The 72089-nt window shown below is 33.9% G+C and overlaps 1 protein-coding gene and 1 long non-coding RNA gene across 2 annotated transcripts; one reads left to right on the plus strand and one right to left on the minus strand.

Moving 5' to 3' along the window:
* Positions 1-31030: 31030 nt before the first annotated feature.
* Positions 31031-48227, minus strand: LOC124354311 (dynein regulatory complex subunit 4-like). The gene is made up of 10 exons (XM_046804669.1): positions 48114-48227; positions 43738-43979; positions 42160-42277; positions 41312-41455; positions 41055-41189; positions 34553-34678; positions 34240-34407; positions 33142-33228; positions 32481-32690; positions 31031-31108 (listed from the first exon to the last, which is right to left on the minus strand). Exons 1-10 carry the CDS (start codon positions 48114-48116, stop codon positions 31031-31033), a joined length of 1311 nt encoding a protein of 436 aa, XP_046660625.1. The 5' UTR covers positions 48117-48227.
* A 2039-nt stretch (positions 48228-50266) lies between these two features.
* LOC124352934 lies at positions 50267-54694 on the plus strand. The gene is made up of 3 exons (XR_006921556.1): positions 50267-50727; positions 52801-53036; positions 54561-54694. It is a non-coding gene; the product is annotated as an uncharacterized LOC124352934 (long non-coding RNA).
* The last annotated feature ends 17395 nt before the right edge of the window (positions 54695-72089 follow it).

Raw genomic sequence — 72089 nt, forward strand, 5'->3', positions numbered from 1 at the left:
AATGGTTAGTTTCTCAAATTAGTTGCTAGGTAGTAGCACCGGTCGAATGTCAGTAGCGCTCCACACGGATGGCCTCTGAAATAAACTGGCAGTGAAGACAAGTTCGCCATTGTGTGTGTTGTTACAGCGGCTTGTTGTTTTTGGAGTGCGTTTTTGTAACTTTCGGCCTTTGCATCGTAAGGTTTATTGAATACGCAGGTAAGATATGTTAATTTTCAATATTACCTATATTTACCTTATGTATTAGGCTACTCATAAATACCATGTTTGTTTATATTTATCTTAAAACTTAATGCCAATAAAATTTACCTACTCTATTACGGCCGCTCGGGGCAAGATGACGTGGGGCAAGATGGCGTGTTCGTCATCTTGCCCCGGTTAATTTTACTGGTGCAAAGCTGAAACTTTTAAGGAAAGTATGGTTATGCATACAATTTTGATTTAAGTAAACTAAAACTGACGACATGTGAGACTTAACCACTTATTTAAAAAAAATTTTAATCTACACTTTTGTTTAACAATTTTACTTTAGAATTGAATTTTTATTAATTTAATATGCGGGTACAGATTTTTAGTTTTACTTTGGTTCCAGAGATGGTGAGAAAACTACAAAAAGGACTTCCTCTAGAGGAGAGTGGGAAAAAACCAACATGGGATACTGCTTTCACAGAGGTCAAGGAGGGAAGAATGACTTGCTTGGGAGCAGCGAGAACTTACAATGTTCCAGAGGCAACACTTCGACGCCGACTGAAAAAAGAACGTTTCGGTAACTATTTTCACCTACACCTTGCACCACGTTTATATTTACAACTTGTTTTAAGTTAAATTATTTACCACCTTGTTTTTGATATTAAAACAAAATTTACTTTGGTATAACAACTTCTCACGTTACAAAGACAAGACTATAATCCGTACCCCAGCTTTTTACGCAAATACACATAACATTTTCATTTACTTCATCACAACATTTCTAAGCAACTACAACGATTATTATTTACATTTTCCAAACCTTAAAAAGTACCAAACTTTAAAAATAATGAAATAAAAATAAATATAAAATTTTTTACCTTTCCTTGCTCCCCTTAAACAAGTTTTTTTTTTTAGGATATGCCTGTGTCCATGGAGGAAGATATAGAGAAGTATTCAATGAAGAGCAGCTCCAAGATTTACACAACTATTTGACGGTAATGGACCAAATGTTTTTTTGGAAATGACCAAGTTGCAGTGCAGAAAACTCGTTTTTGAATACGCAGAACACTTAGGGATTTCTCATCCGTTTAATAAAGAAAACTAAAATGGCTGGTGAGGATTGGCTGGCTACCTTTATGAAAAAAACACAACTTTAGTATGCGTAAGCCAGAAGCAACATCTGTTGCAAGAGCAATGGGTTTCAACAAACCTAGTGTTGATAAATTTTTCTCCATTTTGAAGGAAGTGCGAGAAAAACACAATTTTCCCGCTGCTAATATCTACAATGCAGATGAATCAGGACTATCTACTGTGCCCAATAAATACCTAAGGTAATTTCACCAAAAGGAAGTAGAAGAGTTTCTAAAGTTGTGTCTGGGGAGAGAGGCAGGAACGTCACTATTATTTGTTGCATCAATGCTACGGGAACTTACCTACCCCCTTTTTTGGTATTTGCCAGAAAGCGAATGCGACCTGAACTCATGGAAAGAGCTCCACCAGGTAGTGTGGGCCACTGCAGCGATAATGGCTGGAGCAACGGAGAGTTGTTCGTAAAGTTTTTGAACCACTTTATCCTCAATGCAAAAACCCACAGTTGATTCTCCTATCCTGCTACTTGTCGATAATCACAGAACCCACATAAACCCTAGAGGCAATCAACTTATGCAGAGATAACCATATTGTTATGGTTGGATTTCCTCCTCATACAACACACCGTCTTCAGCCCTTGGACGTTTCATTCTTTGGTTCGCTGAAAACCTTTTACAGTCAAGCTTTGTGACAACTTCATGGTCAATAATCCAGGACAGACCATCAGTGACTTTAAAATTGGTGAGCTTTTGACCATTGCTTATTTCAAGGCTGCAACTGTTGGCAATGCCGTTAGTGGGTTCAGGTCCACAGGAATAGAACCTTATAATCCACTTGTATTCGACGAACATGACTTTGCTGCATCACAAACAACTGATCAGTAACCTGGATGTAGGCCTAGACCCTAGCTATAATGAAGATGAAAATCCTACTATCCAATCAACAACATCAAATACAACAGAAACTCCAGGTGAACTGAAGAAGAAACCATTGAGCTGATGTGAACGCCAAGAAACAGTAGGCCTAGTAGACTGTGCCCCCAATCCCGGTAAGAAAGAATACAAGTGTCTTCGACTTTAAGCCTTTACCTAAAGGTAAACCAAAGGATAAGAAAAGAAAAGTTCAGAAGTTAAGTTCTAGTATTATAACAAGCACGCCAGTAAAAATGTGTTTGGAAGTAAAGCAAGAAATGAAGGATGAAAAAGAGCGCTTAAAAAAGAAAAGAGAAGAGCTTCGAGCTTCAAAGGTTTCAAAGAAACTCAAGTTTGGACCTACACAAAAAACGTCCTAGGTGTATGAACACAGCTTCTACTTCAAAAGGCAGTGAAGTTAGATGTCCTGGGTGTGAAGAAAAATACTCCGATCCTCCAGTTGAAGAGTGGATCCAGTGTTCCAAGTGCAGTGAATGGTGGCACGAGAATTGTACAAGCCTACGAAGGTGGGGAATTTGTTTGTGACTACTGCTAGTTTGTCAGTTTTTTGTACATAAATAAAAAATGACTAGCAGCCTTTTCTTTTACAAAGTAGCGTGTTTATTTAAACCTCCATAACATTCGTCATTCTTGCCCCTATGCAAAAGTCATCTTGCCCCGGGGGGTGGGCAAGATGACATTTTTGCATTGTTTCATAAGAACTAAAATTTACAAACAAAAAATTGATATTATGATAATTAAAAAAAAATTAAATGTAGGTAAAAGAACTTATACTTAACTCTTATGTATCGTAAGACTTTTATTTTTATCACAATATTTTATTAAAAAATATTTATTCCTTAACGTCGTCAACTTGCCCCGGTCTCCCCTATTAGGTGATGATTAATAATTTTTATTCTTACAATTGTTCAATATCTCTTAAGGTTTCAGGATAGCAGCCATTCAAAATATTAAAAATGAATTGTTATTTGTAAGAATTATAGTGCAAAACGGACCAGTGTTTTAGAAAATTCAGGTAATTTACAATAATGTTTGTTTTTACGTGTTTTTTTTTATATCGAGTCAGATTTCCAGATAGTGAGCGTACAAAGTTTTAGGTAGTAGTATACAACATTACGGAAATAATAATTGGGACCACAATAACTGCCGTAGTTCTTAATAGATTCAGACTGAACTTGGCAAAGAGGCAATATTTGTATATATCTTGAATGAGTTCGTTAGTCAGTCTTAACCAATAAAACGTTTCAATATGGCGGTCATTCGCGTTCGGGAAATTTTTTTTTATCTCGTATTTCACAATATAAATCAAAATTGACACATACCTCAAAATTATCAAATCATTTAAAGCAACATTTTAATCATACTTATTTTTCGGTAAGTCTTATGACTTCAATATGGTGACCGTTTAAAGCTATAGAAGTATATACAATTGAACCGTTATAAGTGAGTATATTTAGAAACATAATTTTGGATTAATTGCACCTAATCAAGTACACGTTTGTGCAAAGAAATGTGTAACTTTGTAACAATTTTTGTCTTGTTAGGTCTCAAAAGAATGGAATTTCAAATTACGATTATATTAACATTTCAACATCGAGAGTCATTGTCCCAACAGTGTTGTGCCAATTTAACATATAAAATAATAATGTATCTTCAGTTTTACATTTCGATATGATGGCCACATGTGAAATCTACCCTTCTTTCGATTGACCCGGAATGAATATTTAAGTATACTTTATTGTTCGTTAATTCACAGGAAGAACTGCACTATTCTCTACAAAACTGACCATGAATAGTTCAAAAAGTCTTTTGCGTAAGGATAAGTCAAGCTGTTTAGCGATATAAAGGTCTTAATAGGGGGAAATTAGTATGAGAAGAAATAAATTTGGAAAACTCCACGAAAAGGCAGCTAATTTAAAGCTGATAAATTATTTAAAGGCCTTAAGATGACAATTCCTGACCATTCAAAGAGAACCTTAGTCAATTTTAACCTTTTAAAGATACTCTAAATTATTGTTGTTCCTTTATCTAAAATGGACAAATTTATTATGTTTGAAGAGACATTGGAATGTATTTAAATCTTCTAATTTGATCTCTTTAGTACCTAGTACAGTCACCAATTATATCTTATCTCTGTTAAAATCGTAGTGATATTGTCATATTGAATCACCTAAATATTTCCCGATATTTGTTGTCGTGGGTTCGCCCGTTCTGATTATAAAGTAATAAAAATCTATACAATGTAAAACAAACCATGTACTCGAGGGAAATTTCCATATTCGAAGTTGGCAACAGTGATGAATCCATTACGTGATTGATTGTTGCGAAGAAAAAAGTTATTCAATAATGTCATGCGCCGGGTAAAAACGTTGGGAACGGTCTTAAAAACAATCGGCACCGAGTGAAACTTTTATATTCTTTTATTAAAGAGCCCTCCTTTCCTTCCGAATTACCGGGGGAAAAAGTCCGAGAAGAGTGGCAAAATAAATGAGATTGCCAACGGCTTCGCATGTGTTACAAATTGGAATCGGTTTCTCGAGGGGGAGGGGGTAGTCGATGCTGACTTATGGCGATGAAAATTAAAGTTGCATGAAAAATGAATTATTGAAGGGAGTGTATTTCTCGAAATTAAAAGTGCTCGAGCCAAGAAATGATCATTAGCCTGATGTCGACACTGGTGTCGGGCGGGGTTTTTATTGCCGAGTCCTTGCTTTAATTAGATCCCGGATCGGAAAACTCATCAGTCTTCGAGGCGCAAGGCATTCATTCCATCTAATATTCCCCAGATTTCTTTATTTTTATCTGAGAAACGTTACAGACTTTTACTCTCCGTCGTTATGTCGTATGCCCCCTTTTAATATGAATAACTCTTGGACGACATCTCTTCGATCCAAAACTTTCCGCTTATGCACTTGTGTATGTGTATACTGTGGTGTATTCAAATGTATTGACAAAGTTATTAATTTTAAACCTCTTTCTATTTTTGTTTCTATTCAATACTTGCACGCCGAAGGGAAAATAATAAAGCTATGAGTTACTCATCACTATAACATTGCTCCAAGTCAAGTAAATGCTGTTGACTCAATCTGTCATATAATTTAAAGCGGCGGTACAAGTATGCCGACTTTGGATGTGTTTTTCTCACACGTTACAGATTCCTGAACATCCCCGAGACATGATCGCTTTGTCTACTGCGACTTGGTTTTGTACATTTTGAAACGTTTCTTATACAATCAAAATTTTAAATATTTCGACATTCATGTGGAAATCCATCTTCAGTCAACACATTTTAGGGCAATGCAGTAAAATCTGATCTCTGAAAGTATTTTTTGTGTTAAATGCAAAGCCTTTTAAGTACAAAAATATAACTTCCCTGGTTTTAAAGGTAAAAACCAGTTATTTTATGGCTCCACGTGTCAATTATAGGCATTTAAAGTAGGCGAAATAGGCCATTTTGTAATCAAGCTCAAGTAGGAACGGATGGAAATACAAATGTGAAATTTTACAGTATTCACATTAGTTACAGCTGCATGGAGTGACATGTGTTTTTAATTTATTTATGGGTTAAAGAAAATTATATTGTTTGTAATTGAGTATAACTTAGGTAAATTGCTTGTTTTTTTAAATATTTATCTTAACGAAATAAAAGTAAAACATTTAAAAAATCAAGTGACTCTCTTAAGGTAACACTCATATCCATAATTTATTAAGATCTCATACTTATACCTTTACTCATTTTTATTTGGGTATGGAATGTATTACCTACTGTTTAATACCTGTAATTTCACGTTGAGTGATGAAAACATTATTCTTTTTTGCGTTCAGAAAAGCTACATTAGAAGGCTTAATGTTTAACAAACAAATATTTTCCAACCCCAAAATCCATTGCACCTTAATTCTCGTAGGTAGGGGGGAGACCTGTGTACCTAGGGCCATATTTTTTCAAACACTCATATTTTGTATACAATTTTATTGTTTTTGTATAGCAAATTGTATAGAACCTATTTAGTGTTATTCTTCTACTTACCAATTTTTTTAATTTTTAAAATCATATATTTTATTGCATTTTTGTATTTTTTTTTTTAAAGATTGCAAGTGGCCCTAGGTTACCATGAACCATTGTACCTAGGGCCACATATATTTGTACCAAGGGCCACCAATTACCATAATCAATAAATTGTGATTTCATAGAAACTGGGTTCAAAGTAAATAAACAAGCATTATCTGGTATTATACCTTTACTTAAATTGGTTAGGTTAAAAAACAGTATTTTAGAATTACATTGGTTTTTAATCAACTTTGTACGCAGAAAAATCAACACCAAATGATAGTTGGATCCTACCTCGTGACGAGTTTGAAATGGGTTTGGGTAATTTGGAGATAATTTCACAACCGGAAAGTTCAAATATGTCATCTTTGTCATACACAAAGTTGTTTCTGGTGGAGTCAGCTTTTTTTAAGTATTTCACTGAATACACATTGGCTAGTTCATCCACGTCAAGCACTTCAACTACGAAGTTTCGAGTTGATTTTCTTGCCACTTAATAGCGTTAAACAGAAATCTGCTTGTACTGGTTTGTCGATGCCGTCATCACTCTCCATTAGGTTGCGGTGGCCAGTCACAGATGTCATCAAACTGAATCGGAATCTTCTTCTGGGATGTCTTCATCAGATGTAGAGGAATCGTCAAAAGTGAGAAATTTGCGACCTTGGTTTTGATTCTTGCAAGTTAGGACAATTGGCTTCGATCGAACTTTAAGGCTGTTAATTTTTTCATTTGTCTTTTCTTTACTAGCAAGCTTTCCAGCCTTCTTTGAGACTTTTTCTTGTTTGATAGCCATTATTTTCAAGTTTTTCTGGAGTGAGTGTCGGTTAAAAATCCGGCACCTCCCAGGCTTAAGCCCTCCTCGCTTGCCAGTCATCTTCCTTGGTGGTGCTTTAGGGTAAGGCCGCACCTGTTCTGGGGTAAGCTTTACGCTTTTGTAGGCTGAGCTTCATTTGAAATATTGGTGCCAGATGTTGATGGTCGGTTTTCAAGCAAGTCTGAGCTGGTTGTGTCAAGAGTAGGCCTAGTCGTTGGTCCCATTAGGCCTGGGTCATCAGCTTCAAGTTGTGCTTGCACTGGCAAAGGCCTATCTGAAACACTTGAGCTTAAAAACTCGTCATCCGTGAATATATTTCGGTTTATAGGCCAGATGCCCGAAACTCTGAACCCTGCTTGTATGTTTGTATGCGTGAACGCCTTAGGGTATGATTTTCCCAAATATCTCAGCCAAATCATAGATAGAAATTGGAGTGCCATGGTGCATGTTCAGCCACTCTGTGCACGCGGTATTGTAGTATTTTTTCAATGGCCCATACACCCCCCTGTCAAGGGGCTGTAGCTTATGGCTAGTGTGAGGCGGAAATGTCAATAGCACTATGCCATTAGATTTACAGACATCAATTGCTTCAATTGTGACGTGTGTGTTTCATGGTTGTCAAGGAGTAGAAGGACTTTTTCTTCTTGTGTGAGGTTTTACATGATAAATAAAATGATTCAAATACTCAAGGAACTTTTCTGAAGTTGACCAACCTGTCATGTGAGCTGCTCCCATTGTTCCAGGAGGAGCTCCCTTGATCATATGATCTTTATAGTGTACCCTAGGGAAGATCATCATGGGAGGAACGGCGTTTCCAATGGCATTTACTGCACATATAATTGTGGTGTTAAGGCCTCGCTCCCCAGAAGTGACTGATCCTACCTGTTTTACCCCTTTGCCTGCTACTACTTTGACCGGATTATGTACTGTAGTTATACCACTTTCGTCTACATTATATAACCTTTCTGGAGGAGGAAAGTTGTGTTTTTTTCAATGACTTCTGAATATTTATCAAAGGACGTATTTACATTGGCTCTATTAAACGAAGTAGCCGAGCCAAGCTAGTAGCCTGAGGCTTGCGAAGACTTATTACAGCTCATGTCTCTTCATGAAGTCTAAGTACCATTGATCGCCTGCTTTAGAATCTCTATTCCAAGTAGGAGGGTAAGTTTTTTTTCCATTTAATTTGGCATAATCAAAGGCAAGTTTTTTTACTTCTGTTGTAGACAATCCGTAATGGATTTTTGCTACACTGTAGCAAGTACTGAACTAATTCAACCTCCTCCTCTCTAGTAAAACACTGTCCACACAGCGCATCTATTAAAATAAGTAATTGGATCTGTTTTACCAGTTTGGTAGGCCAAATAGCGCTGCAGTGTTGTTCTCTTCACTCCAGATTCTTTTGCCGCTTTTCGCTTATGGCGATCCTCTAGAACCATATTTGCTGCAGCCATCACATTTTCAGAGTTTGGTTGCGATCTCTTCTTACCCTCTTTATTGCTGGGCATCTGAAAACCAAAAACACAGATCAGAAAAAACCAAATTTTAAGTTATACTTTGTTATATAATTTAAACATTAGTCACATTTAATGCTTTTGTACCTAGGGCCACCAAACTTGTACCTGGGGCCATGGCCCTAGGTACACAGGTTTACTGTGGCCCTAGGTACAAGTCTGTACATATTTTATCAATAGTGTTGTCATAACCTTAAAGTCAAAACTAATCTTAATCCTGAATACTAAAATCTATTCTGCACTAAACAAAGTTTCACACATACTATCTCTAAAATTATCTGATACACTTACCTTCAGAGTGAAAAATCCAAGCTGGTAAGTAGAAAAAATTACTTTTTGCAAGTGAAAACTAGCTCAACTGGATATCCTCTGGCAATGCTCATTAGTTTGTCTCCAACACAGGAATAGGAGCTGCAAACAGTTTAGCCAACACACTAAACTCACCAGAATGAAAATTCCCCCTACAGTTTGGGGGGGGAAAAGGGGTGGCCCTAGGTACATTTGTGGCCCTAGGCCCTAGATACACAGGTCTCCCCTACATGGAATCCATATAGTGTTAATTTTTAACACGATTTCTTTGAAATATCTTCTTTTCACGAATTTAGTAAATATTATTGATTAACTCAAGCGCTCGACCCTTCAGTTATTTACAAGTTATATGTAATGTATGATGATGATTATAGATAATTATATATATAAAACACATGATGAAATGAGATAGTTTTTAGGACAATTTATCCACTTAGATCAATTTTATACTTGATTTCGTGCTACAGAAAATATTTAAAGTAGAAACTGTTCAAGTAAAATTACACTTAATGCAGTGCACAATAAAAAGTCTTGTAGTATTATTTTAGAAGCTCAGTAAAAATGTATATATTTGTAAACGTTTTTTTTTCTAGTAAAGCTTTCGAACTGTACAACAATTAAAATATACATTTTTATGATATTTATTGCTTGAATTCTTTTCTGGTCCCATATGTACTGACAAATGGCATTGGCTTTATACTATTACCAATTGTAAGTACCCATGTACTTTTATACTATTTTAATTTGGTATGATAATATTATTATCATCTTTATGCCAAAGAATTTTAGCATTCAGAAATGTTACACCTCAAATAAAGAGATAGTTGGTCTTGACCAAGAGCTGTACCAATTGTTTTGTATTTAGACATCCAACAAAAATTGTGTTGTAAATGAAGACTTGAAGTAAAAAAGGACTTAAATTCAACTTTTACATATTTGAGAAAATTTATTTTTTGTTTTAAATATGTAACGGCTTTAATTTAAAATGTTTTTTACAAAACATGTCTACTAATTATATTACAATAAGCTGCCTAAATAAAAAATTAAAACTTGTTAGAGTTCAGTTTGAACGATTTTTTAAATATGATTGTTTTAGGTTTGACCTTTAAGTAAGTACCGCTTGACTGACGTAAGCAAGCCGCAGCTTCAAATAGAATTCAAATAGTTCTACATCACTTTATACGTTCGAAGAACATACATAATCATACAATTTGTAATATGAGTAAATTAAGACTATTTAATCAGTTAGTATTAAACCTCTGGAGAACAGAATTACATGTCAGACTTTCAACTTGTTATTAGACTGGAACTAATGAAAAAGTTCATGCACGAGTAAAAAACATTTTTTTGTTATAAAACAGAATCTATATATATATAAAAGAAAGTCGTGTTAGTTACACTATTTATAACTCAAGAACGGATGAACCGATTTGGCTGAAAATTGGTAGGGAGGTAGCTAAGAACTGGGAGAAGGACATAGGATACTTTTTATCCCGTTCCTGATTCAGGATTCCGCCCCACTGGTCTCTAAAAGTTACAAAAAATACCCGTAAGAAAGAAATGCATTGCAGCAAACATATGTTATTAAGTGAAAGAGCCTGTTCAAATTTAATCAGCTGTTCTTTGTAAACATATATAATGCGAGAAAAGAAATATATGGTTTATATCATTTTAAATTACTATTTTTAAATTTCTTTACACCTATAGTTTGAAAGCATAGAGTAAAAAAACTGTATCTTGAAAAAAACAAATTGCCTGAATTCCAAAATGTAAACAAACAACTGTAAATTTGATTGACACTATGACAGCTGCCTGTGTCATTTTCTGGGTTACTCAGTCAAACAAAATGAAATCATGGCTACTGACATATAGATTGTCCTTTCAGTTTTAACTTAATAATCAGTCAATCATGAAGTGATTTTTTTTACCTTTGCAATAATCTGTTGGTTTTTAAAAAAGACAAACAACTTATTACTTCGATTGCTTTCGGTTCGGATAACTTTGTTTCGCATGAAATTAAACGATTTGCGAGTGTTTGTGAACATTGAGAGGATTATTATAAAGATGCCGCGACCCAGAAGATCAAATCTGTCTCAACAAAGCCGTAATGCAAGAAGACTTCGTAAGGTTGTGAACAATTCTACTGAAGAAGAACGTGAAATCGGACGACAAGAGCGTCGTGTTGTGAATTAGAACAATTAGTTCAAACAAATGTACCCCTGTTGAACCCCCAACAAAAGGAAGTTTTATAGTACATTAATAAAGGCAATTAGTGATGGAAATGGTGGGTTATTATTCTTAGACGCCCCCGGTGGAACTGGAAAAGACATTCCTAATGTCATTGATTTTGGCTACTGTTCGTGCATGATCTGATATTGCAGTAGCAGTTTTGCTTCTTCTGGGATAGCAGCCACATTATTGGAAGGATGTCGTACGGCTCATTCAGCGCTGAAACTGCCTTTGAATCTTCAAACCATTGAGCAACCAACGTGCAACATATCAAAGAACTCAGCAATGGCAAAAGTTTTAGTAGCGTCAAAAATCATTATCTGGGACGAATGCATAATGGCCCATAAACGTGCATTGGAAGCACTTGATAGAACATTGAAAGATCTGCGCAATGACACAAGATGTTTTGGAGGCGCATTAAATTTTTACTGTCTGGTGATTTTCGCCAAACACTGCCAGTTATTCCTAGATCGACTGCTGCTGACGAAATAAACGCTTGCCTAAAATCCTCAAATTTGTGGCGTTATGTAAAAAATACTACAGTTGACTGCAAACATGAGAGTTGAATTATTAAACGACCCATCTGCTCAAAATTTTTCTAATCAGTTGTTGACTATTGGTAATGGTTGTGTTCCTGTAGACCAAGAAAGTGGATTGATTTCATTTCCATCCAATTTTTGCACCTTTATCTCAACAAAAGATGAACTAATCAGCAAAAGTATTTCCCCAATATCAATACTAATCACAAAAATAACAATTGGTTGAGTGAGCGAGCAAATCTTGGCAGCTAAGAACAAGGATGTGGATTACTTGAACTTTTTAATTCAGAGTCAAATTGATGGTACTCTGCAAACATTCAAATCTATTGATTGCGTAACAAATGAAGATGAGGCCACTAACTATGCAACTGAACTTTTAAAACTCTTTGGATGTGCCCGGCTTAAAACCCCATAATTTACTTTTGAAGGTTGGTCCCAGTAGTCATAATGCTTCGCAATCTAAATCAACCAAAAATTATGCAATGGAACGCGTTTGGTTGTAAAAAAAATTGATGATAAATGTGATTCACGCGACGATTTTTAAAGGAAAATTTAAAGGTGAGGAAGTTCTTATTCCAAGGATTCCGATGATTCCTACCGATATGCCTTTTGAATTTAAACGAACTCAGTTTCCCGATTCGTCTTGCATTTGCCATGACGATCAATAAATCACAAGGCCAATCTTTGAGCGTTTGTGGACTAAATTTAGAAAATCCATATTTTTTTCAATGGACAACTATATGTGGCATGTTCACGTGTCGGCAAACCATCTGCTTTATTCATTCTTGCACCTAATAACAAGACAAAAAAATGGTGTATATCACAAGGTACTCGACTGAAGAAAGAGAATCAATATTAATAAATTAATGTATCTGTGGCTTTTGCTGTTTATTGCGATTTAAATTATTTTAGATAATTTACGAATTGTGTTTTTTATTTTGTTTTTCTATTTAAATTTCAGATTAGTTGTGAAGGAAAAAAAATCACATAGGACCTAATTTGATTTATTTTTTACTTTGTCTTTTATTCTGCACATTTCAAGCACCAATGTGGATGCTGTGGACCCTTTAAGGCGGTACGAAGTTCGCCGGGTCAGCTAGTATTATCTAAAACAAAATATCCTATTGTGAGTTTTCCTACAAAGAAGTAAAAAAAAAACATTTTAAACTAAAATCAAAACAAAAAGTACCTGAAAACATAACTAACTGGTGGCTTTTAATATGTAAGATTGAAATGAAGGTTCTAGTGATCTTTATTACTTAGGAAATCAATTACCGTAAAACTGGTTTACTTTGCCCACTTTTACCAGATTTTCTGTTTGATATTGTACTGGAACATAACAATTGACAAGTACTCAAGTTTGAAGGCTAATTTTTAATAGTTCAAAACTTTCTCTAAAAGATTGTTATATTAAAAATACATTTTTTATAGTTGATTTATTAAATTTATTTATTTTTATCTTGGGCCAAAGTAAGACACTGGTTGGGGTAACTTTGTCCCACTTCATATATCCCTATCTCACAATACTGTAAATCATAGTTGGAGCAATGTAACACCCTGGTTTGGATAAAAAAGTTCTCTCATGTCATTGTAAATAATCAGACTTTATTTATTTTTATTTTTCACTAGCTTTTCACATGTTTTTTACAAAAAGCAAAGTAAAAATTGACTTAAGCTTGACTTAAAAAAATGGTTAAAAAATATTAAAGGAAAAAGAAAGTGAAACAATATCAGTCTTAAATATAAGTAGGTAACATTAAGTATATGGTATATCATGTAATGTAAGTCTGTTATTTATGGCATATTTACAGAAAAAAGTCCTCTTTTCAGCAATTTATTGGAGGATTAATCAGTTGTACAATGTCAGACCATTTATAGAAAAGCAAGTCTTATTTCATTGGGCCACTTCCAATACCTTGGTGTAGGCTGCATACAATCCACAATAGCACCAGTGTCTAGTACACTCATAACGATCCTGGAAATTGTTTTCCATTCCAGGTAACCACTACAAATTTTTCCTTCTTCTACAGCGTCCTTTACAGAGTGAGTTTCCAGAGTTGTTTGTAAAGTTGATTCCATTGGCTCATTTTCTACAACAGAACTGTTGTGAGTTTTACTGCCTAAGCCAGAGGATTGGGGTATTAGTTCACACTTTTCTCGTTTGCGAGTCTTTGTGGGTTGTGATACATACACTTCCTCATCCGAACTAAATATCAAATCACTGTGCCCAGATGAAACAATACTATAAGTGTCACATTCTTCATCAGATGACAAAAAAATCCCCACATTTATTCTTCTTCGAATTTCTTTTTTTTCTTTTGTTTTGGTTTTTCTTTTGGAATTTTTTCTTCTTGTTGTTGGATCAAGTCTTGTTCAGTGATGCTTTGGCCAGCTGGTACATTTAGTTTCTTTTTTCTAGAGCTTCGGGTGTCACAATTTCACTCCTTTTCTTTTCTAGATGAGATAGAAAAGATTCTCCAACAAGTTCTAAGTCAGCTGATACAATTTTTTGATGGGAGGTGTTTTTTAATATCTCATCTTTGTTAAGTGGATAAATTCCTGACTTTCTAAACCCAGATATTATGTTTGTTGAAGTGTTTTCCTCAAGTGAATCCAATGTCTTTTTTAAAAGCCTAGGAAATAAGTCTTTAGGCAGAGATGCAACATTTTTTCCACTTTCGGTTTGTTTCCATTGTTCCATTGTTTGCTTCCATTTAATTTTTAATGGTCTGAAATATGCCACATCTAGAGGCTGAGTTAAGTGGCTTGAATTTGGTGGTAAGCAAACAAAAGATATGTTATTCTCCTGACATAGTTGAAGTACATTGATGCTTAAATGAGAGCTTAAATTGTCCCCTATTACTACCTTTTTCCCCTCTTTTTTCTTTAATTCTGGAAGTGAGGTGTGATGTAAACCATTCTTCAAACGTTGGTAAGTCAATCCATCCATGTCGAGTCCCTGTTGTATCTAGCTCCAACAGGGCCACCTTCTGTCCATGTGTTCCATAAATGTTCAGCCTTGTATATAACATAAGGTGGTATTGGCTCTCCAGCAGCATTAGCACAGAACATTACTGTTGTGCTTGATTTTGTGGAGTTCATAACACGTTCGGGGTACTTACAACCCCTACGACAAATGATCTTCTTACGTCCAGGGTCATCAGTCATGTTAGTTTCATCGTAATTATATATATTGCTGGGTGGTACCGGTTCATCATCTGTCAAAACTTGTTCTAGATTCTCATAAATTCAGTTATTGAATCCTCAGTCACTGCGGCCCGTACTCTTTTAATGTTTGAAGCAAACCGCTTTGTTAATAAAGGGTGTCCTTGCTAAGAAAGATTTAGCCCAGTCTCGTCCAGGTAAATTGTCTTTAAATTGTCTAACAACCTTTCCTTGCCTACAGAGATAAGCTTTAACAACAAAACGTAAATCAACTTCATCCATGGGAAAGCCATATTCAGAAAGCTTATCTACGTGGCTTGCAAATGCTTGTTCCTCTTCTTTACTAAAGATATTTGGATGACCAGGTGAAGAGGTGTGCCGGTTTTTCAGCTTATTTTTGATGGTGCTTCGGCAGATCTTGAAATGTGACTCAGCCTGTCGTTGACTCATTTGTCCCTGATCTAATAGCTTCTAAGCAGTCGTTAAGTTTGGCTTCCGTGTAATCATGATATTTTCTACTCCCTGGTTGCCTCTTGTACTTTGATTGCATCTTTTTGTATCTGAAATAAATAACATAGTGTTGGTAACTCAAAACAATAAATAATAGCATTATAAAAAATGGATAGAACGCCATTTTTCAACAGTTTAGTCAATTTATATCATAGTACGGGCTACTTTGGCCCACTTATTTTACTGGGACAAAGTTACCCGTTTTTCTTCAGTTACCAACACACTTTCTTTATCTATTCTAGCAACATAATATCTTAAAAGTTTATCCAGAAACCTGATATATATTGTTTATTAAGATAATATTGGCTTTGAATTGTAGCACTTACCTTAACTAAAGTATGTTAAACAATCCCGGTACTGATGAAAGTTTGACAACCACAAAACACGACTCTTCGACAAGGTTATGCAATAAGAACTGCTTCAACCTAGCGGCCAATTTATGAACTATTTTGAAGGTAGCCATCCTTGACTAGTGCTGTGACCTTGCGGATTCGCCTATTACTACTCGAACCGTAGCGATCGGACTGTTACAGACTAGGCTATGTTTCTTTTTCCATTCTGGGACAAAGTAACACCCCAGGGCCAAAGTAACCCGGAATTACGGTATGGTTTTTAAATCATTTTTCTTAGCCTTAGTTTTTCTTAGTGTAAAATAGGCAAACAGTAAATTTAAATCATATTCTTAATCATTTTTTATGAAAAATATTAATTTTAGCCCAAGCACATTGAAAGTTGCTCTGACTTTCAGAACACTTGTTGTGCAGCTGCTACCCTAATTCATGAACGTTTAGAAACATTGGCCTTCTTGAAATAAAAAGTTATATTTTTTAATATTATTTACTGTAAAAGAATTATTTTCTTTTATACCTTTAATATAAGTTTAGATCTTCAAGAACGCAGCATTTGAAACTCTTTTTTACTATAATTGCAAAGTTGCGCTATTCGTTAAATAGCAGGGTTTTCTGAGTATCAGGAAATATTGTACATTTGTATTTACACTTACAGGATGCAGTCTCATTTGGATGTTGTTTTCCTCTCACAACAAATTCTATTATTCAAAATTCTGAGTATCAGGAAATAATGTACATTTGTATTTACACTTACAGGATGCAGTCTCATTTGGATGTTGTTTTCCTCCCACAACAAATTCTATTATTCAAAATTCTGAGTATCAGGAAATAATGTACATTTGTATTTACACTTACAGGAAGCAGTCTCATTTGGATGTTGTTTTCCTCCCACAACACATACTATTATTCAAAATTCTGAGTATCAGGAAATAATGTACATTTGTATTTACATTTACAGGATGCAGTCTCATTTGGATGTTGTTTTCATCCCACAACACATACTATTATTCAAAATTCTGAGCAACAGGAAATAATGTACATTTGTATTTACATTTACAGGAAGCAGTCTCATTTGGATGTTGTTTTCCTCCCACAACACATACTATTATTCAAAATTCTGAGTATCAGGAAATAATGTACATTTGTATTTACATTTACAGGATGCAGTCTCATTTGGATGTTGTTTTCCTCCCACAACAAATTCTATTATTCAAAATAAAAATTGCTTGGGTCTTTATTTCCTTCGATAACCTTCCTTTACTTTTCTTGTGTCGTTTTCTCGCAACTTTCACATGTTCCATAGTTAAACGAGACTGAAAATATTTAGTCTTGAACGAAAGGAACAAAACACAACACACCTAACCTGAAACTAAAGACACATTAATACTTCAAATGCAACAAAATACAGCTGGCACACCATGTGACTGCGCGTGGACTTACTCTACTATACGTCGTCGGTGAGCATGGCACTTTCACTTAGCGCTATCTACAAGAGAACATTCTAACCACAAAATAAAAATCGGCACTTAGATCGATCGGACAGAGTACGATAAGCGGACCCGGTTTTTATATCGCTTATTACAACCATCGATACTTTATATATCGAATAACATAACTATCAATCGACATCAACGTATCTAAAATACTAAATTCGAGCCACGTGTTTCAAATTAGCAAAAATGTTTAAACAGCTACGTAATGTCGTAAATACTAAAAGAACCATAACAATTAATCGAACGATAAAATTAAGACCGGAGATAGGTAAAATTACATTTAAACAGTAAAGAAAATTGACAACAAAACAGACGTCTTGAAACCGAGAAAGACACAGTAAATAATATTTTACTGTGTCTTTCTCGGTTATCGGTTAGTGTTATTTTGTATATTTGTAAAAACTTTACTATTTTTTTTATTTAAAAGAAGTTACTTATAGAATAAATTGTGTTTAGAATATACAAATTTGTGTACAGTTGGTGCAGATGATTTTGTTATTGTTCAGATTAATTACTTTTCGTTGATTAAATCGATGGGTATAATAATAAAATATCGTTTGATAGTTTTGATATAAAAAATCGAGTCCACTTATTACGTTACAGGGTTGTCACTTACATCGTTTTCGGCCATAACAAAACCTTTTCATTTTTGGCACCTACATACATCCATTTTTTACTTCAAATCTTCAATTGTATAAACACGATCTGTCAGTACTGCACATAAAGCTGTAAACTTTGAACTTTGAAGTTAAATATGTGTGACTACTCAGAAAGATAGATTTTATAAAACTAGCCGAATCGATAAACGACCGAGTAGTGATCGATGAAAGATTTAAGTATCGATGTGGGATTTCGACCGTGTAATTATGTAGTAACTCACTCTCACCCTGATAAGCTTCTTTGTTTCAAGATTGTTTTTCGACAATGGAAGGATTGTGAAGGAGATAGGATTTTTTCGGACAATTTCCATCAGTCAGTGATACAAAAAAATCAGTAACACTACGTTTCGGGATCTGCAATCTAATCTTTTCTTCAGGTAAATAACTAACCTAACACATAATTACAAACTAGGTTAAATTAAACCAATCATACCAGAGCGTTGTGACACATTAAGTCAGGAATCACAATTTTAAGTTTAATGTTTAAACGAATCAGATCTTGTGTAGAACACTACATTTATGGGCTTTTCCAACAACGTGAAAATCGCCCAGAACACGCTTCCGATTAAGTAGTTTTCATCAACAACTCATGGTAAGTTTCAAGACGGTCCTGTCTCTGACCTTAGCGGTGCTGTGGCAGTATTCATGGGAGAGACGGCTCGAAGTTGCGAGTGAGCAAAAAGTGGCCACATGATGTGTAACCAATGGCGGAGAGTGTGTCAACTTCGCGTCAATATCCGCCAGATGTCGCATCTGTCGCTGCCCTCATCTCAACTTGTCTCATTATTGTCATCAGCTTTTATATGGCTTTCACTCTCAATCATGCCGACCCATAAACTAACCGCCGACATATTTCATCCTTTATTAGTTTCCAATTTTAGAACGTTTCCCAATAGTAGACGAGCATTTTTTTGCGTATTCCATATTTAGGAGCATATTAAATTAAAACATAACCCATACAATCATGTATAATGAACTATAGTTTATAAGCTAATAACTTATAAGCTATTATTTCACATGTTACAACGTCAAGTTTAATTTCCCTGTTTATTATTAATAGCTTTGAATAGTCAAGATAAAATAATTACAATGAAGGCTCCCTATTTATATTTTTACATGTTCTAAAAGCACGGTTCTATTTATATTTTTACATTTATATTATTGCAATATTTGGTAGTGCGATAAAACAATCGCCAAGAAGGCTTCTTTTTATGTGACCGAGTTAAACACGCACTTCCGGTGGTGATTTCCGGTAGTTATCACTTCCGGTAAAAGTGAGGTTAAATCGGCAGACAGTATTATCTTGTCTCAGGCCGCAAGCCGTGTCCGTAAGTATTTAGCTTTGTGTAATAGATATCAAGCCGAGAACGAGTTACAAGTAGTAAATTTAATCTTTAAAGTAATCAATAATAAAGTTAAATGACTACTAACAAATATTTCAATAAACGATGAATGAGACCGTCAGAAACGATTATGTTTGCATTTGAACGTGATTAACTTAGATCGTATACTGCAATCTTTGGTAGTGCGATAAAACAACCGCCATGAAGGCTTCTTTTTATGTGGCTGAGTTAAACACACACTTCCGGTATAAATGTGTTGATTTCCGTTAGGCAAATTAGCCATATCAGCCACAAAAACCAAACTTCCGTGAGCTGTGTCCGTAAGTTCAATGAACAACATCCATTGCGTATCTCAGGGGCGCACCCAGAATTTTGGTTTGGGGGGGGCTTCGGCTTCCCAAGTATAAAATGTACGCCTATAGTTTTCCATTACATGACCTTCAATGACCAGTAATATATAATTAGTTGGCCTATAACATATCGAACTACAATAATGTAACATTTGGTACATCACTGTATTACATGATCATTAGATAATTGAGTAAGCTAAAACCAACTGTCTGTGGCCTGTTTCATAATCAACTACAAGTTAATCTTATTAGAGAAAAATTTAAGTTAATAGGCTACTATTACATTAAACCAGCTTTTAGCTCAATTAAAACCTTATTAAAATTACAAGTTAAAGCTTTATATTGATTTTTATTATGAAATGTCATCCTGGAATAAGTTGGACTGTCATTAATTAGTTTTAAGTTTTCAAGGAAAGAAATAATACATTTAAATTACAAATGTAAATTTAATGATTACAAAATGAGATGTAAGTTAAAGTTAAAATATTTACAAGACAAAATCTAGACGTCTGGTCGATTTTTTGAGAACAGAAACTACCTCTGTATTGGTCACTTCTATTTCACGGTGAATATTCAAAGCCGCCAGTCCACTCAGTCTGTTAGCACCCATGGTATTCCTTAGATAGGTCTTGAGTCTACGTAATGTTGAGAACGACCTTTCTGCTGTACTCGTAGTTACAGGGATAGTGCACAATATTTTCAACAATATGTGGATGTTAGGAAACATGTCCTTATCACACAAGTTCAACAAATCAATTACACTTCTTGGTGTGTTGGTGTGGGTCTTAAAGCTGTTGTGCCACAACTCAAACTCGGCTTTGAGCAGGCTTTCGTTGTTCCCACCACTTTCAATTATGTCATTTTTATAAAAACAACACAGCTGCAGATAATTAAGTTTTTGAGGTTTCTTCCTTTCCACGTGATCCATCGGCTGTAGGCATCAGACACTCAAACCCCTTCAATATGTCTTTATGTTTCATGAATCGGGATTCCAAAGAACTTATCAAAGATTCAATCCAAGGGATGAAAATAGATCGCCGGTAGTACACTTCAGGCGTATCTGCTGGTGTGTTGTTTCTATTTTGTTGTCTGCCAACTGTTCGGGGCATGGAGATTTTACATCCAAAGTTGTTGGCCATATGGGTAGCCTCTTCAAACAAGGAGTGAAACTCTTCATCCGCATTTGTTCTTATGGATTTTAGGCTTTCAAGTACAGTTTCAGCATGTGTGATTGCAGAAGATAGTTCCAAATCACTTCCTTGCAGCTTTTTGCTTAGGTTTACAGTGTAACCAAGGAGCTTGTCTGATGCCAAGAGAGAAATGATGAATTCGCCTTGACGTAAAGAGCTGAGTAAAATAAGAGTTCCAGAAGAAGAGTCTCTATCACTCCAGTTTTTTATTTCCTCCAACGCTACTTCAACTGGTTGAAGAAGCTCCTTCATGACAAAGACGGCATCATGCCTTTGCACCCATCTTGTTGGACAAAGTTGTAGCAGTTTTTTCCTGTTGGTTTCAACATTTATCTCCGATGCAATACACTGTTGTAAAACGGCTTGTCTTTTAGGAGTGTTGAAAAAATTATACACCCTCTCTACTATTCCGAAACAGTTTTCTGATAGGTGCAACTTCAGAAGCGTTTGATAATGCCAGATTAAGGCTATGAGAAGCGCAATGCACAAATATTGCTGTGGGGTGAGCTTCTTGGATACAGGCTTGGGTCCCATTAAACTTCCCACTCATGGCAGCCGCTCCATCGTACCCCTGGCCACGTAGGTTATTGACGTCAATGTTACTATCTTCAAGTCCTTTTATTACAGTTTTTGCCAACTCCCTACCGGTTGTGGAGGTTAGTGGCATGAACTTGAGAAATTGCTCACATATTTGGTAATTATTTGATGCATCAGAATCTACGTATCGTAGACACAACGAAAACTGTTCAATTGTTGAAACATCGGACGTTTCATCTGCGAGAATACTAAAAAACTTAGCCTCTTTAACTTTAGTTGCTATTTTTTCAGTTATGATCTGGTTACAAGCATCAATTATTTGGTTTTGGAAGTTCCAACTTATGTACGTAGCATTTTTTCCACATGATTCAAAGTGTTTTTTTAAATCTTGATCCCCCGCTTCAATTCTGGCTCTAAGCAGTGCTCTAAAGTTACCCTCATTCTCGGCAGGTCTACGATTTATATCAAACTCGCCATAATCTCTATGGCCCCTAAGAGCAATATTTTGCCTTCCACACAAAATAATAGTGTCTATTATCGGAAGGATTCTTTTCACGTTGTTTTGGGCTTGAAGGTCTTTCCCTTTATCAAGGGATTTGTCGATTGATTTGATTTCACTATCCATTACTCTTTTAAAGTTAGCTGCGCTTACACAAGAGTCCTTGTGGTACTGTGAGGCTGCATGCTTTTCAAATTTTTCTAATGCTTTTTTCCAGTTAGAAAAACCTTCCTCAACAAGTTGGCCAGTATGTTGAGCGTTACTCTTGCCTACTTCTTTTTTGGAAAAAAGCATACAATGAACACAGTATGCAGAGTCTTCAATTCCAGAATAAGACAGCCAAGTATATTTATTTAGCCATGAAAACAAAAATTTTCGTTGTTGAGTCCCGTACGTTCTGTAAGGAAAGTTAAAACTACTTTGAGGGACCCATCTGTCATTCAACACTTTTAACTTTTCACTGTCTGTCAATTTTTTTGTTTTAAACAAAGCAATGTCTAAGTTATTTTGACTTACATCGGACTGCAGAGTTCTTACGTTAGCTCCCGAGACATCCTCCAACACAAACTCAGGCTGTTCAGCACATGTAGGCAGCTCCTTACTTGCCGAAATATTTTTGTGGCATTTCAACGGTTTAAAATAGTTTTGTATACTAGCTTTTCTTTTATCACCCATAACTTACTAGACTACTGTCCAACCAATTTGTCAGACCTAGACCACAAACACAGCTTGAACTTGACAGCCAGACAACCCATAACACACACTATACTGCAATTCGATAAAACTACGACTGTCAACTGGACAAAAGAGAAATTCACTGCCGGGGCGGGCACGGGCGCGTCTGGTGAGAGTTGTGGAAACTAGAGCTGGTCGCCCATGGCAACGGCACGTAGTCATCGCCATAGAGCAGGATGGAATGGAGGGAGCTAACACAGCAGCGCAGGCAGTTATACTGTGAATACATACGTCTAAATATTTGTTTCACAACTCTTGATTTCTATGATTTAATCTGTGTTACTTTAATAAATAGGTTTAACGTTACCATTCATTATAGTTTATAAAAGTACGATAAAACATATATGATGATACATAACGAATGATTAGTCACATACAGTATTTATTAGTCGGATATATCAGGTCCTTGGGGGGGGCTTAAGCCCCCAAAGCCCCCCCTGGGTGCGCCACTGGCGTATCTTATACATAAAAATGAATTGCAAATTGTGTTGCTGAGCGCAAATCTTAAGAACGGCTAGGGCAATTTTTTATAAGTTTGCCTCGAAATCAGGAAAACATTGTAATATTTATATCATAATCCACATTAAACAGCTGTTGACATGTACAGTTTTAATCTCATCAAAGAGGCTGAAACATTTGTTTACATAAAAATTTTAGAACAGTGCTTGATCAGTAGTGATGAAAATACCAAAGATAAAGGTATATAAAGGTACCTTTACTCCAGATTGCACCATTGACGAATCCTAATCATCTAATCCATTAGAAACACTATTAAATGGACACGGTTATAAAACCAATTAAAAAAAAAAAAAAAAAAAAAAAAAAAAAAAAAAAAAAAAAAACATAAGGTACTCTACTTGAGACTGGTTAGCTTCCTTGGCATTGTATCAACAATGTCAGCACTAACACGCATAAAATATCCATCCTTTCAACTGTAACTTTATAAAACGCTAGATTCCTACATTATCTTAGACCAAAAGTAAGTGATCTTTAGCTGAATAACGTTTCGGAGGGCTATATACACTCGTATATACAGGGTTTTTTCCTAAAGGTGTTCCAGTATTGTTGTATTTTGTTCTAGACGTGAAAATGAGCAAAAACCTTCATATGGAAGTATGTCATAAAACTTTTAGTTTTCCGTCTATCTGTCTGTATGTGATGTTTACCAAGAAAGTTATATCTTTTATACCAGTTTCAACAAATTATCTTTACACCTTTCAAAATGGCAGCCAATCATAAATTTTGATGTTAAATTCCGCAAAATCGATACCCTGTATGAAAATTTTACAAGAATATTAATGTTGTAAACTTTATTCTAAATCTAACAGTGATTGTTTATTTTAAATCTAATAACAAACAACTTATTAGTACTACCAAACATAATACCATGTTTTACACCCTACACAACAGGAAGACAGTATAGTTTTCTAAATCTAATAGTGATTGTTTCATTAAAATCGGATAACAAACAACTTTACTGATTAGTAATATTAAACATAATACCATGTTTTACACACTACAGAAGAGGAAGTATAGTTTTCTAAACTGTTTTACTCTGAACAGCTGATTTAAAGTCAATGAGCTGATTAATGTGAACAGCTGTTTATTTAATTTAAACAGGTATTATGTTTAATAGTACTAATCAGTTGTTTGTTATCCGATTTTAATGAAACAATCACTATTATATTTAGAATAAAGTTTACAACATTTTAATATTCTTGTAAAATTTTCATACAGGGTATCGATTTTTGCGGAATTTAACATCTAAATTTATGATTGGCTACCATTTTGAAACGGGTAAAGATAATTTGTTCATTTTTTTTCTCAAATGGGCGTAAAAAAGGCCAACACAACTGCAAAGTTTCATAACTTTATCTTTACAGGTATAAAAGATATAACTTTTATGTTAAAAATCACATACAGACAGATAGACGGAAAACTATAAGTTTTAGGACACACGTGTGTGTGTGTGTGTGTGTGTGTGTGTGTGTGTGTGTGTGTGTGTGTGTGTGTGTGTGTGTGTGTGTGTGTGTTGTCAGCTCTGAAGACTAAAACTTATTAATTACTGTACAACCCCCCCCATTCCCCACCGTATAAACTCTTCTGGTTGAGCAGTTTATTTCTTTGATTAATAAAAGGCTAATCAATTTGGGTTCTTTTTAGTCGGCTTTATGGCACCATCGTGTTGCGGCTTCTTTCAAATTTTTTATACATAATTTCATTTCTTCTTTCTTCAAATTCTTCATAACCCCAACCTTTATCACTTGAAAACGAGTTACAGTATATTATACAACCGTCCAGAAAGTCCAGAAAGGGAAGTTACATCGTTTTAGTATAGAACTTTGCGTGAGATCTTAGAATGTTTTCAAGGCTAGACAAAAGTTAAGAGGTCTGGAAGTCAGAAATACTCGTCAAGGACATGTGTAATTTCATGTGTGGTGTAATAAGATTTACTCTAAAGTCTGGAAAGGCAAAACTTTTGCTTGAGTAGAACTCTCTATACTTCGGTTAACAGGGTCCCTTTTTATTGTTGGTGAGAAAGGGTGCCCTCGGTGATAAGTTATGCTTCATCACAACTTACAGACTTGTAAATACAAATAACACTGCTCCTTTATTTATATACACAATAAAACATGAAAATATAAGTCACCAAACGTTATAGTGTTAGTCATGACTGATTACCTTCCAACGCATAATAATTATCATTCGAGCCATTATGTATATAGGTTACAGCAACTTACTGATGATCTCGCAAGATGACTAGTAGTAATTCAATCTCAGTGAAGAACCTGGTCTTACTTTTTTCGAAACATTATAAGTCCCCTATAGTGCAAGTCCAAAATAGTGGGTTACTGTTGTAGCCGTCAAACTACGAAGGGTCGATATGTGTGAACTTCCACCGGAAATTTGTTCTCCTACAAGAACAAAATGACCCAAAAAGACAGATGTAATGGGTAAAATGACCAACCTTTCGTATATGGTTCGTGCACGTGACGTATGTCACAAACCAAAGTAGAAAATTACCAGTTTTGAATTTTAAAAAGTACCGGAAACTATTGTTTCTCCAAAACCAATAAGTGTTTTTTTTAAATGAAATTAGTCAAACATGCACTCTCGGTGTAAGCTAAATTTTAGTTTCACCACAATTTATTCCAATCATGGGCGTATATAAGAGGGACATAGGAGGTCCCCCCGAAATTTTCGGAAGACAAACATTAAAATTAATTGCATTCAGTAGTTTGTGTTAAGCTAGAACACATTTATGTGGTTTCAAAGCTCAATAATTCCCAGAGGAAGATTCTTGAGCACCTATTTGTGGATGGTATTTTATACTTCCTACACCCCTCAGTGTGTCAGCCTCCCTCCCCCCGATGTAATATTCTATATACGTCACTGGTACCAATGATAAATTAGGCTTAGATAAGATCCAAAATATCTCCCAGAGAACTAATTAGTGATGTATATACATAGCTTTCATGATTTTGTGTTAAAAATGTAACTATATTACCATGACCTTGGCCGTACTGTATGGTTAAGTTGGGGCTCTGTAACCAAGAGATCACGGGATCAATTACTGGGGAGGTTAATAAATATTTGCAAAAGAGTTTGGACATTTTGTTCCAAAACACCAAATAAATATCCTATAATTCTGAGCAATTAATGGCCCAACTGCAAATTCTTCAACTTTTTAGTACGACGATCAATCAGTCCTCATAAATTACGAAACATGACAACAGTTAATTGACAGGAAGCCACCGTTGACGTTTCCGGTGATAAGAAAGATCACTGACCTCGCGCCACGCCGCTTCTTATCTCTCACAATCTGAAGAGGGGTGGAAGTGCTCACTTTATCTGAGCTTGATTGTTAGGTAATATTTCGACGGACGTTTATTCTGGTTCTGAAATATCTACGTTGAATGATTTAGCACAAGAAAGTATCTCAAATGACCTTAGCGATCAGTGCAGGCATTGGTGAACGCCGCCCTGCTACATCGCAGAAAGAGATAAACATCCCTCGAGAGTGCCTACATTCAAGCTCATGCCTTATTAGCACTCCTATCGCAATGGATATTGAATCGATTAGCTAAATAAAGTAAGGATAAAATTTACACTTTCATCCATCAAGTCATATATCCCGCCATGAAACATAAATGCATGCATTGGATTGCGTCACAATTATCAACATTCAAACATAATATTTATTTATTAATAACTAATATGGTCCACGATATTCACTCCATACTGTAGTCCTGTACAGAAACATGCCTTAAGCTTTAAAACTATCTAGGTCTAACTCTGTTGTAAAAAAATTCAGGAATGACGTTGAATATAATACTATGGCATTATAATAAGTCTGATTTATTTTAAATAGGGCGGGATATTTTAATTTTTCTTATAAGACTGTTTACTACGATTCTGTTAAAAAATGTTTAAAATATATAAATACAAGGGAAAGGTGGAATTTCAAAATTCTTAAAAATAGAGTTTGACGAATTCCAGCAACAATCCCCAATGCCTTCTTTTGTAAGATAAAAATACATTTAGAATTAGTTCATTCTGATCCCCATATTACCACAGTGTAAGTTAAGTGAGGAAAAATCAGAGCATAGTATGCTGTAAGAAGAACAGGAGTGTTTGTAAAGTGTACGAAAGTCTACGCAGTACAAACATTCCAGAACACATTTTTCTGTGCTGCATTGTTTGCATGGGGAGAAAAGTTCAAATTCCTGTCAACAGACAGACTCATGAACATTGTGTTCAGAAACTACCCACACGTCATCGACGAAGCACTGATACCATAACGGCGTGTTCCTGTGATTGTTAAATCTAGTAGTTTGGTCTTACCAGTTTTTATAGTTACGCCACTTTCTCTACGCCATTGGACAATCATTCCACACACGTTTTAACCTCCAAAGCGTAATAATATATAATACTGTATGTATTATCGATTCACCATCATGAACAGAACTGATTTGGGTTTCGTAAACCAGTGATAAGGCGTGGACTCTGAATCTTCTTTCAGTCGGCAGTCAACTTAAGCTTTCCTACACTTGATTTTCATGTTTCTTGTTATCTGATGACTGCCTGTTTATCATACTAACTATAAAAGAAATTGTAGTTAATCCGATAATTGTTCAGAATTGCCGTTTAGTGTACTCCTTAGTAATAGAATTCAATATGTTTCTGTCTGCGGAGTGGCTAGTGATCCATTGTCAGTGGACTATGGAGTTGTTCAAGGAAGTACTCTCGGACCAATTTTATTCTTAATTTTTATCAATAACATTTCGAAAATAAATTTAAACGGTAAAATGTTTTTATTTGCAGATGACACTTTAATTTTTGTAAACGGTAATAACTGGTTAGAAGTGCAAAGGAAAGCTCAGAGTGATCTCATGACGTTAAAGAAATGGTTTGATCAAAACGTAATAACGCTTAATATTTTAAAAACAAAATTCTTGCCAATATCTCTTCGCCCTATTTGTGACTACCATTTGAAAAATTTTTCAATTCATAGCTGTGGAAATTATCTGAATGATTTATGCACATGTGAAAGCATAGATAAAACAATAGCTTACAAATATCTTGGAGTTATCTTTGATCATAGGATGACATGGTCATATCATATAGATTACTTAGTTAAAAATTACGTCGGTTGTTTTTTGTTTTTAGACAGCTGAGCGATATTCTTAATGCAAGTGAGATAAAGCTGGCGTACTACGCTTACATTCAGTCTATGCTTTCATTTGGAAATATTGCTTGGGGGGGAGCTAGTAAAACAACTCTAAACAGACTGTTTTATGCCAGAAACAGTTGCTAAAACTTGCCTTTCATAAAAAACGCGCCGTTATCCTACTGGCACTCTATTTAAAGAATTATCAATCCTTACAGGTCGTCAGTTATTTATAAAATCTCTCATAGTTCACATCTTCTCTATTTTTTTTTTTTTTCAGAAATTCATTCATATAACACCCGATATGCCCGTGACACAGGAATAGCCACTTTACAACTATATAGATCTTTCTCCACAACTAAGTCGTATTACATATCAAATATACTATTCAGAAATGTTTCTAGATTCTTTCACGCTTATAATTTCTTTAACGCACAATCCTTGTCAGTTTTAAAAAATCGTATCAATGAGTGGCTATTGCAATTAGGCGTATCAGAGGCGGAGATCATTATCACTGCAGGGTACAGGGGACCTGACCCTTGACCATGACGTTGTTACTATTACCAATGAATACAAACCTTATAAGAAGCGCAAAGCCAATGTTAAAAAGTCTGCCAATTTTTATTTGAATTTGGCAAGCTTAGCGCGTCCACCGCTAGGCAGCGTGAAGGGCGCTCGTGGCGTGGCGAGCTAGAGTGAGACAGAAGACAGAGCGGGAGCGAATGAGAAGACAGCGCGCGGCCAGTTAGACAGAGAGAGAGAACAAGCTAGAGCGAGAGGGAAAGAGGGGGAAACAAGCGCTCCTAGCGGCGGACGCGCTAAGCTCGTTTTGGCGGGAAACAAACTTGGCAGACTATTCTCCATAAGCTTTGCGCTTCTTATAAGGTTTGTATTCATTGCTATTACTAACCGAACACACACACTCACTCTCTCTCTCTCTCTCATCTCACTCCGTCATAAATGGATCATTTAGTTTTAGCCACACATACCATTTTTATTTCATTTATTTTCCACCGCTTAAATTCAAGAAGCAATAGACATACATCCCTTTATCTTTTTTTACCTTACTCTATTACTAACATATCCAGTGAATTATTTTAAATTTTATGTTGGCGGCTAGATGCAACTAGGCCTATGCACAGGCAGATTGCCCATGTAGGCTTTCCAGTATTGTTATATTTATTATTCCATTCGTTATACTTATTTTACATTTCTTCTATATATAAGCTGCTGTATATATAAAATAATAGCTATTTCATCTAAGAAAGATTGTATATATGTATATATAAATTGCTGGAATAAACTTTATTCATTTATTCATTATGCATTCATTCATTCATTCCTTTTGGCGTAGAACGAACCTCGATTGCAAAAAAATTATGGGTTATCATTATTATTGGGGCACATTTTTACTAATGACCAAGTTTTCTTATATCCGTTTTTGACGTATTTTAAAAGAAACTTGTAAAAATTACTTTCTTAACTTAAAACGCATGTGACCACTGTCCTGAGGTAAAAAAATGCGCTAGTGGCGTATCCAGGATACGGCTTAATGAAAATTAAAACCCTTCATGTCGCATGTATATCATAGGGGTTGATATCTTAAAATGCTGTAATAAAGGGACATGTGTTTGGAAAATGTGACATAATAATATTGTTTTGTGTGAAAAATTGTTTCAATTAAAAAATAAAAGATTTTCTTGTACTTTCATTCATTATGTCTTCAAGGTCTACTCAATAAAGGGGATTAAGTTGGCTACTATTTTGTAATGAATAACATGAATCATCATATTTATATTTCTTAATCTTACATGATTCAGGAATGATATTCTTTGACGTATTAATACGTTAGACTCTATGCGGAGTTGCCTCGGCTAGTCCACCTGAAGGTAAGAGCGTGCTCTGACGAGTAAGCACGTGCTAATTTTCTCCTTATTATGGCAGAACATTGATTTTGGGCAAATGGTACCCAGTTCTTAAGCCATTAAATAGCATCTTTTATACATTTTTTAAACTATACAATTTAAATTACAGTTAAAGTGTAAGTTTTACAGTCTGGAAAATATATGGAAATAAGTTTTTGACAATCTTACGCTAAAAAGATTTTTAAATAAAATTAAAAATTGTCCATCTTCGTGAGTGACATAAAGCCTAATTAATAAAATGGTACATTAAAAAAGAATACTTCTAATTCACTTGTCTTTATCAACATGTAGTAGTTTTCTGGCCATAAATAGGGACAACTCAATAAACTCAGGTTACAATGATGGTGTTTGTTCACATTGATCTGAAAGAATGTTGGCCAACTGGCATGGTTAAACTGTTTGTTAGTTGCCAATTACATTCTTTGAATATAAAAGAGGCAGGATTTTAGACTGATCAAAAATTATAAATCTATTTGGGAGCACTGCCAAAGAAAAGGCTAAACATAATAATAATGTTTTTATTACAAACTGCTAAGCTTTACAAAAGTACAAATTAAAATTAGGATATACATATTACAAAACATTCAGCATATACATTATGGCTAGAAGAAATATATTGTAGAATAAAGTCATTACGATTTAATGCTGTATTACAACTCTAGGATCACATTAATTGTCTCTGTAAGAATGACTAGACGATCGACAATTAATGCTATTAACAAAAAATTATTACTAAAACACAATATTATAATAGCTGTAAAACATGTGCAGCTATATCAGTAGCTATAATTAGATCTATGTCAGAAGAACCCCTTACTGTGTTGACACTGATGTAGAGGACTTGTGGGTCTGAGGTCGGAGGGTGGAGCTACTACGGAGGCCCACCTCTTCTCTCGAGATCCCCATGGCCTTCAGCCGATCCTCGAGGTTGAGAACCATATCATCGTGAATCTTCATCACTCTTGCCACCTCCAGTTTGGAGTTCTTGGATTTGATTGTTCTTGGTGGCCAAGAGTTCCTAGTACAGTGAAGAAGTATTTTCACTTTTCAAAGTCTAATTAAGATTGACATTGTAAAGGTGAGAGTACAAATCTGATCATGCCTTCTACATGATACAGGAAGGAAAAGTAATAAATTCTGGTCACCATTCAATGCATAACGATATTCCGCTGCCTGGATGCCTGGTATTTGAAATATGTGAAGCTTTGATGGTGGACTAGAGTCAATCAAGTTAGACATTCACATACACTATCCTGTTAATATGTACTTAACTACAGATATTTGCTATTCTAAAATCGACTAAGAGTTATAATTAAGTCTCAAGACATATTGCAACAAGAGTTTTAAATAACTAGACAAACTCATAACATGCTTGGAGGTTATTATAGTAAACTACATTATATAAAAAAATATTCTCCACTCATTCTACCATCATTCATTCATTACGAACACAAATAGTTTGGACAAAAATATTTCCATTAAAACAGAAACAAGGTTAACTGCCATTCTCTGCCTACTGTAGCTGAATTTAGCACATTTGCACACTGTAATTAAAGATGGTGAGAACTACACCTTGCTCAGTGGACCTATAGCCAGTAATATGTTTTGTGACCAGCATCCATCCTGTTTATTGTAAAGTAACAGCAATATGGATACTACTGATGGATATGGTTCTGAACTGTAGCTAATATTGTTTGCCAACAATGAATGTCTCTTGTAACTGTCCTCTGAGCGAGGAAATCTTAGTTAAGCTGTTGGAGAATAAATGAGAATCTTGCTGCCAAACATTAGAGGCAAAGTCGTCCTGTCAAAAGTGGTTAATGTATTTCTTTTAGGTTTGGAAATGCAACATCAAATTTGCAAAAATCAATTTCATTAATTCTGATGTGTAAGTATCCATCGAAGTCATTTATACCAAATAATAAAGGTAAGCACCACAACCCTTGGACTCAAGTAACTGAAGTATGTTTGCTCATCATACCACACGAATAGAAAATATCTATTTGAATAAAATTTACAATAGCTGAAAACAAGACCTAAGATTTTGAAAAACTCCATGATTGTTTGATGGAAAAATCTTTTTAAACCACACAGAACTTTGTGTTTTCGTGTAGACCTACACAACTCAATACTGTGAAGCAAGGAACATTTATTGTAATGTACCTTTGACATAAATTTTGTATCATAGTTTATGAGAAAAAATTATTAATCTTGAACTTGTTCATGAATACAGGTATAATAGGTTTCTTATCACCAAGTGCTGGTAGACTTCAGTTAAATCAGAGAACATTTACTTGGCTAAACCCATGAGATTACAGCTAAGTTTTATTCAATAAAAAAAACTCTGAAATTTCAAATATGGGGACATTAAAATATGACAGCTTTATTACCTCCAGTTTCTTATTGACAGAATGCATGGCCTTGGGGTCAATGTTAGTGGCAGCCATGACCTCCGCCACTTGGACGTCTCTTTGTTCTAGAGCTGCGGTTAGAATCTGTAGCTTCTTCTCCAGCAACACGTTTTTCATGCTGGACTTCTGCTGGAGTTCTAGGATAGCTGACACAAACTTGTCATGTAGGTCATCCCTCTCCTCCTTCACCTATAGTTACAGTCATTCCTTAATTTTTCAACAAGGTACGAGTATTTTTATTTTTACATGGTTACGTTTTAACAATTTCTGTAAGTTACATAATCTATAAAAATTCAAAAACATGGAATACAAAATAAAAACCTGGCTTGATCACTCTACAATAATACTCCTCATGTACAACATTCATGAGAATTCAAATGCAGTGTGCAGCATGCAATAACGTTAAAATCATAACAACAGACTAAATTTACCAAACTTTTCCAATTGAATTCCATTGGTGATCCAGTAATTTCTGCCTTTCAATGCAAGTTTTCCCAAGACTTGAGTTGTACAACATTTTATGTACATCAAAGCTTATAATTCCATGAAATCAACAATATAATTCAAAAATCAAGTATACATTTCTCCAAAATAACATCCATTATGCTACTATATTTATATCACAGCCAGTAGTATTCACCTTTTCAAAAGCCATTTCCAGTACATCATACTCGTTCGTCAGATCTTCAAGTTGCTTGGTTACGTAAGACAAATGTTTCTTCATGTTCTAGAGATAATCAATCAAACAGAAATAATTAAAAAATAAACATCAAGTTTATACCACTAAAATCACTACTGTAAAGTTATTCAGAATCAATCATATGCATTACTGAAAATTAAATAATGTGTGGAAAGGATAGAATGATATCAGACATTTGCCAATGTTATATGTTACAAGAAGTATAATATAATATATATTATACTTCTTGTAACATATAACATGAAGTACAATATATATTATTACTACATTTCGATGATTGAATCTACTCTCTTCTTCAGGTATCAAAAGCCCGAACTAGTGAGGGCAGATCACTGTGCTATATATGTGTTCCACCTTCTATAATTCGGATGTTGTATGTGCTCTTGACTCCTGTGCATTCACACCGCTTGGGTTCATTCTTTCCAGTCTGGACTCCAGGCCGGTCATATACAAGTCAGATATCACTTAAATGTACATTTAAGTGGTAGTCCATCACCTTACTTTTTAGTTTATACATCTTTTATGTATTAGGGCATTTGACACCTGAAGAAGGGGGTAAATTCAACCCTTGAAATGTAGTGTTATACTTTTTGTAACATATAGCCTATAACGATTGGAAAATTTCCAAACTCCTACTATCATAAAAAAGTAAGTCACTTAAAAGTATAATTTTATTTTATATTTTTTAAGAATTACAGAAGTAGTTAATTTATTATTTTTTTCAATTTTAATTTTAACATGTTAAAATATTATATTAATTTCACCACAATGTTTAAATGTAATTATTTCTATAATTTTTTTATTCTTAGGGTAATATTTAATTCATGTTTTAAATTTTTCGTTGTCGAAGCTTAAGTGTAAAAAGGGCCATGCGACCCTAGCTTTGCCTGTATAAATAAAGAATTTTTCTTTTTTTTAATTTTTATCATTTCAAATTATTCATCTTCAAACAAACTTAGAAGAAAAGAATACGTAGAATTTATTAAAAAAAAACATCGGTTTGTGTACAGCAAACCAAAATAGTGGTTGAAGACTCACAGAAAGGGATGTCTTGTCCTTGTTATAGTTGGTGAGTTGTCTCTGTAGATCTGTCACTTGCTCCCGAGCTTCTTTGAGAGGCTGCACCAGCTTCTTGTTCTCGTTGCTTACTTCTTTCAGTTTCTTCTCGATACGCTCTTCATTGTCTTTCATTTTAGCCATCTGCTCCTGTTAATCACAAATATACTCTTTTTTTATTTGGTAAACTATTCTCAGGAGGTTCCACTTCAAGATGGTTCATAACTTACAGTTGAATATACACTATGTACAGCAAAAACAAATGTGTCAATTATATCTAGGAAGGAATACTAACCTTAAGACTGGTGATCAGTGCAAGATTGTTAACTGTGATGTCATTATAGTAGGCTTTCAACTCGCTGAAGGCTTGCTGGTGATTGTTTACCAGATGTTGGATCTGCTGGTTCTTTCGTTCCTCCACCTTGAAACAAATAGGTTTCGATCTGGTATGTAATCTGTGTGAAGTATAAAGAGTTCACAGCACAAAGAGACTTCAAGTGTAACATTGAAATGCAGTGTACTATGCATTATTGATTCCCTTTCCATTAACTCTAGATCTGGCAGTTGAAAACCTGTAATTGAAAGACACTGCCTTGTTATTGTGCACGTAATCATTTATACATCTGTAGATAGTCCAATTATTGATATAAAATGTACAGTAGGCCTACTATGTTTTCTTTTTAGTTCATTGTAGGAAACATTTAGATATGTCTGAATGAAGTCTTGTGGTTTTACATTCTTTTTTGTCATTTTAAATAAAACAGGAAAGTCTAAAATGTAATTTATAAAACAGGTCAATCTCTATAAAAAAAATACAACAAGCTTCTTCTGATCAAATCCAAAATTTTACCAAGTTTATTCAAACAAGTTTTATGTGCAAAGAGATAAAACTTATACTACATTGTTTTCAGTTTATGAGTAAATTTGTGATTAAAAACACACACTGAAACAATATGATCTTTAGATATACCTATACAAACTCAGTTCACCATGACACTTACGAATATATCACTTAACATTATATCATCTAGTAATCATTCATGTGGTATGTTAAAAATAAAAATTCAAAAATAACTCCAAAAAATTGAAAATACTAATGGGCAGATTAGACACACAGCAATATGACCATTCACAAAGAAATTCATGAGGAACCAAGAACATAGCCAAGAAAAAAATTTGGTGGGGGTCCAGATCATTGTTATTTTTCCATAGTGGACAGAGAAAAAAGGCCTCATTTTGTTCTTTAAAAAGCTCTTAGCCCATTTTTTTATGTTGAGAACGATCTTTCAGCAGTACATATCAGTAATACTAAATTATTTAAATAATAATAATTGTTTACTAAAAAAAGGTAATTGAAAATTTGGGGTCCAGACCCTTTGGATCCCCTGCTGGCTACATCTTTGTGTGGAACTGAACAATGTAAAGAGAATTCTTGTCCTCTATTTAGCCAGTTAGTTACAAAACATGCAGCTACAGACTTCTCTCTTTTTATTGTGGTTGCTTGTAAAATATTAGTATATTTTGAGTTATTATAACTCCCATATGATATTGTGCAGTGGCGTAGCGAAGGGGGGGGGTCCAGGGGGTCCGGACCCCCCCCCCCCGAAATTTTAAGACATATTAAAAAATAAAGCATGGAGCAGGAGAAAAAAGGACAGTTATCATTACTCCTTGTCTACAAACATTAAATTGATTGATTTCACTGATTGAAGTGACCGTTGTTAAAAATATAATTGTCCTTTCGTTTAAATCATAAAGTATCAAACGATACTTTTGGGCTCGGTCTTTCGGATAGTGTAGTGTAATCACGGTATTTCTATAGGGCGCGGTCACGTGACGTCGCAAAGTAACCTGAACCGTAACACGGCGAACAGTCTAAATTAGCGACCACTTCGTTCAAATTCGTCGTGGGGACGTAAAGCAACTACATAGAATTAAGTTAAGACGTTGATTTTAGGTGTCATTAACCTGTAAATGTGTATATAATTATCGAAAAAATCACTTTCGGTCGGAAAAATACACTTGAAAAAACTCTACTGATTAGAACTTCAACTAATTTGGACTTCAATGATTGAGGTAAACGTGGGGTTTTCCGATTGAGTTAGGCGACGTTTTTTTGTTATCATTAAACTGTACACCGTACCTATTATAATTATCGAGAAAAAAAATCACTTCCGGTCGGTAAATACCGAAGAAAAGCTCTCTACAGATTCAAGTTTTGCCGATTTTGGATTTCATTGGTTGAGTGGTTGAGGTAAAAGTGGTACTTAGGATTATGTTAGGACGGTGATTTTTAGGTATGAATTCAACGCCGACTAATACATATATAATTATCGAGAAAAAAAACAATTAAATCATTTTTAAATTAGCGACTTTCTTCCTATGGAGTCCCACAGGGATCTATACTTGGACCCAGTCTTGTTTCTTGTGTACATCAGCAGGCGGAACTCAATCGCTCCTGAGAGGGAAAATGGTCCAGTATGTTGACGATACAACGCTCTGCATTAAAGCTCCAACAAAACATGAATTAGAAATCATTTCCTTTGTAGAACTGAATCATGTATTCAGTTTTTTAAATTTTATAAAGTTTTTTATTTAGTTTTTTTAATTAAATCTGAGGACCAACAACTCCAAATCAAATGCACTAAATTTCTGTTTGCGGCAAAGAGAGATTGAGGATCGCGCTGCTGTGATGGCGGACGATGTCCTCATAGAGGAAACTGATTCCACCAAGTTCCTCGAATGTACCTTAATCGAAGTCTGACTTGAGACAATCACATTGAAAGTACCTGCTCAACGGTTTCTTCAGGCATTTATGCTCTACGGAACCTTTCAAAATTTTGCTCCCGGGATGTACTAAAAATGGCCTACTTTCGGCCCTGTACACCCCCATCTAATGTACGAGTGAGGCTATGGGGCAGCTGTTCTACAATACAAAATTGAGCGAGTATTTAGAAGTCAAAAGAAAGCTGTCCGCATCATTTCAAAATTGAAATCCCGAAATTCATGGAGAGATGCCTTTAGGGAGCTTGGATTGCTAACTTTGCCCTGTCTCTACACATCCTCGATGTCGCCCTGTTCTGCCGATTTAAGTGCGAGTTCGTCCGGGCAGGGACGTATATCAATACGGGACAAGAGGCAGGGACAACCTTCGGTTACATTCGAACAGAACAGCCGCATTTAAAAAACGTTTGCCATCCGAGGTTGGTGTTAAGCTGATCAACAAGCTCCCTGATGAAATAAAAAATTTGAATGAACCAACAAAATTTAAAGCTCGATTGAGACACTTTTTGGTGTCGAGGGTGTTTCATTCAGTGGAAGAGATTAAGATGAGCCGCTGAGAAGAAGTTTAAAGTAATTCGATCATCCTCTATTTCTGGTGTAAAATTTAGAAGATTTTTAAAACGTATGGCTGTAAGTATGTATTCAGTCTTAGGAATGAGTGTGGACTGTGTATGAACGGGTATGAATGGGGGGCAATTTAAAATAGATATACATATTTCTAAATAATTTAATTTGACGATTGTATGCAATTTTTATTATTGTTGACACAATAAAAAGTATTATTATTACCTCCGGTCGGAATATACCGAGGAAAAGCTCTACTGATTCAGATTTTGACGATTTTGGGTTTCACTGGTTGAGTCGTTGAGATAAAAGTGGTACTTAGAATTATGTTAGAACAATTGATTTTAGGTATCAATTGAACGCCGACTAATATCTATATAATTATCAAATAAAAATTGAAAAAATCGCTTCCGCTCAGATAATACACCGGAAAAACTCTACTGATAAGAAGTTCCGACTACTTTGAATTTTACTGACTGAGGTATTATTTCATTTTCCTTAGTATATTCCGATCGGAATTGATTATTTTTTTTTCTCGATAACTATATATTTATTAGTCGGCGTTGAATTAATCTCTAAATTCAATATCCTAACATAATTATAAGTACTACTTTTACCTCAACCAGTGAAATCCAAAATCGTCAAAACGAATCAGTAGAGAGCTTTTCTTTGGTATTTACCGACCGGAAGTGATTTTTTTCTCGATAATTATATAGGTAGTCGAGTTACAGTTTAATGATAAAAAAATCGTCGTCCTAACTCAATAAAAAAAATACCACGTTTACCTCAATAACCGAAGTCCGAAGTAGTTGAAGTTCTTCAGGTGTATTTTATTTCCGGCCGAAAGTGATTTTTTCGATAATTATATACTCGTCTGCAGTGTAATGATACAAAAAAACATCATTATAACTCATTCATAAATACCCCAATCAGTGAAATCCAAAGTGGCCGAACTTCTAATCAGTAGAGTTTTTCCGGTGCATTTTCCGACCGTTAGTTTGATCTGTACCCGAGCAACGCTTGAAAATCGCCCTTCTTTTCTAAAGGGTTTTCGGGCCGTCATCAGTGGCCCAATGTCCCCGAAGGAGTATTTCATTTTCTCCACAGAATATAGTTGAGTCAATTATACGCTTGAGTGAAGCTCTGTTTTGATCTTTTTATTTCTTATCCAGTGAAATCCAACATCACTTTGGTGCCTTCTACTCGGCCAGAATCGAACATCGTAAAGTTTCTGTAGCTATACAAGAAAATTTGTGGTACTAGAGTTGCTGTGAGAGTTTAATTTGCCTATTACTTCTTTCCACTTTCTATAAGGCGTAGTTACTAAAGCTCCATATTTTTGGTATTTACCTTTTACCAGTGAAATTCCATTGGCAAATAACACACATAACGTCCCCCCGGATCCCCGGTTTCGGACCCCCCCGAACGAAATTTTCTGGCTACGCTACTGATATTGTGCTACATATGATGATAATAATAATTATCACATACATTCACATTACATTTTGTTGATTGGATAATTACATGTATATACAGTATACCTGGAGACAGAGTTAAAAATACAACGATTACATGGTTACAATTCCTCAGCATTTTATATTTACTTATACTTTAATTTGTTAACTATTTATTTTTCATTAAGTTACTACCTATGTCATTCTCCTACCTTGTCAAGCCTAACAGTGTATGGTTAGTAATAAATGGATACTAAAATGCTCGTAGGATATTAGTAGAATTCAACTTGAGTAACTCTTTACTGCTAGGAGTCCATCAAGCAGATAATCCGAAATTGAGCTTATTGAGAGAGAAATTCTCCAAGTACGGATATAATTATTGTTATTCCCACACAACATTTCCTGCACTTAAATGAGAGGGTCGAGTTATCTTTATTACATGTTTTATCAAAACAGACAGGGGAAAGCGTCAAACTAAAATTTGTATTGCTTTATATTTTTGGAGCATAAATTACTAATCATTATTATTATGTAAACTATACATAAAATCAAACCATAAAACATTCTGGTTAATCTGATATATAATATGGCCTAGATTATTTCTGTTACCAACAGTTTTATAAAGAAAATGAGTGTAAAAAACCACTGATGATTAGAGCAGCCTGCATCAAAATAGTCCGACTTGGTTAGTGTGTCTGAATCCTCCCTTTACATCCTGTGCCCAACACTGCTGCCAAATTTATAAATGTAAAAAATTTTATCAGTCTCATAATCTGTTGCAATAAAAAACATCATCACATCACCCAAGTATGTTCGTTAGTAAATACTTACACATATGAGACGTGTAAAGATGTTTGACTATTGACTATGTTTCTTTTTTCATCTGTATGTTTTGCAGACAAAATGTAAATAAATCAGACAGATAGTAGTGGCCATTTCTATATCATAATGGGAACAGCTTATGGTCAGCAGTGATATGGTAAAACCACCTCAAAGGTCATTGGACTATTTGGCATCTAATTAAAACTAATTTTACATAAATTCCTGAAATGTAATCTTATTCAGGAGCGGCGTTAGGGTAGAGCACGGTTGGGCGACTGCCCTGGGGCGCCGGACGAAAAGGGGCCCCGGTAGCCTTTTTTCATATATAATTGAATTGCAGTTAGGGGGCGCTGAAGAAATCAACGGGAGACCGTTCAATGTTTGGATAAAAATGCATTTGAAGTTAAAATTAAATTATGGTTACTCTCCAAATCATTTTACTCTCTTGATGAGTTTTTTGCTGTTTAGGTGGAGGAATGGACTCAGATCTCGTGAAGTACCGCCATCTTGCCTAGAGTTTTATTTTAAATAGTATTAATTAGTTTTAAGTCCAATGACGTAATCTATCCAACTAGTCTGATCAAAGATGCAGTATTAATCTCGCCCAGGGCGCTAGTACAGTAGTGCTAAAACCGGCACTGATCTTATTGGAGAGATTATAAAAGTATAACATGAAAAAAGTGTCAATGCTGAAAAAAGTATAGAATGATCTAATCTTCTAATGAATAGAATATTTCTCATTTGTAACTTTGAATACATAATGACCACAATTACTATAATCAAAGATTCAACACTTTAATGCAGGTATTGTTGTTCATATACCATTCAGGTTGTATGACTTGCTGTATTCATATATTATTATCTTCTCTTTTTCTTCGTATCATTACGCAGTGTTAACACATTGACTGCGGTGGACACAGCTTATTACTGTTCCAACGGTTCTAAAGTCGGTAAGTACATGTCTCATGTCACAGTGAAGATGTTAAACTGTGTTGTCCCTTGAGTGATATGATTATACCTACCATTAGTGACACCTGACACCACATTTTTTGTCAATCTACATTCTTGGATTAAAATACATGTATAAGAGAGAAATAAAAACCGTGTAGATATACAAATATGCCGTAGATGAATATATTCTACTTATCTAAGAAGAGTCAAATACTATCATACCTCTGCCAACTCCAGTTTGTGCTTGAGACTCAGCTGATTGCGCAAACTTGCCAGTCTGGCATCCATTTTGCCCTCCAGTACTTCTGCCTCAGCGGAGAATTTGTTCCTCAGTTCACTCAGCTCAGAACTGTGTTCCTGAACAAAACATTGATAGAACAACATTATTCATGGGTCATGGGCAAAATAATTCTTCTATTAAGTTCTTCTTTGAGACAATAACAAAGATTTTGAAAACATTATGTACATAACAAACTTACCAATCTCAATGCTTTGATCTCTTCCTCGTGGGTGAGACCCATCTCAATAAGTTGGGCTTTGAGGGCCTTCTTGTCTTTTTCCAGCTCCAGTTCTTGTTCACAATAGTCATTTTCTGCCATTTTCAAAGTGACCATGTTGTTCGCCTGAAAAAAGCAGTGTTAAAAAGGATGTATCTGTAAATTAGATTTCAGTTGACATAGTTTTCATTGTTCAGTTTATCTTGAAAATCAGGTTGTAGTTTTGCAAAATTTAGTATTTTTATGAACTACACCACCTTAAATTAACGAATTACAAGTTTAGATTACATTTAATATTTTTAACTGTGCATTGATTATATCTTTCAGGTTAATGTAAACGTTAACCCTCTTTAGAAGAAATGTTTATGAAAATAAGTTAGAAATGCTCTAAAATCTTCGTCACAATGTTCTTTACTATAGTTATTAACATTGGTCATCTTAGCCAGGCAGTAATAAGCAATCACAACTTTGTGGATTCACTACATCACTACAGTACAAATGAGGGTTTTTACATGACCCTCAGATGAGGGTTCTTATCTTCAGATAAGATGATTGATGATGTCTAGTGAGCATCTTAAAGTAGTAACTTTTCCAGAAGCACTATGTTGCTAAACCTTGTATTAATGACATTCTTTAATCTTCTTTACCAACTATTGTTTATAAAATAAACTTGTTTGCAACAAATCCAGAATAAAGATTATATTGCTGATAGATAGCATTGTTGATTGTGTTTTATTAGCTTTGGTGTAAATATAATTTTTATCACATTACAGCTGTAAATAATAGCCATTTATATGCAGTTAATGAATGTTGTTTCATACCTAACTTACTTTCAACTCTGCAAGATGGCTGTGATGGTCATACATTAAATGTTTAACTTTTTGTTTGTATATTTTGATTTCCATATCATGTTTTTCTGCTGCTTCCTCAATCGCTCTGTCTTTGTTACTGTAAAATTCAAGACAATTCCATTATTTTTTTAATTCAACATATTATATTTACCTTTATTTTTAAGACTTGTTTGTAAAGAAAACTACACTAGTTATAAATTATTGTAATATTCTGTATTGAAATGCAATACAATAGCATATTTAATACTATGAGTATTGTTATGTACGCCAACATTAAATGTTTTTAAACTTACCTTCCTTGTTACTTGTTAAATTTTTTTAACATCTTTTTTAACTTATTCAAATTACTAAAAAAAATGTTATAATTATGTTGTAAAATATAAAGTCTGCCTGCAATACTAAGCAAATCATATAGTAAATTTAGTGAGAGCATTAATTATTTAAGTTAAAAACTAAAATCCTACAAATATGTTGCATTTGAATTATTTGGAGACAGAATCTACAAAATAGTCAAACGCTTATTATTGTTTTTATGTACGAAACAATTCATCATTCAGTTTAAAACAGAAAGCTATATGATTAAATTAGGCCCGACTGTTGAGTTTTTTATGACATTTCTTTCTTACAAGATTATTTGCTATTTCATATAAGATTTTCTAATAAATTGTTTTTACCAAAATGTTGTGAGTTCAAGGATGTTACAAAAGAAAACCCATATAGGACTGTTTCTACACAAAAATGACCAAGTGGGCGAACGATCTACCACCCACTTTTATACTAATTTGTATTCCTCTGTAATTCGACTGATATACTTTTTTTGTACGTAGTATTTTTAGAATAATGTCCCATGGCATTCCTTGCAGTTAATTCTCATTCAATATAACTTGTGTTAACTCTTTGCCAAAATATTGGAGCTGTTTACCTTCAAATGTTGTTTTTGTTCTTTTGTCTCCCTAATTGTTCAGAGGTTCAGATCACCTTCTTCCTTTGTTGGCAAACACTGTTATCGTTGTAGTGTCATACTTTGGAGTGGAGTTTTAGCGAAATACCGCTGCTTCATTACGAAACCTCCGAAACTACAGAATAGATTTATTTTCAAATCAAGTGACTAACTGTAAGGAACAGGTAATATAATGGGCGAGGGACAAGTTTCTATATATATATATATATATATATATATATATATATATATATATATATATATATATAGCTGGCATGTAGTTCACTTTTAACAGTGTAGTGACTACAACAAGTAACCCCAGTAACTACTAAACTTACTCTTAAAAGCTATCCTAATGTATAGGATCAGAAACTCATACTCTTTGTTATTCAAAAGATTTAGAGAAAGAGACTAAAACTGAAAAATTATTTATCTTGTTATGATTTAAGTAAAACACAATTAATAAAAAGCTATGAGATACATATTTTTATTCAAATATATTTTTTTACAAATTTTAGATAGCAAAAATACCAATGTGCAATATAATAAATATTTTTTGAATTTACAAATGTAATCAAATTATTTATCTATATATCAAAATATGCTGCAATCATTACCAGAGCTCTGCCTTGTTCTCTTCCAGTTGTTGCCCGCGCGTGATCTCCCAGAAAGTGTACAGTCTGTCTCTTTCCAGTTGGAAGAAATTTCTCTCCTCTCTCTCTCTTTCCAATTCATCTCGTATTCTCAGGGCAAAAGCTTCTAACTGCTCTCGAGACATCTCAGTCATTGATACTCCATCAATTATTCCTCCTCCAGCTTTCCCTCCTTTGCCACTTTTGCCTGCTTTTTTCTTTGGGGGCTGCAAAAAAATGTAAGAGACATCTGTGTACAAGTGCGTTTAAACAGGAAAAAATAACTAAATACTGGTAATACAAATATTTAAGTGAACATTTAAACTTACTGTTCCCTACTATCAAGGTAAGTCCAAGGTAGATACTTATGATCTATCAATAATTTATTTTAAGTGCCTACTTATTACAGCTGCTGAAAATGATAATATTAGACCTACTTAAAAATAGTTATTATTAACCATGTCTCCAAGTAATAGTATATGTGGTGTATTGAGGATTTCAGTTTTTGGATATCCAAATCCACGATCTCATATTTCATAAGTAGAGAGAGGTGGTAGTTTGATCTCTTCTATTTGAATAGAAAATATGAAATGTTTGGAAAATGTATAGGATGTTTAGAAAATTTGGACAAAATCTGTGAAACAGTTATAGTCAAAAGGGATTTGATTAAATATTTCTTAAAAGTATCTTCGCCATCATACATTTTCTCCATAACTTAAATTGTAACACACTTGCAGGTAAGATCCTATCTATTACGCTACATTATAGGGTTATGTAACATTATTTATAGTAAAAATTGATGTGTCACTTAAATCCAGGTAATCCTATACAGATGTCCAGGAGTGGCATATCACTATTTCCAAATAAATAAATAAATGTATTTATTTTCTCTTTCTGCCACAAAAACATACATAAAATATATGAAGAACTTTACATGATTAAAAATCATAAACAATATAGTTATAGTTGCCAAGACTGACTATATGTACTAAATGAACATGTTTTTAGATTTTTAAAAAAAATAACATAACGTAACTTAAAAAAATAACTTAACATAAATTTTTTTCAGTCTCCTTACATATAATATTGTTATAAAAAAAAACTTGTAAATATACTAGATTATATAAATATCAGAAGAGAAAATTTAGGGCCTCCAAGGCACGTGGCCTGTTCGGAGGTTCCAAATATTAAACATTAAACTTGTTTTACAGCATCCAGATTGTGAAAGAATGAATATTTTATTTAAACTTTTTTCGGCCAATTTTCTTCTTACTATCAGTGCTTGTTTTCTTTGTTGCATGATAAATTATTGAAACAAAAATAATAGAAAATATGTCATTATAGAAAATATATATATATATATATATTATATATTATATATATTTTATTTTTAGTTTACTGTATGTAAAAGAGCATCTAAGCGAAAAAGATGGAAAATATTTATGGTATACAAACATAAATGTTATTGCTGAATTTGAATCAGAAAGTCAATGTGTTCCAAAGTTAGCAGCCACTCTCTAAGTCTTTTCAAAAATGTGTCAATATTCAATAATTCTTTAATATTGCTTGGTAAATTTGTTAAAAATTCTTGGTGCTATAAAATTTAATGTTCTTGTAAAAAATTAGAATTTGGTTTAGGAACTGTAAATTGATTCCCGGATCTTAATTTTTGCTTATATTCTATATTTTTTTTGTGGCATATTACCACTCTTGCAAAAGAAAATTTTCAGAACTTTATAAACAAAAATATATTTTCAATGGTAAAAATTTCAAATCCAAAAAAAGCGGACGCGAATGGACTGTCTTTCCTTTATTTAATATTAACCTTACTGCATGTTTTTGTTGAACATATATTGCATTCAGATAAGTATCGTATGTACTGCCCCAAAAGATAATTCCATAATCAATTCTGCTCTGTATCAATGAAAAATATAGCACACGCATAACTCTTTCATTACATAACTTCCTAAGAAAATAAAAATACCTTAAAATATTAATTTTTGTTTTTAAATGATTTATGTGAATTTTACAATTAACCTCGCTATCACAACAAAAATTCCTAAATACTTTATATGCGTTACTCTATCAACTACAGCACAACTATTCCCCAATACATACAGTTTGAAAACACCTAGACACTTAGCACATTTGTAATAAACTTGATTTTCGAAGTTAATATCTTTTTTGAGGCTCTAAAATTTATATATTTAGTTTTTTCTACACTCAGCAGCATGTGATTCATAGTAAACCACCACTGAAGTGCTTCCAAAATCATTTTCCATACTGGACCTTATACTGTTCCAACTAGATTCTTAATAGCAGAGAGCTGTGTCGTCAGCAAAAGAAGTTATTTTTCCTTGTAAACTACCATTGCATAAGTCATTTATGTAGACAATGAATAATATTGCTCCCAGGACAGATCCTTGGGGGTACACCTTGCTTTATTATTCCAGAGTCACTTAATACAGAATTAACTCTTACACATTGCTTCCTATCTTCCAAATAACTCTGAAACCATTTGTATGCAACTCCACGCACTCCACATTGATGTAATTTATCCAATAAAATTTTATGATTCACAGTGTCAAAAGCTTTTGTTATATCGAGGAAAAGACCACTAATACATTTACCCTCATTCAAACCATCATTCACATCTGTCATGAAATGCAACAGTGCATTCTCTGTATTCATACCAGATCTAAATCCAAATTGATTATTACTAAAAAAAATCAGTCATTTCAAAAAATTTTAACAATTTTTGTTTCATTAGTTTTTTCAAAAATCTTTGAGAAGCATGAAAGCAAAGATATAGGACAATAATTACTGCTGTTCAAATCAGAACCTTTTTTAAATATTGGTATTACTAACTGCATTTTTTAACTGCGTTGGAAAGACTCCACTGTTGACATGGTATTAGGTGCAAAGGTGGATTAATAGGTCTAGTCTACTGAGGAGGATGATTGTTGGAATGGGTAGATTTCCTTTAGTGTTAAGGGCTGTTGCTAGCCTATACATTAGGGAGTGCTGTCTCCTGCCTCCTTTGACCTAAGAGGCTGGAACAGAACGTGCCTCCTCTTTTTCCAAGATAACATAGCTGAAAAATAATGCCCAACATTCCTCCTCATGGGATCTCGAGTGAATCCCCTACCACTAATATTACACATCCTGAATATCCTGTTTCTCTCTGGAAGCAAGCGCAAATGTCCTTTTAGGACTAAATGCACTTACAAGAGGTTTCTCACCTTCTTGTACTAATTGAGCAAAAAAATGCTGATGTGAATAACATAAACTAGTATATTTACTTTCTATAATCTAATAAATTAAGATATATTCTGGGAATCTCTGAATCATGAACTGTGACAAAACATTTTAACTTAAATGCATTCAAAAATATATTAACCAAGCAGAAAAAAAAGTTTGATTTATTTGACAAAAACTCATATATCTGTAACAGGGTTTTATGATAGTGATATCAACATATTTGTACAATTGAAACAGGAGATTATGACTCAAATGAACCACAATTATCTGAAAGATTTTCACCTCAATTTTAGGGTGGGCAGCAAAAATCTATTACTTAAATCAATATTTTTTTATTTTTAAAGGTATTTAACTTTCTTAGATGCTTTGTTTAAATTTCATAATTTACGATAATTGATTTGAAAAGATAACAGGTTTTTTACATTTTCTGTCGTTACCTTAAGACATAAGGTTAAATATAGAGTATGACTAAGATTAAGAAACAAATTTAAGGTCAAAGGTTTCTACTCTTTATACTCCAAACCATCGCTATCCTGTCCCTTTGTTCAGATGATATGCTGCACTGTTGGTATAGGAAGTGTCTCTCTTTTTCTTTGGTTTCTCACTGTCTTTGATATGAGAAGTGTATGTTGCTCAGTGGTTCTGTTTTATGAAGTGACATGGTTTATTTACATTATAGCCAATCTGAACTATCATGTGATGTGCTTGAGGTTATTTTGAAGTGAAACTTTCTATTGTTAACTTTGGCTAATTCATCGCCATTCAATGATTAATTTCTAATTTGTGTATGTTTAACCTTAAGCTTTAATGCTTTTTGATACCTGAAGAAGAGGATGATTCCAATCCTCAAAACCTACACTTCTATTTTTGCAACAAATAAGATAGCAAATGTCCGAAAACCTGTTATCTGTCTTCTTAGATGATTTGATTTATATTTTCTAGATAATTTGGAAGTGCCCCCTCCCCACAACAATCGCTGGCTATTAAATCTACTTATACTCGTAAAGTGTACCTAGTCTAAAACAGCTTCTGCTGACCCACACTCAAAAGTTAATCGTCTTGTGAAATTTCCAATGTAATTCTGAAAGTACAGTACTTACCATTTTGATGTAAAAAAGAAACTCTGTAGATTAAAAATCCTCACAAAAATTTATATACACTGAAATTTATTAATTAGTATAACAACGTTTTCAAAAGTTAGCTCTTATCTCATCTGATGGATAGTTGTTTATTTACGTTACCATGGCAACAACTCAGGGTTGAACACATTTGGTCTGCACAACAAATTTACCTCATTGTTATTTTGTTATTGCAATCTAAAATGTATAACTCAAATGTAAAAAGGACAGTAAGTGTGTAATCTTATTTTGATGTGAAAAACTCCGTTTAAAACTTAATTTCTTCTTTTATCAGTTTTGACAGAAAACAAAACTAAAGATTCCCTCTCATTATACTCATACATGAATGGGTACTTTGGGATTATACCGACCACACCAGTATGAAGAACACAAATATATAAATTTATAGAAACAAACATGATAGAACGAAAAAACAACGGTACTTTGGGATTATACCGACCACACCCAGACATGAATCGTTATTTAACATTTTGCTTCTACTGATTACTAGATTAGCGTAGAAGACTATTTCGTCAGTATAAAACAGGAATTGTCTTATCGCAAACCCCTCCCCATCCTCAGACAGAGGTCAAAGTCGAGCGTCTAGTAGATAACGTGATTGCAGAGCCTCGCCGCCCGTTCAGCTGGTGCATCGCTTTGTTGTACTTTCGTGTTTTACCTCTACATTTCTCCAAACACAAAAATTTAACAAAAACAAACATTTACCAAACTAAACTCTTTATTAAAAAAACACTCAAAACTTGTTTTTTATTCTTGATCACATTCCGCCACCCAAAATGCGAGTGCCTCCGGCCACCGAAGGTGCTGTCGAAGCCCGCGCTGATGTCGACGAAAGAAAAAACATCCCTCGAGATAGTACCTATCAGTAAAATATCAAATTCTAGAGGGGCTAATCAGAAATATAAATTGAATTGAAATGGAAAGGCAATTATGTACCGTGCAAATCACGTGATGCCGCGCGGCCTGCCGTAATCAGGATTCTCGAGAAAGATAAGATAACAGCGACAACAATACCGATCACAATACCTGGGAAATGCTTGTAAGTTTGTAATTTTGTAATTGAAGAGTTGTTTTTTCGTTCTATCATGTTTGTTTCTATAAATTTCTATTTTTGTGTTCTTCATACTGGTGTGGTCGGTATAATCCCAAAGTACCAAAACAACTCTTTAATTACAAAATTACAAACTTACAACGATTATAAATTGTTAATGGGGTCAGATTCCGTTATATGCCCCCAACGCTTACACTTTTTTCAATGAACTTAGAACGTTATAAATCGATGTAGTTGAGTAACAGAACTAACATTCCATCAATCAACAGGCATTTCCAGGTATTATGATCGGTATTGTTGTCGCTGTTATCTTATCTTTCTCGAGTATCCCGATTACGGCAGACCGGCATCACATGATTATTTGAGTTTTTTGCACGGTACATAATTGCCTTTCCATTAAAATTCAATTTATATTTCTGATCAGCCCCTCTAGAATTTGATATTTTACTGATAGGTACTATCTCGAGGGATGTTTTTCTTTCGTTGACATCAGCGCGGGGCTGCCCCGCGCTGATGGCTGGAGGCACTCGGATTTTGGGTGGCGGAGTGTGATCAAGAATAAAAACAAGTTTTGTGTATTTTTTTCAATAAAGAGTTTAGTTTTTGTTTGGTAATGTTTGTTTTTGTTGAATTTTTGTGTTTGGAGAAATGTAGGGGTAAAACATGGAAGTACAACAAAGCGACGCACCAGCTGAAACGGGCAGCGAGACTCTGCAATCACGTTATCTACTAGACCGCTCGACTTTGACCTCTGTCTGAGGATGGGGAGGGGTTTGCGATAAGACAATTCCTGTTTTATATTGACGAAATATTGTTTCTACGCTAATCTAGTAATCAGTAGAAGCAAAATGTCAAATAACGATTCATGTCTGGGTGTGGTCAGTATAATCCCAAAGTACCCATAAATGCGTTTCTTCCATATTTTTCTTACTGTAAACATGTAGAGTTATTGATAAATTTAGTATTTTATATACTAGTCAATTACCATATGATTTTAATAAGTAAGTCTTTTCCCATGAAACGATAGATAACAAAAACTACGTGTACAATGATATAATTATGATAATTTTATAAAGCTCCAGCTGTTGACCAGCACTATCAGTCAGTGTCAACTGTCATTTCTTAATTACTGTACATAGTTAATTTGTTTTTCTAATTTGTTTGAAAGCACGGAGATAAGTGCCATTTATGTCATCAGTGCTGTTGTGATATTTTTTTAACAGCAGAATTATTCTAAAACCTTTTTTTATAGTACTGCTCTAGTGTCGTCGTGTGACATTTCCGGCCATCTGTGTTTGACATAACCTACAAAATAAGTACAGCTTTTGCTTGTTTGCATAGGGTTTGATTTGATTGCAATAACGTTGTTTAATTATTTATTAAAAGTATGATTGATGATCCCATAAAAGAGAGAGAGTAGTCCAAAAACTCAACGAAGAATTTGGAAATGATGTCAAAAATTTATCAAAATGTGAATCGTTACTGAGTAAATTTTCTAAAGAGAAAGAAACTATTGAAAAAGAGGTAGGACTAGCCCCAGTGTATAGACGTGAATTTCGCTTAAGCTTAATATATCTAGAATAGTATTTATTTAACCTCGATTTTGTAATAGAAATTATATTACCATTTTGTTGCAAATATATGCCCATAACCATAGATACTAAAATAGGTTATATCAGTTAATTAAAATGAGTAATTTTTTATTATAAGTAGCTAGATTGTATAGACTATACATACAATAGTAGATGGAAATTTTGGGTAGGGTACGATAAGTGGACCCGGTTTTTTATATCGAAGAATGTAATCATCCGTACCTAATATTCGCATCTCAAATCCTAGACTGTCAAACGATATAAAAGTATCTGTAGTCTGCAACAACAAACATATGTTTTAAATTAAAATGTGAATTTAATATTAACAGTGATCAAACAAATTATTATAACCAAAATTAGAAAAACTGAAGACGACTATATTTGCTCCTCTCACAGTTACATTTGTTTCTTTCCCACAAATTTCACATAATGGGTTTTTCGGTACGAGTCATACATGTTGAAGCCACGAAAAACATGTCTTATCATCTTTCAAAGCAATGTTGGGGCAGGGTACGATAAGTGGACCCGGTTTTTAAATCGAAGATTGCAGTCTTCGATACCTAATATTCGCATCTCAAATCCTAGACTGTCAATCGATATAAAAGTATCTATAGTCCTCAATAACAATCATATGTTTTAAATTAAAATATGAATTTAATATTTACAGTGATCAAACAAGTTATTATAACAAAAATTAGGAAAACTGAAGACGACCATATTTGCTCCTCTCACAGTTACAGTTGTTTCTTTCCCACAAATTTCACATAATGGGGTTTTCAGTAAGAGTCCAACATGTTGAAGCTACAAAAACATATATATTTTATTTATGTAATATCATCTTTCAAAACAATGTTGTGTAGTTTTTTAAAATTGACTGCCATTTTTAATAATTAAAATTACTTATGTACAATTGAAATATTACCCTACGTGTATTATTTTAAAGTGTTTACAGCTGTTGATATAGATTATTTAAGTTAATAATTCAAAATAATTAATTAGTATCGATGGTTATGATTAAGTAATATCGTTTGCCAATTTCAATATAAAAAAACCGGGTCCGCTTATCATACCCTACCCCAATGTTGTGTAGTTTTCTAAAATTGACTGCCATTCTTAATAATCAAATGTTACTTATGTAAAATTGAAATATTACCTTACGTGTATTATTTGAAAGTGTTTACAGCTGTTGATATAGATTATTTAAGTTAATTGTTCAAAATAATTAATTAGTATCAATTGATTATATTGATGGTTATAATTGAGTAATATCGTTTGCCAATTTCAATATAAAAAACCGGGTCCGCTTATCGTACCCTACCCAAAAATATTTTTTGCACTAGTTTACTTATTATTATTTAAAATTGTATGAAGTTATGTTTTAACACATTCAGTGCAGCAAAACTGGCCAATGATATAGGCTACTCTATAAGGAACAAAATTAAAACTCACGATTTTTTCTCAGTTATTGATATTTTAGTTTATTATGCTTTAAAAATCACAAGTTAGCAGATAATATTACATTCTTGCACTGCATTTTTTTCCGGCATCTGTCTAAATTATTGTCCTGCACAGAGCGGTGCGGTGCAGTGCTGTGGCCTACTTAGTCCACCACAGTAAAAACAAATATTTAAGTATTGTATAAACACTTTTATTACAAACAAATATTAGTAGAATGTAGAAGAAGTATATGAATCAATACATGCTTTTCCTCATTCCATAGCTTACACAATCTTTCACTGACTCACAGTGTAAGTGTAGACCAGTGAAATGTTGCTCCATGTGAAAAAAGCTAGTTTTCTATTAAATGTTCTACTTGATATTTTACCTCCTTAAATAATATATATATATATATATATATATATATATATATATATATATATATATATACAAATGCTGTATATAGCATACATGGTTGTATTCTGTATTGTTTTTGACTATGGTCATCCTTTAGAGCCTTTCATTATCCATTAGAATTCTTTGCTTACCTTTACATTTTTTATTTCAGATAGTGAAAGCACGTGAAAATGTTTCTTCACCTGATGCTGTCCATGAAGTCGATGGCATATCTCACACAGTTGATGAGATTACAGAAAATTTTAATAAACTATGTGCCACTGTCAAGGAAAAAGATACCAGTAGTAGTAAAACATTTAGTGAACTGCAGGTGAAAATTAAGAAAATACAACAGTTAGAACAAGGGGTCTCTTATCTGCGATGTGTACGCTCCATTCAAGATCTGAGGTAGGTTATATTAGTAGGCCTACTATACAGTATTACATCATTACAATTAAACTAATTCAAGCTTATCATGAGTTGCCCTGGTGTATATAATTGCAATTTTGCATACCAGCTAATTAGTCCCTACTAAGAGATCCTGTTTAAACAATATTGGAGTATGTATCATAATGGGACACTATCAAATTGTTTATAGTTTATATGGTTTTTTGATGGAATTGTCCAGTTGTTATAACATTTAATTACTTTGCTTAGATTTTCATAAATAATTTCTTTGTTTCAGCACTAATAAGTTGTTTCAACTTTACAGAACAAAAATTGTTTTTGTTTTCACATGCTTTTGAAACTTCAAAGTAGAAGTATGCTAGTCCAAGTGTCACATAACAGGCTGCACTAATTATAGAATTTAACGACTTGCCCGATTATCAAAATCGATGACTCATTCATAATTTCAAGTATATAGCTCAATTTGTTTCTGAGTGATCCTGTGGATAGACAGAAAAACAAATACAAGATAAAGTTTACCAGCTGAGTTTTGAAACTAACACAGCCAAATTCCTTGGAGGGATGTTTACCAACATTGAATTCATTATTGCCTATATAGAAATGAATTTACATAGACTACTAAATTTCAAATTTATACGGCATCTCAATTTGTTTCTTGAGCTTCACTAACACTCAGTTACATATTGTGGAGGAATAGGAGAAAATCTAAAAGCTTAGCAGCTCTTGTAAAAAAGGTAATGGGGAGTTTTATCACAATCAGAATAATATACTAATCTGACCTCGTTGCTTCACTGCGGGACAGTCATTGCTAAAGATAACATTAAATTCGTGATAGTTATACCATCTCTCAAGAAGATATGCTAATAAGGAGGGATATGAAGGCACACTCTCTTACAACGAAAACTGTATACTCTTTTCAAATATCTCTTTTATTAGTCCACCAAAAGAAATTAGTCCAAATTAGAGTGCTTTGGGTCCTGTTTTTAGAGATCAGCGGTCGCATTCAAGTTAGCCATCAAGATGTTATTTCATGGAGATGATTTTCACCACAAGTGTTTTCAGATGTCAAAGGAATTACGACAAACTGAAGATTATAAGTCAGTGCAAGAAAGGAAAAGTTCTTGCCCCAATGTACACAAACCTTAACTCAGACAATTTTTGAAATACTTTCATATAAAATCTTCTTAAAGAAAATAGATTTATAAATATCAGCTTGATATGCCATGAAAATTGTCTGAGATGAAGAAGACGGCTATATTTCAGATAGATCAACGTGTTGATACTCAAGTCTGCATCAGGCATGCGTTGCTGCATCACAACATTACAGATACAGTGCTGGAGTAAATACCACTAATGAAAATGAAAATGAAATAACAATAATTCAATAAAGAAAATAAAACAATAATGCGTTAGATGGTTTCAAAAAGTTCACAATTTAAAAATAATAGATAAAACTACTTTGTTCATTTCATCAACAAAATTCTTACCAACAAATTCTTTTCAATGGATTATTTTCTGTTCCAGTTCTAATATGGAAATGTACTTGGCGTCACGAAGTGAGGCAGAAGCAATAGCGGAATTCGGTGTCCTGTGTGAAATGTGTGCTCGCCTTCATACCTCCAAATGCAGCCATCTTTACCACCTATCTGAGTGACACGCTTCATCACTGGCATAATGTGTGTTGAAAGATAGGTTTTTCAGCGTAAGTAGCAAAATTTATCATTTGAACAATCTTTTAAAAACTGTTTTGGGGACCTTCAATTTTTTTTTAGGGAAGTATGGAGAATCTGTTTGTGACAGAAATTTGTATGAACATTTTGTGATCAAAAATGTTTGTCTGCCATTTTTTTCAATAAGAACAACGCCCTATTCTGAAGCGTTGTATCTATTTAGTCAGTTTAGTGTATGTCCTTCTACCTTTTACCTATTATAGCTACAATACCTTTTACAGTTATTTCCCATTAGTCTTTGTACATCCATTGACTTAATTGTATTATAGATTTCTTATTAATATATTATTCATATTTTGATTCAATCCTTCAAACCCAAAGTTACAAAAAAGAACAAAATAAAATATTACTTTTGGGACACAACTACTGTGAAAAATACATTCCCCCCCCCCACCCCCCCCCCCCCCCACCCCCCCCCCCCCCCACCCCCCCCCCCCCCCACCCCCCCCCCCCCCCACCCCCCCCCCCCCCCACCCCCCCCAAACTGTAAAGGCCTTACAATTTGCTGACGACCTGAAGATTTTCATCGCTGTGTCTACACCAGAAGACTCTCAAGAAATTCAAAATAGCCCTTTCCGGAATTGAGGATTGGTGTGTCAGGAATAACATGTCTGTAAATCCCAGTAAGTGCCTCTTGTATAACTTATCACCGCATCAAATATCCAGTCATATACGTATACTCCATTTTTGGTACATCCATTCCACGGTCCCAGTGTATAAAAGACCTAGGCGTTATATTTGCCAGCGACATGGGATTTTCTGGACATATAGACCACATCAGTAGCAAAGCAAACAAGATGCTTGGTTTCATAGCAAGATTCTCCAGAGGCATCGACAAACCCTTCTGCTCTTCGCTCTCTGTATTGTTCCCTTGTGAGACAGCTTGTGGAATATGCAAGTCCCGTGTGGTCGCCTTACACTGTTGGCAATAGGACAAGACTGGAGGCTCTACAAAGGCGTTTTCTTCGCTTGATTGGTGTCCGGCTGGGCTTTGCCTATCTTGATGTGCCTGTGGAGGAAGGAACTGTCCGGCAATCTGAACTTGTCACCTCTTGCCCTGCGACGTGACGTGGCTGATGTTGTCCTTCTCTGGAAGATAGTAAATGGTCGCATGAACTCTCCAGATCTCCTAGCTGAAATCGACCTCAGAGTTCCGGCAAACACAAGATCTCGAGATCTGCTGGGTCGAAGATACCACTCAACTGACTTCGACTTCAACAGTCCTTTCGCAAGGTTATTCGCCTGGGAAATCAGGTTGCGTCTGGGTGTGACCTGTTCTTCGATGGACTTCACCAGGTTCGCCGGCAGGCCTTCTCTCTTCTTTCTGTGAGGGACTAGTGATTAAGACCTACAGTAGTTAGCTTTAATCTGTGTTAAGTGCATGTTCATTGTATTATATGTTGTATTTATTTAATTTCACTGTTATTTGTTAAATGTTATATATTATATTTTAATTTATTAGCACAATTTATCTATGTTCGCTCCATACTTGAATAATTATTGTTGTTTGTTAATCTATTTTTATTTTTTGTTATGTTTTGGATATTTATAACTGTTACATCTTTGAATACTAATTATTTATTATCAAATTTTGTATGATACCTATTTTATTACTTTATGTAGATTTTTCATCTGTTCGTATTAATTTTATTTTCCGCTGTATCTACTATCTATGTTTGTATTTGTAAATTGGCTGCTGCCGTTGGAAATAAATAAATAAATAAATAAATAAGTAAGTATTGTAGAGTAGCCAAACTAGGCTAGTTTCAGCTGGAAAATGCCTCGAATGAAAAATAGTTCAAAAGTGAAACAAGATAGAGCTAGGTTAGCTATTCAAAAGAGATGGGAATTGGACAAAAATCTAGAATTAAAAAATGAAATCCTGAGTGGGGATATTCTAAGTGGCACTAGTTCAATAGGCAGTCCAAATATGCCTGAGCCTATTCCTAACATAGAGCAAATAAGTCTAATACCTGGACCAAGTATGTCTACTCAACCTAATGTACCAGAACCAATGAATATAGATGATTTGTACACGAACGTCAGAAAAAAGGACTTTGTAGACAGTGACATCCAGGTAGGCCTACAAGATTTAGACGCTGCGCCTGAATATTTGTTCGTGGACAAAAGTGTTCTGAGCAATTTGGTGACAAATTTGTTATGCCCCGATTGTTTTAGGTCAAGCCTGAAGCTATCTATTACAAATAGAGTAGGGTTTAACGCTCAGCTTTCTGTGGAATGTAGTGATTGTGTGCCCGGAAACATAATGTCCATGTCTAGTTCAAGGCAAATAGAATCCGAAACTGAGTACGACATAAACAAAAGAGTTGCTAAAGCTTTTAGTACTATAAGCAAGGGATATGCCGCTATAGAGCAGTTTGCTTTAGTAATGAACATGAACATTATGAGCAAGGGATATTATAGCAAGTGTATGAAAAGCGTAAACAAATCCACAAAAATGGCCGGTATTGCTAGTCTTTCAAAAGCACGAGCACGTGTGCGTGAACATTGTCAAAAAGAAAGAAAACAGCGCCTTAGAAGCTAATAGTGCCATAGACTTAGCGGTCAGTTTCGATGGATCGTGGCACAAAAGGGGGTTTACGTCAAACTATGGAGTAGGCTCTATTATTCATATAGATACGGGACTAGTAATTGACTACTGCGTTCTCTCGAAATTTTGTCGCAACTGTGCCTCAGCAGAACATGATTTGGGAAGAGGAAGCCCAGAGTTTGACATTTGGTATGCAGGCCATGCTATAGATTGCGATAAGAATTATGAAGGATCCTCTCCAGGTATGGAAGTCGCCGCCGCTGAAATTCTTTGGAAACGCTCACTAAGCTACAAATTTCGCTACACAACATTAGTGAGCGATGGAGATTCAAAGGTGTTCACTCATTTAAAAGACCTCAACATCTATGGAGAAGATGTTTTAAAAAAAGAGGAGTGTATAAATCACGTTTCTAAAAGACTGGGCACTGCTCTCCGCAACCAAGTAAAAGTGTGCAAAGCTCAAAAAATCACTCTTGGAGGAAAATCCCATGGCAGTCTAAAGGACTCAACCATCAAAAAGCTTACCAGGTATTACCACAATGCTGTATTTAGTAGTATCAACAAAGATGCACCCACTGTTAGAAACTCTATCTTAGCTACTCTTCACCACTGCACATCGACCGATGAAAAACCTAGTCATACCAAGTGTCCAACCGATACAAATTCATGGTGTTTTTACAACCGTGCGATTGCTAATAATGAAATTCCTGGAAGCCATAGTGACAACATAAAAACACCTCTCAATCCAACTGTTCTCAAACATATTGCTCCAATATATAAGAGACTCACAGAAACTAGCCTGTTAGAAAGATGTCTCAAAGGTCAAACTCAGAATGCCAATGAAAGCTTACATAGCTTCATTTGGCGGAAATGTGACAAAGCGAGAAGTGTATCAAGAAGGATAGTTGAAGCTGCTGTAGCTGAGGGTGTGAGTGAATTTAACTTTGGAAATGCCTCAGCTATCAACATTCTTCAAAAGAACAAAATTTCACCTGGAAAAAAAGCATCATGATTGCAAGAGTGCGAGATCGACGTCGAAAACTTAAAATCCATCAAGCGAAGTCGGAGAGAGTCAAACGAAGAAGGAACTATTTGAGAATGAAAAATCTGCAAGAAGAGGAAAAGAGGAAGGAGCTAGAGGGCATAATGTATGGTGCTGGAGAATTTTAATAAAAGGTAGGCCTATTCATCAACTAGTCTATTTTTTCCTTACTATTTTTAGTTTTTTTTACGTTTTCCGAAAATTTGTTTTTATATAACAAACATTTGAATAACTCAGGTTGTAAAAGAGATAGAGCCCTAATTTTTTTTTATTTTGTTCATAATTAAATTGTCTACAAAGTGGAGTATGGATTTGCTGTTAAAATAATGAGAAGTGTTTAAAAATCATTTTTTAACTAAAAAAGTTGGTTTATTTATTTCTGAGTTTGAAAAAAAGTTTTCTCTACCTAGTTTTAATACTAAGTACAAACCCATACTCCACATTTTAAAGACCAGTATTCATGACAAAATAAAAAAAAAAAATAGCTGAAAATGTTTATTAGTTTTTGAGCCTTAGTAATTTTACTAAACAGCTAAAATTCGGCAAAAACCCTCCCCCCTGGAGGGGGGGGAGAATTTTCAAGGTTTAAAAAATACAATTTCTTTCTTAAACTGTCCTCTATCCAATTAAAAGGGTTTGAAAACGTAATAATAACAAATAAAAAAATTGTCCTTTTTCATGAACTCCCCCCCGGAAGATGTTCTGCCGCTGGTTAAGAAGAAATTGTTTACGACATCAGTATTTTCTTCGGCGTATTCTCGTTACTGATGAATCCTGTTTTACTAGAAATGGAATTGTAAATTTTCGTAATACCCATACTTGGGCGTACGACAACCCACATGAAACTGCGACGAGGCATTTTCAACATACATTTTCAGTCAATGGCTTGGTGTTCTGGGTGATAATTTGATTGGTCCATTTTTCCTCCCTAATCGACTTAATGGAGTAGCGTACTTAAATTTTTTAAGAACAAACCTGCCTACCCTCTTGGAAGATATTCCTGTTCAAAACAGAATAAATGCATGGTTTATGCACGACGGAGCACCTCCACATTTTTCTAATGATGTGAAAAACTATTTAAATGATACATACGGTAGACAATGGATTGGTCGAAATGGACCAGTAAAATGGCTACCACGTTCTCCTGACCTCACGCCAGCAGACTTTTTCTTATGGGGTTGGATGAAGTCAATTGTTTATTCAAAACGGATTAACACCATAGAGGAGTTACGTAATCGCATTACAGAGGCGGCAGAAACTATCAAGAATGCTCCAAACGTTATGAAACGCGCTAGAAAAGAGTGGATTCGTCGTGCGAAAACGTGCATTGCTAACAACGGAGGACACTTTGAGCAACTATTATAGGTGATTATTACAGTTTTATAAAGGTAAATACATTTTATGTTAATTTTCAGTCTAGAATAAATGATCAGCTGTTACTCACAATTAGTTAATATTTTATGCAGATAAGAATATGCATTTTTGTGCGTCTGTTTTATTTTTAAATAAAGCTAAATTTCAATACCTATTATTAATTTTTTTCCTAAGTAATTCACATGAATCTTTTCAGAATTAAATGTTCTACAAATCTGTTTAAGAAAAAAAAATGACCTTTATTTAACATTTATGGAAGTAATCTTACGGTAAACACAAAAATGTGTTATTTCTTTGCACCAATTCTTGTGTTTTACGTAAGATATCTCTGAAAGTATTGCATTTACAGCTCTGGGACGAATTTTAATAAATTTGTCAGATATAAAAACATAAAAAACAATCGTATTTGTATCTTTGTAACTACCTTTACCATTTTTATACGGCCTGACTTCACCAAGGGTTCTGAAATCCGGGCGAAATCTTTCGCTAGGCGTAACTCGCTAACGAAGCGTTTCCGGGCATATGGTTATATGAACTTTTTTACTTGTTTTTAGCTATAGAATAAGCTCCCGAGAGATTGCCGTTTAGTTTTGAATCACCCTGTATAATCAGTAATTTTAATCTACTTTATATAAAGAATGTCTCTGAACTCTCTACCAATCTTTTAAGATGTTATCGCTGGACTAAAGGAAAATCATAGTTTAAACTTTCAAAAACTCAATAATTCCTCGAAACCTAGTCACTTTGTGAAAGGAGTGGATTTTTTCGGACAATTTCCATCGTTCAGTGATACAAGAAATCATCGTTTTTCATTTGAATACTACATTTATTAAATTAAAATTTTAAATGTAGCTTTGAAACCCAAAGATACAATTAAAACACAATTAAATTTTTTACAAGGTTTATTTTCGAAATAGAGGCTTATTTAAATTAAAGCGTAAATATCTTAACATCTGGATATCATAAAAATGTAGAGTTATTATGTTACAATTAGACCATTTAGTTGTGAATCCAACAATACCATGTATCACAAACTCGGTTGATCAAAAATGGAAATACTTAATATTTTAAAGCTGAGTACTAAAAAATATCGAGTGTTATTATGTAATAGCATAGTAAGCCACGACAATTAGTATTTTTAATTGTAGCTGGTCTTAATAGCGGGTTGAAAAATTACATATCCTTACCAATTTATAGAAATGAATTATTTTAATTTTAAAATATTTAAAAATGTGTTTGATGATGAACTCTCTTCAGTCGCTTGTTTCCTCGAGCTGCAGTCTCTGAGAGAATGTTTTGCTGAACCATGCCCGTTTCTTCATCTTGTCCTTCATGCATTGTAAACATGCCGTACCCTAAGCTCAGAATCAATTTTCATTATCTTCGTGCACATATTTACGGTTTTTTCATAAAGGTATATGTTATAGCAATGTTTCAATAAAATCAACAAATATTAAACATTTGAATTTGTCACTTACGCTATCAAGACAATTTTTAAGGTTAGATAATAATTTTATCACCTTCAGTCCTGCACTGATTGTACAACGTACATTTTAATATCTTTCAACTAAAACTCTTCATATTTGGATACAATTTTTTCGCAAACACGATTGCAGAATAAAGTGTACAGATTGTACAGTAACTCTCTGGACAAAGGCATATCACACTATTGCTCATGTCAAGACAAACACATTTCACCATATGAACATGGGTTCCCGATGCTAAGTTTCCCGTCTGCCAATCTGTATATTTTTATAAAGAAACTAGCCGTTTCCCGCGGCTTCGCACGCTTTTCGTAAGCTTTGCCCGTGTTTGTGCACTTCTGGTTCAAGTGAATTATATTTCCAACGACGATGTAGAGTTTTGTATTGTTGCCACGATCAAGAAAATCTGTCACACACAGTGTATGTTTATAGCCATTGTCTACGTACATGTACTTTATTATAAAGTGGTCTAACACGCAAGCTTTAAGTTCAACCAGAAATGTATTTTGAAGACAAATATACATCAAAGCTTAGCGCCTTCAAATATTTTTTCGCTATTTAATATACTTAACTGTCTCGTAATCGCAGTTTATAGTGTAGAGGCGCTTCAAAAACTTTTGAATTGCCGCTTGGTGGCGAGATACATCAACAGGCATAGCATATAAACCTTCTCTGTCGAAAAATAAATTAATATACAAATTTTCATAATGATCGGTCAAATAGTTTACGATTCCATAAAGGACAAACACACAAACATTAATTTATATATATATACTAGCGGGCCCGGCGCGCTTTGCTGCGCATTTCAATAATTTTTTGCAAAAGTTGCCCGCGGCTTCGCACGCAATTTCCCGTTGAAAACAGTACACTATATTCACTTATTCTTTTTCTATCACATTCTAAACATTGCTGAGATAATTGATAGTCGTTCCATCGTGAGCCTCTTGGGCGTATTATGAAGGTATGTACCATATTCCTGCCTCTATCTAGCTGTTACCCACGGCTTCGCACGCAAATCTTAAGAACCGAAGTCCTTATATTACTTAGTAATTTTTTTTTTTTACTATAATAAATTTTAGATTAAATTAGTTATATCTCCGATGCCACGATTGAGCTTGCTTTGTTGTCTCGATCGAGAGAATATGTACACACGGAGTTTTGAGAACCATCCTTCTGTCAAAAAAAACAACTAAGGTTGATTTTTATAACATTCTTTATATTTGTAGCCAACGTAAGATAGTAATTATGATATCTGCATTACTCTTCTGATCAAGCATGAGCATGGTTTATATTAAATAAATATTGCAGTTAAAGGTGAATTTTTACGTCAAATTTGAATTGTATTATCTGGATAGTAAAGTCTATGTTTAACAGTGATTGCAAAAACAGTTTAAACAAAATTTGTCGTTTCTCTTAAGCTTACTCTATGCTTTAAAACTATAAGTGTAATATATGTTTACAAAGAACAGCTGATTAAAAATTTGAAAAGACGTTAACATATGTTTGCTGCAATGCATTTCTTATGGGTATTTCTGTAACCAGTGGGGCGGAATCCTGAATCGGGAAAGGGATGGGCATAGCTTATAAACCTTCTCCGTGGAAAAATACATATACGTACAAATTTTCATCATGATCGGTCCAATAGTTCACGATTCCATAAAGGACAAACATACAAACATTCATTTTTATATATATAGATATATAGATATATATATATATATATATATATATATATATATATATATATATAGATTTATATATTAATTTTGGTTAATACATCAACCAAATTTTGATCGCACATTAAAGGTAGCAGGCTCAATTAACATAAATAATATTATGGTATCATTTATTGTTGGCTAATCACTAACCCTCAGTGTACCTATGTCTTGTCACAGTAATATATTATATATAATATATCTGCTCTAATTCAGTTATATATTATTCTATTTACATCATTTTGGTGTCATTAAGATTGTGATAAAGTTCACTAAAAATGTCATTTGGTAACTTTTGTACAATTGGTGGTTTTTAAAGTATTCAAAGTTAAAAGATTATAATGGTCGCCATTTTTAATGTATTCAAAATAGTATAATATGTTTAATAGTAATTGGCCTTGTTTACCATAAACATTTGATTCAAATTTCGTACGATTAAATTTATTAGTTCTTAAGTTATTAAATTTTCTTTAAAACATATACCGTACAGACAGACATACGGGAAACTAAGAACCGGAAACCCATGTTCATATTGTGAAATGTGTTATCTTGACCTCAGCAATAGGGTTATATACCTTTGTCCATTGAGTTACGGGAAATACTGTATTTAAAAGTCTTGAAAGTAAAGAAATCTTTCTGTCTCGTCGTTAGTATATACATCCCTATACATATAAATGATATTTTTTAATCAATGGCTCTACCATAATTTCTAAACGTAAATAGACATAGGTTATTTGTTATTCCAGTGTTTAAACTAGACCTACAAGAAATTTCAAATCAATCACAAAAGTCAAATATAACCGACATGATGGTGGCCTCTCATCTCGTATGAGAGGCAAAAAGTTGAGCACTCTCTGTGCAAAAAGTTGAGCACAGCATTATATGTAATTCGCAGGATAAAAAGTACATGTGACACAGCAACAGTCAAGACTGCTTACCACGCCCTATACGACAGTCGCCTTCGATATGGGATTGCTGCCTGGGGAGGCACCTCAGCGAATAACACGTAACGTCTCCTAGTCCATCAGAAGAGAGCAATCAGAATTCTTAGCAACCTCCAGCAAAGGGAATCCTGCAGGCATCCATTTTATGATTTGAGAATTCTCACTGTTGTCAATCTCTACATCTTGGAAACTATCACCTTTCTCCATATTAAGTCACCTGAAGCAGCAAGAACCGGTGCACAATTACAAATAATAGGCTTGCCACCAACTACCAACTCTCAGTACACCGATTCACTATGATAGGGAAGAAACCTACCTACGCAGGAGCAAAGTTATGGAACCCTCCAAGAATACCTTAGAAAGACTGAAAAACAGCAGTTTGTACGAAGACTGAAGAACTGGTTACTGGAGCATCCGTTTTACCAACTGAAAGAATTTTATGAATCGACTAATAACAATGATAGTCTAACTGTTTTATATTAACTTGACAAAACGTTTCATACTAGACTTCCATGACCCTTGTTCTTATCTCTATGATAATGTATAACAGAATGTAAATAATAAATATGTCGTATATTTGTTTTGTACTTAAACATTATAGCTCCTGGTGTTTCATAGCTCGGAAAGAGATTTTCTTGGTTATTTATTCTTTTTGTTATTATATTAGTGCACATTCTTTTAGAACTTGGCATATTTTACACTTGTTTTGAAATGCTGATACAGATGAATAGCAAAATGATTTTTTACCCTGATTATATTTGTCAATCAATATATTGTTCGGTTTTTTTAATCTATATCTAGACTATTCACTAGATATCTAATAGTCCAAATTATTAGTGCTGCAAATAAGCTGATTTTATCACTCTTTTTTGTTAAAAAAAATATTTTCTTTAATTTTCATTCTTCTTAATAATTTTATCTTTTGTAAATTAGTTGCTTTATTACAGTTACCTAACAATTCTTATTTCCAAAATTAAACTACATTCATCAAGGATATCAGATTAGAACTTACTAAAATTTATTCTCGGTAATAAACTTAGGCAGATCTCGATATACTCGTAACTCAGGCTTATGCACAGGCACCCACCCATGTAGACCTATTCCTAAGCCTAAGAAATCTGTACTTAATAATATGTTTTGTAAAACGTTTTTAATTTTTAGCTATTTTGTTTTTGTATTACGATGATGCGTAAGGTATTAAGGTATTTATTTGTTTTGCATGTACAAAACTTTATTTGTACAATTAATTATTGCAATTATGTATTATCTATATTTTATTGGAATAAATTCATTCATTCATTTAAACTTATATCTTCATGTTAAATAAGAATGAGGAATTAATACATATAAAGTGGTTATGAAAGAAGGTTTGATTCAATGTTACTGTTAAATTAGCTCCAGTTCACCTTCCTCTTATAATCTGGATTAATTTTAGTCTCAAAATTCCAGGAGTCAAGTCTGTGACAGCGTTAGATTCCAGACGCTGCACTGAGACGAAGGTGGACTGGAGGAAAACTCAACGATCACAAGAAATTAATACTTTGAAATCTTGACAGACAGCTCATAAATGCTACACTTGTAAATGACGTAGAGATTTGAAAATCATTGAATTTCAAAGGTAAAACAATCATAGAATTTGCCTTAACTATACTCAGGGTAAAACAAACCTTCTGTGCAATATAAAGAACACTCCAAAACAAGGTAAAACTACAATTTTGAGTCGGAATAAAATGGACATGTTATTCTATACATTAATAAACCTACTCTTAAATAGTTCTTAATTTAAGAAAACTAATACTTGAAAGATATTAATTGAACTTTTCGATACATAAATAAAAGAATGGGGCTATATAGAGTGTCTCAATACAGACTTTTAAGAATCTAATTTGTTTTATTAGATACCAATGGTTTTTAATGCATTGGTTTGCGAGGAACATAAAAAAATTACAGTGTGTTATGTCTATCTTATATTTTCTCTATATTATGTATAAATATTTTATTACTATATTTAGTCTCATGCTACTGTAATAATTTATTGTGACCATTTTAAAACTGGATTTTAATAGTGTATTGTTTTCTCTAGTACCTAATGTAAATGAGGCCATTCAAATTTTAATATTTTATTTTTTGTGTTGATTTACTTATTTCTTTCTACATAAGGAGTGTCCAAATAAATAAATTAATTAAACATAACTAAAAACAAAAATGTTGATTTTTAGTTTCTGGATTATTTTACCTATTATATGAAGACAGACGAATTAGTAAAAGTGACTTACTATATTTTCCTATCGTCAATAAGGTGTTGTGGAAATGTATGAACTATTAATATTAATTAATAATTTAATTAGAGTAGCAGCTAATTTAAATAACAGCTTTTTTAATTGCAGTGATTTTAAAAGGCCTGTAAAATTATGGGCCATTTAGTTTGTTTGTGTTATATGAAACTTCCTACAACATACTGTAGTTATTTCTTAACTGATTTTACAAATGAGACATTTGTGACATATGAGGCAAACGTAAAAGTTATTTTCAAAACTGTTATGTGCCGTATAAAATTTTGATCAAAACAGTGGTTATTAGATCTATTTATATAAAAATGAATGTTTGTGTGTTTGTCCTTTAAAGACTCAGAAACTATTTGAACGATCATTATGAAAATTTGTATGTATATGTATTTTTCCACGTAGAAGGTTTATATGATATGCCCATTGATGTAACTCACCACCAGGAGGCGCTGCAAAATATATAAGTTATCAAAGCGCCTGCACATTGTAAACTACAATTACGAGATAGTTGTGTATAATAACCACACACTATATGAAGGCGCTAAGTTTTTACGGATATTTGTCTTTCAAATGAATTTCTGTTTGGCCTTATAGCTTGAATGTTAGACCACTTTATTATTAAGCACATGTACGTGTACAATGACCATAAACATACACTTTTGGCAGATTTTCTTGATAGTGTCAACAAGGTAAACTCTACATCGGCGTTGACAATATAATTCACTTGAACCAGAAGTGCTCATACACGAGCAAAGCTTACAAAAAGCGTGCGAAGCCGCGGGGAACAGCTAATATTTCATAAAACAAAAATAAAATTGCCGTCATTTTGAAATTATTAAAACTTATTTAAAAAATGTTTTTGATATAACACCTTCTAACATGGACCCGTTTACAAAGTTTTGTAAAAATTGTAAAGACAACAACAAATATACCATTTGTTTGATAACAAACAAAATGGAGTATAGATGCTAAATAAAGTGAAAATTGGAAAAAGATTGTTCTTATTTTTTAGCTTAGAATCAGACATAAAATGTGAAAATGCAAAGCCAGCCCTCCTTTTTCTTACCAGTATATGCATTATAATTCGAGCTTGTGAATAAGATAACTGCCGTATTTTTTAAAACGTTAGACTAAACTTGGTACAAAGGTAGTACTACTTAAAACACAGCTTAGATAAGTTCTTTAGTCAGTCTTAATCAATAACAATAAAGCGTTTCAACATGGTAGCCATTCGAATTCGAGCAAAAGTTTTAGCTCAACTATTTTCACAACATACACCCAAAAGATATATTTTAAAATTATACTACGTAATTATCTAATCTTTTATTCTTGGACTGTTTCTAAATCTCTTACAGTTTCAAGATGCCGACCACTCAAACTTTGGAAAAGGAAAGGGTATATATCAGTTACTGTACATTAAAAATAAAAATATTTTTTGAGAATTCTAAGGTCATTTACAATAATCTTTGGTTCTACGTGTTTTATACAAAATCTCATAACATTACAATATTTCGTAAAAATTTCCAGATAGGAGGCTTACAAAGTTTTAAGTAGTAAGCTTTACATAGCGGAAATAATTATTGTTAACACAATAACTTCCTGGTTCTTAATATATTCAAACTAAACTTGATTCAGAGGCAATATATGTATATCGATTTGATGAGTTCGACAGTCTTAACCAATGAAATATTTCAAAATTTCATGAGTTAAACAATTTAATTTAGTTAAAATGATTGCGAATGGCCACATTTTAACTCAATTAATTTTCAACATAGATTCAAACGAGACATTTTTAGATATATTAGGTGATGATTAATAATTTTTATTCTTGCAATTGTTCGATATCTTTTAAGGTTTCAAGATAGCAGCCATTCAAAATATTAAAAATGAATGGTTATGTGTGAATTATGTTGTAAAACGGACCAGTATTTTAAAATTTTTAGATTATTTACCATAAAGTTTTTTCTTACGTGATTTTTTTATATCGAGTCAGATTTCCAGATATCGGGCGAACAAAGTTTTAGGTAAGTAGTATACAACATTACGGGAATAATAATTGGGCCCACAATAACTGCCGTAGTCCTTAATAGATTCAGACTGAACTTGGCAAAGAGGCAGTATATATCTTGAGAGAGTTCGTTAGTCAGTCTTAACCAATAAAACGTTTCAATATGGCGGTCATTCGCGTTCGGGCAAAACGTTTTTCTTTCACAATATAAATCTAAATTGACACATACCTCAAAATTATCAAATCATTTAAAGCAACATTTTAATCATACTTGTTTTTCGGTAAGTCTTATGACTTCAATATGGTGACCGTTTAAAGCTATAGAAGTATACAATTGAACCGTTATAAGTGAGTATATTTATAAACATAATTTTGGATTAATTGCACCTAATCAAGTACACGTTTGTGCAAAGAAATGTGTAAGATTGTAACAATTTTTGTCTTGTTCGGTCTCAAAAGAATGTAATTTTCAAGCTTTTGGAAGTTACGATTGTATTAACATTTCAACATTGAGAGTCATTGTCCGAACAGTGTTGTGCCTAATCAAACATTTAATAATAATGTATCTTCAGTTTTACACTTCGATATGATGGCCACATGTGAAATCTACCCTTCTTTCCATTGACCCGGAATGAATATTTAAGTATACTTTATTGTTCGTTAATTCACAGGAAGAACTGCACTATTCTCTACAAAACTGACCATGAATAGTTCAAAATGCCTTTAACGTAAGTATAAGTCAAGCTGTTTTGCGATATAAAGGTCTTAATAGGGGGAAATTAGTATGAGAAGAAATAAATTTGGAAAACTCCACGAAAAGGCAGCTAATTTAAAGCTGATAAATTATTTAAAGGCCTTAAGATGACAATTCCTTACCATTCAAAGAGAACCTTAGTCAATTTTAACCTTTTAAAGATACTCTAAATTAGTGTTGTTCCTTTATCTAAAATGGACAAATTTATTATTTTTGAAGAGACATTGGAATGTATTTAAATCTTCTAATTTGATCTCTCTGGTACCTAATACAGTCACCAATTATATCTTATCTCTGTTAAAATCGTAGTGATATTGTCATATTGAATCATCTAAATATTTCCCGATATTTGTTAATATAGAAGTCGTGAGTTCGTCCGTTCTGATTATAAAGTAATAAAAATATATACAATGTAAAACAAACCATGTACTCGAGGGAAATTTCCATATTCGAAGTTGGCAACAGTGATGAATCCATTACGTGATTGATTGTTGCGAAGAAAAAAGTTATTCAATAATGTCATGCGCCGGGTAAAACGTTGGGAACGGTCTTAAAAACAATCGGCACCGAGTGAAACTTTTATATTCTTTTATTAAAGAGCCCTCCTTTCCTTCCGAATTACCGGGGGAAAAAGTCCGAGAAGAGTGGCAAAATAAATGAGATTGCCAACGGCTTCGCATGTGTTACAAATTGGAATCGGTTTCTCGAGGGGGAGGGGGTAGTCGATGCTGACTTATGGCGATGAAAATTAAAGTTGCATGAAAAATGAATTATTGAAGGGAGTGTATTTCTCGAAATTAAAAGTGCTCGAGCCAAGAAATGATCATTAGCCTGATGTCGACACTGGTGTCGGGCGGGGTTTTTATTGCCGAGTCCTTGCTTTAATTAGATCCCGGATCGGAAACTCATCAGTCTTCGAGGCGCAAGGCATTCATTCCATCTAATATTCCCCAGATTTCTTTATTTTTATCTGAGAAACGTTACAGACTTTTACTCTCCGTCGTTATGTCGTATGCCCCCTTTTAATATGAATAACCCTTGGACGATATCTCTTCGTTACATAACTTTCCGCTTATGCACTTGTGTATGTTTATACTGTGGTGTATTCAAATGTATTGACAAAGTAATTAATTTTAAAGGTCTTTCTATTTTTGTTCTATTCAATACTTGCACGCCGAAGGGAAAATAATAAAGCTATGAGTTACTCATCACTATAACATTGCTCCAAGTCAAGTAAATGCTGTTGACTCAATCTGTCATATAATTTAAAGCAGTGGTACAAGTATGCAGACTTTGGATGTGTTTTTCTCACACGTTACAGATTCCTGAACATCCCCGAGACATGATCGCTTTGTCTACTGCGACTTGGTTTTGTACATTTTGAAACGTTTCTTATACAATCAAAATTTTAAATATTTCGACATTCATGTGGAAATCCATCTTCAGTCAACACATTTTAGGGCAATGCAGTAAAATCTGCTCTCTGAAAGTATTTTTTGTGTTAAATGCAAAGCCTTTTAAGTAAAAAAATAACTTCCCTGGTTTTAAAGGTAAAAACCAGTTATTTTATGGCTCCACGTGTCAATTATAGGCATTTAAAGTAGGCGAAATATGCCATTTTGTAATCAAGCTCAAGTAGGAACGGATGGTAATACAAATGTGAAATTTTACTGTATTCACATTAGTTAGAGCTGCATGGAGTGACATGTGTTTTTAATTTATTTATGGGTTAAAGAAAATTATATTGTTTGTAATTGAGTATAACTTAGGTAAATTGCTTGTTTTTTTATATATTTATCTTAACGAAGTAAAACTAAAACATTTAAAAAATCAAGCGACTCTCTGAAGGTAACACTCATATCCATAATTAAGATCTCATACTTATACCTTCACTCATTTTTATTTGGGTATGGAATGTATTACCTACTGTTTAATACCTGTAATTTCACGTTGAGTGATGAAAACATTATTATTTTTTGCGTTCAGAGAAGCTGTGTTAGAAGGCTTAATGTTTAACAAACAAAAATATTTTCCACCCCAAAATCCATTGCACCTTACGCAGCATCTTACACTGCACCTTACGCTGCACCTTATTGCACCTTAGTATGTTCCGTTACGCATTAGAACCAGTTCAGGTCTTCAATAAATCTCCTAAATACCTGGAATCCATATGGTGTTAATTTCTAACACGATTTCTTTGAAATATCTTCTTTTCAAGAATTTAGTAGATATTATTGATTAACTCAGGCGCTCGCACCTTCATCTGTGTCCACTTTGATAAATTTCATACTTGATTTCGTGCTACAGAAAATATTTAAAGCAGAAACTGTTCAAGTAAAATTGCACTTAATACAGTGCATAATAAAAAGTCTTGTAGTATTATTTTATGTGCTCAGTAAAATGCACTCTAAGTATCATATTTGTAAACGTTTTTGTTTAGTAAAGCTTTCGGACTGTACAGCAATTAAAAGGTGTAGTTTTATGACACTTATTGCTTGAATTTTTTACTGGTCCCCCATGTATTGAAAAGTGGTATTGGCTTTATACTACTACCAATTGTAAGTACCCATGTACTTTTATACTATTTGAATTTGATATGAAAATATTATTATTATCATCTTTATGCCATAGAATTGTAGCGTTCAGAAACGTTACCTATTTTTTGTATTAACGTTATTAGCGTTTGTAGTAACGTTAGCCTACCTATTATTTGACATTGTAATTGAAGGCTTGAAGTAAAAAAAGGACTTAAATTCAACCTTTACGTATTTGAGAAAATTGAATTTTTGTTTTAAATATGTCACGCCTTTAATTTAAAATGTTTTTTACAAAACATGTCTACTAATTATATTACAATGAGCTGCCTAAATGAAAAATTAAAGTTTGTAAGAGTTCAGTTTGAATGATTTTTTTTTTTTAATATGTCAGTTTTAGGTTTGACCTAAGTAAATACCGCTTGAGTGACGTAAAACAAGGCGCAAGTTCAAATAGAACATACATAACTTTATACGTTCGAAGAATTATACAATTTGTAATATGAGTAAATTAAGACTATTTAATCAGTTAGTATTAAACCTTTGGAGAACAGAATTACTTGTCAGACTTTCAACTTGTTATTAGACTGGAACTAATGAAAAAGTGCATGCAGGAGTAAAAACAATTTTTT

This window comes from Homalodisca vitripennis, chromosome 1 (assembly GCF_021130785.1).
Source record: "Homalodisca vitripennis isolate AUS2020 chromosome 1, UT_GWSS_2.1, whole genome shotgun sequence".
Lineage (NCBI taxonomy): Eukaryota > Metazoa > Arthropoda > Insecta > Hemiptera > Cicadellidae > Homalodisca > Homalodisca vitripennis.

What these genes read in the sequence shown, in the direction of transcription:
- LOC124354311 (XM_046804669.1), bottom strand. An exon ending in TGGAAATGGCTTTTGAAAAG is followed by an intron (nt 32,691 to 33,141) that starts GTGAATACTACT and finishes CTGTAACTATAG; the next exon opens with GTGAAGGAGGAGAGGGATGA. An exon ending in CTGTCAATAAGAAACTGGAG is followed by an intron (nt 31,109 to 32,480) that starts GTAATAAAGCTG and finishes TCACTGTACTAG; the next exon opens with GAACTCTTGGCCACCAAGAA.